This window comes from Leptodactylus fuscus, chromosome 2 (genome assembly GCF_031893055.1).
Source record: "Leptodactylus fuscus isolate aLepFus1 chromosome 2, aLepFus1.hap2, whole genome shotgun sequence".
NCBI lineage: Eukaryota > Metazoa > Chordata > Amphibia > Anura > Leptodactylidae > Leptodactylus > Leptodactylus fuscus.
The window spans coordinates 250,861,450-250,922,397 of record NC_134266.1 but is presented as its reverse complement, the minus strand read 5'-3'; the positions used below and the strand labels follow the sequence as shown (position 1 = coordinate 250,922,397).

At 44.0% G+C, this 60,948-nt stretch overlaps 2 protein-coding genes across 4 annotated transcripts; both read right to left on the bottom strand.

The window, feature by feature from the left end:
- Window positions 1-590: 590 nt before the first annotated feature.
- Window positions 591-30,260, bottom strand: KPNA3 (karyopherin subunit alpha 3). 3 transcript variants are annotated; one of them, XR_012715116.1, is made up of 18 exons: window positions 30,091-30,260; window positions 16,258-16,302; window positions 15,810-15,899; window positions 15,577-15,606; window positions 14,876-14,928; window positions 14,670-14,765; window positions 13,929-14,014; window positions 12,229-12,315; window positions 11,800-11,969; window positions 11,226-11,270; window positions 10,809-10,940; window positions 9,651-9,779; window positions 9,152-9,256; window positions 8,468-8,539; window positions 7,689-7,851; window positions 6,875-6,969; window positions 4,656-5,624; window positions 591-4,544 (listed from the first exon to the last, which is right to left on the bottom strand). XR_012715116.1 is itself a non-coding variant. In XM_075266024.1 (17 exons), exons 1-17 carry the CDS (start codon window positions 30,157-30,159, stop codon window positions 5,526-5,528), a joined length of 1,566 nt encoding a protein of 521 aa, XP_075122125.1. In that variant the 5' UTR covers window positions 30,160-30,260; the 3' UTR covers window positions 591-5,525. The 3 variants fall into 3 exon arrangements, 2 of the variants coding, with proteins under 2 accessions (XP_075122125.1, XP_075122126.1); XM_075266024.1 differs by having other exon boundaries at window positions 591-5,624; XM_075266025.1 differs by lacking the exon at window positions 30,091-30,260 and adding an exon at window positions 21,301-21,717 and having other exon boundaries at window positions 591-5,624.
- Window positions 30,261-39,847: 9,587 nt separating this feature from the next.
- Window positions 39,848-54,661, bottom strand: SPRYD7 (SPRY domain containing 7). Its single transcript, XM_075266023.1, has 5 exons — window positions 54,515-54,661; window positions 52,378-52,494; window positions 50,859-51,025; window positions 43,724-43,826; window positions 39,848-41,751 (listed from the first exon to the last, which is right to left on the bottom strand). The coding sequence occupies exons 1-5, from the start codon at window positions 54,615-54,617 to the stop codon at window positions 41,654-41,656; spliced, it is 588 nt and encodes a 195-aa protein (XP_075122124.1). The 5' UTR covers window positions 54,618-54,661; the 3' UTR covers window positions 39,848-41,653.
- Between the last annotated feature and the right edge of the window lie 6,287 nt (window positions 54,662-60,948).

Genomic DNA, 60,948 nt, shown 5'->3' with positions numbered 1-60,948 from the left:
TGGCCAGCAAATTCCCCAGACTTGAGCCCAATCAAGAACCTGTGGGACCATCTGGATCGGGTTGTTCGCACCATTGACGCTCAACCGCGTAACCTAGCGCAGCTGGCCACGGCACTGGAGTCGGCCTGGCTCAACATCCCAGTGACATCATCACAACATCCCCTCTCTTCCTGCACGTCTCGCAGTGGTCCGCTCTGCCAAAGGTGGTTATTCTGGATTTTAACTGGTGGTCACATTAATGTGACTGGACTGTGTATATGTGATGCATCCTCAGCCTGCCTGTGACAAGTTTTTTTTTACTTTCAGCTCTTGAAAAGTATAAAGCTGCAGCTCAAAGAAGTACACTGAAGATTCTGCACACAGCACTCACTGATGAGAAGGTCTGACAGGAGAGTTTTATAAATCAGGAGGTAATCTCTGTATAGATGCACATCTGGTCCCTTAGAGAAGACAGATGAGATCTTCATCAGCACTACGTATGAAGGAACACAGATGGCGGGGGAGGGGAGTCGTATGAGAACCAGAAATAAAAAACGCACACAAGGGAGTACGATATAGTATTTGATAGCAGCTTTTTATTGGTTACAAAACCTAAGCCCATATACAAAATTAGGAACACATTTTGATGCCTCTTTTGAAAGAACATTTTAGTCTAAACAGTTAATAAAAAAAAGAAAAAGAAAACAAAAAAAAAAGAAAATATGCATTTTTCCAAACACTGTTCTGAAAACAAAAAGTGCAGCAATAATCTTTGTTTCTGTAACTATCACATTATGCAATCCCTATCAAAACTTAATAAGGTCACAAATAAAGCTACCCAGTTTGCTAGGGCTTTAAAAAGAGAACCTGCCATCTTGGTTCTCGGGGATCCGATGACCTATGTGGGGGAGGGGGGGTCCCTAGAGAACGGACCTCAGATGACAAGTCCCCTTTCAAGCATTTATATACACACCGAAGTCTTTATATTCCTCTCCAGGGGAGGCCTAAGAAAGTGTTTCCGCCAATGAAAATACAAAGAAATGACTTCTGGAAACCCTAGGAAGAAACGACGCGGCCAAATGCAGCTTATATATATATCTATGTACACGTATATTTATGTCATGTAACATTTGTACAAACAAAAAAAAAAAAAAGGAACATGTTCAACCGTGGAATAAAAAATGGTAAACCAAAAAAATCTCCATTTTTTTTTTTTTTAATATTGTGACCATATCAAGTTCTGCTATAAATCGGTAAAACACCACACGTTAGACTACGACTGTGTGAATGGGACGCAGCTATGATATGAAGCCAGCTCTAAAACTCTCGGGATGGCGCGGTTGGGGGAGGGGGGAGAGAGAAGACGAAAAAAAGGCACAATGAACTTCAACTCATTTTTTTTTTCTTTTTATGTGCACAAGAGTTGAAAAAGTTTTGAGCCACCTTAAAGAGAAATTGAATCTAAAATTTATAAAACCTATAAATAATCAGAGGCCAGACTGCTCGAAGTAAAACAGAATCTGTAGCAAGTAAAAATCTTGCAGTTTAAACATACGCTTGTACCCACCTGGCGATACAAGACAAACCCCACCCCCCCTCTTTAAAGTGGCTCCACCTTGGCAGATATATATATATATTTATTGTAATGAATGCACACCTGCTGTGTCGTCATAGATCGAACTATTTAGAGGAAAGCGGATCCACAAATTTTTGGATGGCATCTCATTGCATCACAGTAAACACAACCCAAGTCTGCTACCTAAGAAAAAAAAAAAAAAAAAAAAAAAAAATTATTTATCCTATCCCTTCACATCAGATCGCCAGGAAAAGGCCGACGCAATAAGAAACTGCGCCCCAAGTCTTCCTGTTGCAGATAGCTCCCACCGAAAAAAATTAAATTTTTTTTTTAACATATCACCGATCAAACAGAACATCTCATCATATTGGCCAGATTCGGAACGCTACCGTTGGCGTGAACCTGGTTTGCCAAATCCGTAATTCTAACTTGCCCAAGTTGGTTATGTTATTAAAAGACTATACAGAAGGAAGGGGCGATGCGGCAGCGGGGGGGGGATGCCAGTACCCCATAGAAACCTAGGACCGGACTGACTAATGTTGTCTCTTTCTCCATGCGTATCGTTTAAGGCTAAGGACCCACGGAAAAAACGTTGCCTTTGACAGAACCAGCAAAGCGAATCAGATTTTGTTTAATCTCGTTCACCCATTGCAGAAAAATAAAAGCTGGATTTGGTTTTGAAAAACACAGCCAGTTCATTTTAGTTGCGGATTCTGAACGTTTCCCCTAGATCTTTAATGGGGGAAGCAAAAAAAAACAAACAAAAAAAACCGCCGCAAAACCTCAATGAAAAATATAGGGCACTCTCATTGTGGTTTTTCTGCACGATTTTGCCAGGTGGGGCCTTGTCTTAAAGGGGTTTTCCAGGTATTTGGATACTGATGACCCATAGGAGAGGTCATCAATATCGGAGTCCAATACCCAGCACCCCCACCAATCAGCTGGGATGGGGCCACCAGAACTATAAGGGTAAGTTCACACTGAGTTTTTTTTGGTCAGGATTTTGAGGCTATATTCGCCTCAAAATCCTGACCAAAAAAACGGCTCCTATTGAAATCAATGGGAGCTAGTTCGTTCCGGCTCCCGGAAAAAGAAGCGAGGTGCTCATTCTTTGGGCCGTTTCACCTCACGATTTGGCCTGAAGACACTCCCTCCTCCCGACTAGGCCCATTCATTGGGCTTAAAACAGAGCGGAGTGCAGTGCACCAGCACTCAGTTGCGGCTACCCATATTTTGGACCGGAACATGAGGCGGCCTCCGCCTCAGATTCCGGTCCAAAAAACCCTGTGAGAACTTAGCCTAATGTGGACAGATCCATGAACAAATGTGTCAGGTTACTGCAGCTCAGCTTCCAACTGCCTGTAGTAGACAGTGAGAACAGCCGCCTGCTTCTGGCTCTGTCCACTCTATAGTTTTGGCAGCTCCCTGGATAAACAGTGGGGTGGTCAGGAAACCCCTGTAATTTTTACCAACATATAGTATTATGATGAACACGTACAGAACCCGTCCTATGGGGTAAGACATGTCCATGCACAGAATGTAGAAGAGGATGATCTGGCTCGGGAGATACACTTCAACACAAGCCGTCCCATTTGGCATGAGACTGGATGGTAAAATATGCCCGGACTGGTTGATATGACGGCACAACCACCATAGCACACTGTATACTGCCTACGTATAGCGCTGTGTTACTGAACACCTTCATCATACGGCATTCCAGTAACACGGCACCATAGTTTCCGAACCACGGATCAGACAGACATTTGTGGAGCCATATTGTATGTTGGTTCATACAGAGATGGGTGCCATAGTACAGCTCCATACAATTCAGAGCTTGCATAGGGATGTAATAAAACCATCTGCACAAGGACTTGAAGGATTTTTTTTTTTTTCCCCCAACAATTGACATTTTTCACTTCCCCCCCTTTTTTCTTCTTTGTAATGTCTGATCACTGGGGTCCCCTCACTACACGCAAACAAGGCAGAGGAACCGAGTGCTATACCCCCACCCCATAGACACCGAAAGGAGCAAGTCAACAGCCCCTCCTCAGTGAGGATGAAATGGGGTACTTGGGACACCCATTGTAGTATTCACCATGGACCCCAGTCATCGGACATATATGACCTATCTTGTGAATAAGTGATGAATGTAAATTTTTTTGGGAAAAAAACCCCTATAAAAATTCAGTCACCTATATTCACGACCATACTAATCTCTTTCTTTACCTGCGAGTGACCATCTAATCCGATGTAGAAAAGGAAGGGTCATCCATAGCAACCTCTTATAATGAATGAGGGTGGGGAACAGCCTGACACTTCCTTGTCTACATATTAACCCTTGGTTCACATCTGCGTCGGTAATCCATTTGGGAAGCCTGCATGCGACCCCCCCTTCCTCCCCGAACGGACTACCAAACGCTGTGCAGTGAAAGCACACGGATCCCATAGACTATAATGGGGTCCATGTGCTTGCTGCCAGATCTCTGCATTAGTCATGTGGACAGCAAAGCAGACTGAGAACTACTTTCCTGTCCGCATGTTCCCTGTGGAGATCTCCCGGCAAGCCCACGCACCCCATTACAGTCTATGGGGTCCATGTGCTTTCACTGCACACTGATTGCAAATGCGTTCGGTAGTCCGTTCGGGTGAGGTCCCATGCTGACTCCCGACGCAGGCAAATGTGTGCGCCAGCCATGTTTTTAGAAGCTAGCACACTGACCCATTATATCCAACGACCCTGTATTATAACGGGTCAGCACACGTATCTCATCCATGTCGTTTTCTCACACAATGTCCGCGTGCATGTCGCCTACCCCATAAAGCAAACTTAAAAACATTTCTTCGGATCTCTTCAAAACTAAAACGTGACCGACTACAACTCCCAGCCATAAGGTGAACGCTCGCCTAGCTCCGGTCCAGATAGTCGCCATTTTCCAACCACTTCCTGATGGATACAACTTCAGACAATTTACAGTAAACGTGAAAAGCTCTGAATAAAAAAAAAAAAAAAAAAAAAAAAAAAAAACAACTTAACATACCATGTCTACTGAAGTTGAAAGCAAGGTTTATTTTCCCCACCCACAATTTAGGCCTTGATTACCATGTTTTTTTTTTTTTTTTTTTGGGACGCTTGCTTTCAGCTTGACATGTTCTATAGCTTGGGAGGGATCTCCATGCAGAGCTTCTGGTTATTCGAGAACATCAGGGAAAAACAGGTCGAAGTGGTCGGACGGGGCTGGATGTTGGGTACAATACAAAGCGGCCAGTTCCATGGATCCAATCCTGACTTGGGAGGCAGTTTGGGGAAATACTAAGTAAGAGACGGAATTACAGTTTTCTCTTAAACAGAATTTTTTTTCTCTCAATAATTCACCCAAGTTATCTTTTTTTTTATTCAGTTTCATGAATAAAATCTTTTGGCTTGCATGTTTTGTATCCATTAAATTTATAGTTCCTCAAAATATGAAAATGTCTATGGAGGAAGATGGAGGCTCAGAGTAGACCGTACTCTCGCAGAGTCTTCCACAATGTATGCCTTATAGCACAAGTCTTGATGTACAGTGCACCAGATTCAAGAAAAGCTACTTTTTTTTTTTTCCACAGGAAGCTGATAGGCCATCACTATGAAATTATCTTAACATCAAACAAACAAAAAAAAAAAAAAAACTAAAATAAAAAAAGGCTGAATGTTGTGGCAGTCAGCACACAGTGCCAAATGGAGAAGGTAAAAAAAATACAGCTGGGTCTGGTCGAATTCTCAAAGAAAACCGAGCTCATGCAATTACAGTCCGTGTGAGTGACGTTTGGCAACTGCAAGTGAAAGATACATGGTTCGCTTTCGAAGCATCAAAATGAAGAGGCGTTTGTGTCTTGAAGCTTTTTTTTTTGTTTTTTAGGGTTCGTCTTCAATCGGTGGACGTCTGGTGGTGCTAGAAGTCGAGGGACAGAGAAAAGCTGCACTGCAACACACTTAGAAGTTAAATTCTTTTGCCTGAAGGTTGGATGACGGCTCGAAGTTGTAGGTACCTCCCTGGGTGGCTTCAGGGATGAGGCTTTGATCTTCATCAATCTGTCCAGAACAGAGAAGAATTTCAATTAACATCTGTCATTATCTTATTTTGGGACATATGCTCTGTACAAGTACCGATTCACACCTATGCTTGGAAACAGTGGTCAACAATGGCCCTAAAGACAATAGACACGAACAGAACCCGGGCGACCCAATAGACTAGAATAGGGTTTGGTGGTTGTCTACTGAAATCGCTGGCCGAAAGAGTCCTTTTTTGTCCAGCGATTTACTATGAATATGCAACGGATGGACATTGGTGCAGATATCAACAAAGTATTTCATCACCATCATCAGTAACATTTCCTGTGAATCTTCGTTCTCCCTAGGAAGACACCAGCTAACATAGGCTCTTGAAGAGTCTGCTCCTAAATCTTGGCCAGTTCATTAGTCACATAACCATACTGCGGCTCAGTCCCATTCAACTAGAAGGAACGGAGACGCAACTTGAAAACACAGCGGAGGTACAATGTACAGCGCTGTATACGGTAGGCAGTAAAGAGGCTGCAGCATTTGTATGAACACTGTGAGGGTGCGGCATGTCAGGGCTCGTTCACATCTGCGCCCGGGTCTCCGTTCTGCAGGTTTCAGTTTCCTGCACAAAACAGAGGCAGGAGACTGAAACCTGCAGGACTCTTTCATACCTATTCATTTGAATGGGTTTGAAAGATGTCCGGCTGTGAGCGTTTTATGCTCTCCAACGTAAAACAGTTTTTTTGTTTTTTTTAAATTGGACACAGAGTTGGACATGCAGTACTCTGTGTCCGATTTTAAAAAACCGGTTTCGCGGCGGAGAGCATAAAACGCTCACCGCCACTCATGGCCGGACCCGGTCTGACAGCTTTCCGTCTTCTGCATGCAGAAGACGGAAAGCTGAGAACGGAGAATACTGAGAAAGGTCATCAATACCCCATATGCATGAAGTCACTTCAAATGGCCAAATCCGGCCATTATCAATAAAAAATTAGCACAAATGGGGGTCCACAATGGACAGCAACAGTCCTGCCAGGTTGGAAGATTTTGGCCCCGATCACATGAAAATATATGAGCTCGCGCCTATCATTGGCCACTGCACACACGTTCCATTTAAAAAAAAAAAAAAAAAAATCACGATCGCTTACGGTGGTCTTTTGTGTTGCTGGTGGCATGATCTTATAGTATGGACAGTATGAATAGGCAAGAGTGATTTCTTTATACAGGTGGGGACAGAATTTTAGGAACACATTAAAATAAAAATAAATGACGGATCTTACATCATCTCCAGAGAAATACTGATCTATGATTTCAAACGCTAATTTGTAAATTTCCTCGTTCTCGTGCTGCTGCAGCGCTTCGATTTTCTCTAGGCCTGAAAGGGAACAAAGCCAGGTCAGTACATAGGTGACATAAAGGGGATGAAATATGGGGAAAACTATGTAGCATGTGTTGTGAGATCTGGACAGGACATACTACAGACTGATAACTAGATATCCATATCTCATAGAGAATGTAGTATATAGGGGAGGGGGGAATTTACTGACCTTACTACACCAGAAAACTGACATAGATAAGCATCGTTGTGGCACGCGGCCCATTTTTACAAATTTAGTGAAAAGTGCCGAGAGTTATACCAGAGATCCCTGACTGGTGCAAATCCAAAGAGTGGATTTATAAGGGAACAGAGCGCAGGCCCCTCAAAACAAATGTGCACCATTATTAGTATTGTTCTCTAATAGGGCACCTAGGCCATTAAAGTGGTATTTCGTAACATGTGTGTTACATAATCTAAAAGATAGGGGGTAACTGGCAGATAGGAAGGGGTCTAACAGTTGGACACTGCTCTATTCATTTCATTATTGACCGCTAAGAGAAAGCGAAGTGCCATCGCTCAGCCATCCCTGGAGATCTCACTGGAATGAATGGAGCAGTGACCATTGTTATCCATTCACATTTGGTTGCAAAATACTCCAATTCCAGTGGTGACAATTTCCTGCAGCACTAGAGCCTTGGTGTGACTGTACCCTCTACACGCACTATAGTTATGCTCCACTTCCGCTTTACCACCATTTTCACAAAAGAATCTCTCACCTCCACACTCCTCTATGATCTCCGCAATCCTGCTAGCTTCGTCTCCTGCCATTATAAGAATGTTTTTCAAGCCGTCCAACACCACCTGGACAACTTGTGAGTCTTTCACAGCCAATAAGTTGCAAAATGGTGGGATGACATTCTGCTGCACCAAGTATTCCACCTGTACAAAACAAGCAGAAAGTGACAATTACACAGGTAGCGGGTCACACAACACATCGGCATATTTATTATGCTTACTTATATAGCGCCATCATATTCCGCAGCGCTTTACAGATATTGTCAGTCACTGTCCCATATAGGGCTCACAATCTACATTCCCTATCAGTATGTCTTTGGTGTGTGGGAGGAAAACGGAGTATCCAGAGGAAACCCACACAAACACAGGGAGAACATACAAACTCCTTGCAGATGTTGGCAGGATTTGAACCTAGGACTCCAGTGCTGCAAGGCTGCAGTGCTAACCACTGAGCCACCATGCTGCCCTATATGTCTATAGCTGCTAGGTAGGCCAGTGTGATTCCATAGCTACAGATTACAGCAAACCTAGTGTAGTCTGTTCTCTCATTCTAAGGCTCACATGGCAAGAATACGTCTGTATGTTACAGCCACAAATCCCACTGTGACCGCTGGTCTAATGACCTAAACTTGCAGCACAAATTCCTACAATGCTGCTATTTTGGGTCATCAGACTGACACCTAGGATGGGATGAGAGGCTGCAATACAGACCATATAATGGGAACATATAACAGTTGCGTGAATGCAATCCTTGGCTTACCTGGTCTTTCCGGCCACTTATTGTTAGGTTGCTGATTGCCCATGCAGCTTCTTTTTGAGTTCCAAAGTCTCCCTGAAAGAGAAAACCAGTCTCATGAATCAAGTCAAGATGGCCAATATTTCTATAAGAGGATAACAGAGCTCCCGTAAAAGAAAAACACACAGTAATCTCTATGGCTGATGTAAAATACAAAGGGAGCAGTCACCTAGAGCACATATATTATGCAAGTACTATAGTAGTGAGAAAGATTTCCAAAGTGGAGCTATGCCAGGCTAAAATGAAGGCATTAAGATAAGAGCAATACCAACTAAGAGAACAGTGCTTCATCAAGTATGGAACGATGCATTGTCCAAGGCTACGCTCACATCTGGAGTCTCTGTTTGGAAACTTCGTCGCAGTGTATGGCCAAAAATCCAGCAAGTTTAATTTTTTCGTCTGGTGAATTTGGTTTAAAAGAACGGACACCACAGGGATCCCATTATAGTTAATAGGGTCAATCGAGCTCCGTAGGTGACTGCTGCTGTAGTGGTCCTCCTATCCATTCCATTCCTCCAATGGACCATGACAACAGACAGACTATGCTAGAGTGAACCTAGCCACAGATGTATCCATTTCCTCAATAGCGGCAACACCATCCCTATAAAAGAAAAGGAAAAAAAGACACCTTGGAAGATATGGACTCACCTTGGCTAGCTGGTGTATTATCATGGGGATGAGCCCGGCATCAATAACTGCTTGAACCTGTTGCTGATTTCCAGCTGTGATATTGGAGAGGAACCAAACAGCTTCCTAAAGGAAAGAAACCAGATAGTGTTAAAACAACAAATGTAACGTCCATGTACAGACCCCTGGCCTCAGCTTATGACTAAGGACACAAGTTCCATAAAAACTGCGTTTTTGTGTTCAGATTTTGCTGTAAAGGAAGCGCCTAATCTGCAGTGTGAGGTCTCGGTTTAAGGGGGTTATTCGATAAGATTTTCTTCCACGGCTGTGGTGTCGGAACAAATTTTGTGTGGAGTCCGAAAAAAGTTACCGACCCCTACTTCTAAACTGAAACCCAGGGGTCAGATGAATTGCAAGTGGTCTGTATGCTAAAAAATAGCCAAATCTGCTACAATGGTAGTTGTCATGAAATCCCCAGCAACTAACCTGCTGCGATCCACAGCATTATTAACCACAATACCTTATTAATTTTCTCTTTAGGATGTGTCAGTAGATTTTGAAAGTGAGCGAGAACGTCGCAGTTTAACACCACTTGAGTTTGTTCATCTGTGCCAGTTACGATATTACCCACAGCTCTTAATGCTGCCGTCTAGAGCGGGAGGGAAAAAAACAGACACAAATAAGGATTTATACTGGCGTTCATTCAATACATCACCAATAGACAAGTACCTGCTTACATCTGATTTTATAGTGACGCTAAGGCTGGGCAATTCATCAAATAACTGAAAATGAAACCTGGCAGGATTTTGTTCAAGCCGGTTATTTCAATGTTGGTCTCTTCAGACCCCAGAGTATAATGATCAGAGGACCAGGAGAGGTGATCAAATGTAAAAAAAAAAAAAAAAAAAAAAAAAAAAACCTGTTACTCACCTCTCCTGGGCTCTAGTGCAACACAATGGGGCCTTCGGCACTTCTAACTGATCAAGGAACAATGAGGCCTGTGAGTGAGTATCAGTGGTCCCGCAGCGTAGTGCTGCTTGCGTCTATGTCTCAAAGCCACATGACCAGCTTCAGGCCCAACCACAGGCCTTAGTGTTCCATGAAACCAGCCAGAAGCACCACAGAATTGGACTGAAGCCCAGGATAGGTGAGTAGCACTATTTATTTTTAGGTTTAATCACCACCCCCTACTCGAGAGGTTCATCCAACACATACATAAAAGGGGTGTGAGCTAAGTCACCATTAATTGTCATTAACCGTGACTTTGATTTAGGACAAAATTGTCCAGCCCTACCTGACGCTCAAAGTCTGTTCTCCACAAATACTAAGACGGCACTTTAAGGATTTGGCCTATTTTGGCCTTCAGTGCAGCAGATTTATTTTCTTGTCCACATCTCCTGGGAGTCATAACTTCAATTTTTCATCACTCATACATTGTAGTAGATTTTCATATATATATATATATATATATATATATATATATATATATATATACATATACATACACACACACATATATATATATATATATATCTATACATATATCTATCATCAGTCTGGAGCACCAAAGGCCCAAGACTCAGTCTTAATATTGATTTGTGAACTGACAGACTCCCTTCAAGTCATAACTACAGGCCGACTGAAATATTATAGAATAGCGAAAAACAATAATTCTCACCTGAACTTTTACTTCCTGATGACTCAAAAGTGGTACCAAGTATGGCACAACCCCCGAGTCTATCACCATCTGTATTTGCTCATTGCCTCCATCGGTTAGATAAGACAAAGCCCATACCGTGTCCACTAGAATCTAAAGTGGAAAGAAGCGCAAATATATGAACAAATGGCGCAACGAACGTATTACCTAATAATGTCCTAACTGGTAACAAGCAATAAAAACAGACTATTAAATGGTAAGTTCACACATTTTTTTGCAGGTGGATTTCGGAGATGGGATCTGCCTCAAAAAAAAAAAAAGCCTCAACTCATTTTAATGGGAGTCAGACAGATTATTTTTCCTTCATCTGCAAAAAAAAACTCCATGTGAACGTCCCCCAACTCCTATTAGTGCTGATGTGAGCACTTGTATACTTACATTAATGTCTGTATGGTATATTAGGACACACAGGGCAGGCAAAATCTGCAAGAAAAAAAATAGAAGAAGCCTACGTAAGCAACAGATCAGAGTGGAATAAATGCAATTTTTTTAAAATTCAAGTCATATTAAGGTCTAGAGTTGGATCACCACCAGTGTAATAATGACAGCCTACCCTAAGGATATGCCCATTAATACTGTGATCTCAGAAAAGATCCCTTTAATTATAGAGTATACATACCTATGAATATAGTTCTTATTGTTACATGGAGTAGCGAGGAGCACTGTCATGTGGGATAGCTACACTACTCTGCCTATAAGTTCAAGGATTGGAGCAATTGGCTGATCAGTGAGGGTGCCAGGAGTCACCCCCTCCACCCCCAATAAAACCTAATGAAAGGGTAACGGCACAGACAAGTCCCCACTGTGCAGCAATGTATGTACAAGGTTCTGAGCAATCTACTGTGCCATTTTACCCTTCTGCATTCTACACCACACAATATTACCTGCGAGAACACATCTGGATACATAACCTGGGTTGTACAAGAACATAATCATTGCTTTACTTTATTACCTCCTGCACAGTCTCCATTGGCGGCGGAGGGTCCTTATTCCTGCACAGATTGACAATGACCCATGTGACGTTCCGGAGGAAGGTGATGGGGATGGAAGGGTTGATGAAGGACAAGAGCGGTTTGACAACTCCAAGTGAGATGACATAATCTCTACACTGAGGACCATCACCTACGGAGATGAAAAGGGGTTCAAAACAATCCGGCATTAAAAATGTTACTGGAGGGAAACAAAAAAGGGTGATCCTGAAATGTAGGCATGGTAGCATTCCCTAACTGACCTTTAAGGGATCTCACACACAAGAATCTGCTGGCGTGCCACTGTGTGGTAACAACCAGGATTTACTTACAGATTACAGTAACTAAGTGCTATTATCTGCGCGCCAGTATTCAGTAACATATGCCATGCAAACACAATGAAGGATTCCTACCAATGATATTTCCAAGTGCCCAGACTGCTTGTTCACAGACGTTTTGATGCACGGAATGAAGAAGCCTCAGAAATAGGGGGACAGCATCTGTTCAGAGGAGAGAGATCAATGGAAATGAACGACATCAAAGGGAAAAGCGTCACTACCGATGGAGTATCAGGACAGCCGAGTGCCGAGATATTCCCGCGGTGACTTATGAAGGTGCGGTGTAGTACCTGTCACTTCTGAAACGGAACCAAAAGATTGTACATACAAGTTTACACTAAACCAGGGCACACTCTTTATTAGTGGGGGGGTCTTAGCTGCCATTTTAATCACACCCTCTTTACAGCTAAGGCTAGGCTCACGTGTCTGCTACAAGAAGTGGTTACCCATAGACTATAATGGGGTCCACTGGATGTCTGGGCCGGACTTCTCTCCACCAAATTTTTGGCGGAATCTGCTATGGAGTCTCGGATGGAGATGTGAACGAAATCTAAGGTTATGTTCACATTTGTTTCAGCGAATATTGTGGATGAATAACTTCTGAAAACCCAACAATGTCAGGGAGAGAGAAACAGATACCCAACAATGGGGTCCCTTTGGATCATCATTAGGCTCCATTAAGATGATGTTGGGGGTTCTTCTTTAAAATAAATCTGTTTAATGGATGCAGATAAACTGTTATTAACTGGAATTATTTTGCCATCCAAATAATAGATGGCATCAATATGGAAAAAACAGGGCCAAAAATAGCGAGATGCTTATTTAATAAAGCAGGGTTATTACTGAGCTCTACCTATAGAAGCTGAATAAATCTGTAATCAATAAGCTCCCCCTTGTGGCTGCTGAAGGCAGGTACAATTATTGCATTTCATGTTATAGCCCTATAAAAGGAAATTAAAGGGATCCTATCATTCAGGCGACATTTTTTTCTAAGTACATCGGAATAGCCTTAAGAAAGGTTATTTGTCTCCTACCTTTTGTCATCTTCTCTGCGCCGCCGTTCGCCTACAATACTGGTTTCTCTCTGTATGCAAATTGGCTCTCTCGCAGCACTGGGGGCGGGTCCAATGCTGCGAGAGAACATCTTCGTCAGAAACGGCCTCTTCATTCTCTTCATCCGGCGGTGTCTTTTTACTTCTAGGCCTCGGGTACAGCAGTCTGCGCATGCCCACAGGCCCTGAGAAAATGGCCACTTACAATACTATGCAAGCGGCCATATTCTCATGGCCTATGGACATGCGCAGTCTGCTCTGTCCAAGGCCGGAGGCCTTAGAAGTTACAAGCCACCGCCGGAAGAAGAAGCTGAAGATGACGCTGCTGAAGAAGAGGAGGTGGCGCTGGAGAGAGTTTTTTCGCAGCATTGGGGATGCCCCCAGTGCTGTCTGAGCGCTGGGGCCCACCCCCAGTGCTGCGAGAGAGCTAATTTACATACCAATAAGAATCGAGATTGTAGGCGAACGGCGGCAGGGAGAAAACAAAAAGTAGGAGAAGAATATAGCCTTTCTTAAGGCTATTCTGACGTGGTACTTAGAAAAAAATGTGGTCTGAATGATAGGATCCGTTTAAGAATGTGGAGCTCTACTTCATAAATAAAACCCACCTTTATATTACATATACACGCTGCATTATGATCAACACAGACTTATAACCCTAAATACACAAATACCAAGTATTGTGATAAAATAGTAACACGTAGATTGCCGCGCAGAACTTACTGGACTGGACGACTGCTTGAGTTTGCGCAGATGTTCCTGATGCAATATTGGTTAATGCCCAGGCAGCCTCAAACTGTAAAGAAGGACTGGAAAAAAAAACAACCAAAAAACACATTTTAAATTACGGTAAATCAATGAAAACCATCTAAAAGAAAAAGTGTCTGTGTCACCCAAAGCAAACGATCATAGCTTTCATTTTTAATGAGCATTGCAAGAAAGGAAAGCTGCGCTGTTATGAGTTGCTCAGGGCCACAGAGACGGGTCTGATTTGATGATAAAGCTACATTTATTAGGAGCCGTATTTGTGTTGGTGCTGGGGAACCGCCATTCTGCTCCCGTTTACTTGAGTAGGGGCAGAGCTGCTTCCATCCATATACACAGTTTCTAGAAGCCAGATCAGCTGATCGTTGCAAGGTCCGGGTGTCAGAAGGATACCAATGACTTATTCTATGGATAGGTTGTCAGCCAAAGCACATGGGGTCTTAGTCAAAGCATTTTAGCTACAGGGATCTGCTGTTCATCATGGGTCCAGCTGTTTTTGCTTGGGCAAGGCCTTCTCTTATCAAATGTTTCCCCTGGAGCGGCCTAGTATTGTAGTATTCTGCGGCAGATCTTCAGGTTGAAGTCCACCAGGACAGGGAATCCTCCATTCTGGCTCATAGAGGGTCTGTCCTAAGCAAGGGACTCACCGCTACGATGTCCCTATGCTTATATCCCAAGAGAACGGCATAAAGCACTTACTTATCATCTGCCTCTAAACACTTCACCAATATTGGCAGAATTCCAGATTTTATGAGGTCGTCAATGGGTGGATTTCTGTCACTTGAAAGCAACTTTCTGAAAATAGAAAGAAGACATAGAAAGATGAGAAAACGCTTTACCAGTATATCAGGGAGTGGGATACTCAGCAGATATACTGCCCTCAGTACACATTTCTAGGACTTTACCTTGCAGCCTGTACAGCACTTAGTTGGGTCGTTGGATTATCACTGGTAGCATTCTGGAAACAAGGCAGAGAGACAGACGGTAAATGGCACAGACTGGTATATAACAATATGTGCAGAATGGATAGGTTAGGGCAATGTATTATTTTGCTGGGCACTGATAGAAATCTCCACTGATTTACAACCCTAGGTCTATATAGTTTACAGAGAATGACTATTTATAAAGTTGTACATACCACTGTGCATAGTCAGAGAAGAGTATGGAGCCTGCTCCAAATGCAACGGGTGCCCGCTGGGTTATATACCCGACATCCATGTGTAATAACTCTAATCCTGGCCACTTAGTCCTTAGATGCTACAAGGTCCGTCTTCATCAACATCCCCGATTCACAACTGTTGCAAGGGTATGTCATGGAAGCTGAGGGCCTGATGCAGGCCTACATGCTAATATACCCTTACATTAGGGTATTCTCATGCGTATGAATTTGGACTTTAAATTCCACCTCCCATTCATTTCAATAGGAGGCAAACAGTTTTTGTTTTTTGTTTTTTTTGCGGCTAGCAGAATTAAGTGTCATGTTTGATTTTTTTTAGGGAGGCAGAAATTCCACCATGTGAACATGCCCTTATAGTCGAAGTAAGTTAGCTAATGAAGTCAATGCAAACAAGGTCGGGTGCACATGGAATCACAGCTCGGTACTTACCTGTAGTATTGCTTCTAGTGTTACATTTTGCTGCAATGGAAATAAAGTTGCGTTAGCATTTTGTGCAGTCATACAAACCAAGACAGCACATAGAGACTAGACTAGGACTGTAGTATGGCGTCAATGTATTGCTGAGATACTTGTGATATATCTTAGCCATATAACATGAGTCGATACTACCATAGCAGTACTTTGGGTTCTCTCAAACCTACGGTCGGACACTGAGCACTTACCGATTTGAAGTCTCCATCTACATCAGAATCTTCTAAGCTTTCTTCTTGGGGAACATTTCTCTTTTTCAAGAGGTGCTCATCTCTTTTGTTCTAAAAGAAAAACAGTAACCAGAATATTCAGTAGTGATTCTATGGGAGCAGGGGGTGTGGATACAAGACACGGTACATCCAGAACAAGTAGGCACAAAAAGGAAACCAGTGAACCCTGGAGAACAGATTCCCACCAATGGCCAAACTGAAGATAAAGTAACATGGCCAAGTGTACCAGAAAATGCCAACCCTCCAACCTCTACCAAGGTTTACCAGTCATACCCCATGGGATACATGTATGACTGGCTACTCTCAGGACAGCTGGAAGACTGGTATATCCATATATAAGGTAAGGTAAATGGACACAAAAGCCACATACTTTACTTTTAAATGATAAGTATTATATATTTAATATTACCTTTCGGAGCTCTATGGTCACTTCATTTCTGTGTCTTCTCATAGTCTGAAAAAATAAGATTAAATTAATAAACCAAAAAGTAAAATAGAAAAAAAAAAAAAAGTCCTTTCCATAATATAAAACAGACGCGCACAAAAACACATAATAGTACCGTATATACTCAAGTATAAGCCGACAGCTTATACTTGAGTCAAGCAAGAAAAAAAAAAATATATATAATTTTTTTTTTTTTTTTTGTATTTCGTGTGTGTGATCTATGACCAGCTGCAATAGTAATGTATAGAATCTCCCATAAAATAGTGAGAAAAAAAAAGCTTTTTAAAAAAAAAAAAAAAAAAATAGAATAAAAGTTGCAAATCCCTCCTTTCCCTATAATACATATAAAAGTAGAAAATGACTGTGAAACACATAGACATTAGGTATCCCTGTGTCTGACAGTGCCCGGTCTACTGAATATAGGGGATCTGCAGTGCTCCTGATCCGTCGGGAAGGGGTTAATAGGAGCACTGCAGATCCCCTATATTCAGCCAGACTGAATTCCACGTGGGGGAAAAAAACTCAGTCCTCAAGCTCAGGGAAGGGGCAGACAGACAACCAAAACACCCCCTCCCCTTCCTCAGCAACTACTGCACCCAAAAACTCCGACCATTTTAATTTTTGACATTTTCCAGTAGCTGCTGCATTTCCCCCCCTCGGCTTATACTCGAGTCAATAAGTTTTCCCAGTTTTATGTGGTAAAATTAGGGGCCTCGGCTTATATTCAGGTCGGCTTATACTCGAGTATATACGGTAACTGAATCAACCCCGTGACATTAAAGGTATTTCCAGGCCTTATATACCAATGACTGGTCATCAATTGAAAAGCAGAGGGGGTCCGACACACAGGACCACCAGATCGGCGGGTCATGGGACAAATGAAACGGACAAGACACGGCCAATTCACAGCTGCTGTGCTTGGTAATCAGTGAAAAGAAGGCGGCAGAGCTCACTGAACGCTGCGGCCTCTTCAAGCAGCAGATCAGCTGGGGCCCCTGGGTGTGGGATCCTCACCAGTCATCAATTATTAAACTTGGAAAATCCCCTCAAGGCTAAGGTCCCAAACTGCACAAAAGTTGCTTTTTATATCGCAGTACCTCTAGAACAGTCTCTTTCACCTCAGTCATGGAAGTGTGAACTGAGCATAGCCCTTTAAGACTGTGCCTGCACGCATCTAATGATAGTAAATGTGGTCGTGTTGCGAGCCTCGAGTTGCTGCATCCAAGAGTTGACAGAAATCCAACCCTACTAGATATCTTGGATTTCAGGACTACTAGTCTTTCTGTGTTAACCATGACATGGACACGAGTTGTGGAAGACGCTGGACAGTAAATGGATTTGACAGCAGATCTTCACATGTACGAAACAGATTGACGAAGCACGCAGTATACAATGCAATATCTGCATAGCAAATGAGATCACCAAGTGTAAAGCTTGGGTAGGCGTGACGCCACTATAGTCAGAGGAACGGTGCCAGAGCCAAACCCCGGGAGCGCGCAGCTCAGATTTTGACTCATCAGCTATCCAAGGTGACTCATGGTTTATAAAATAGTGAAGATTTTACATAAGCCCAGGACCCACAATACGCCATTACACGTCACCCCACAGCAGCACGTCTATAAGGTTCCATATGGATTTCCTCTAAGATACGCCTGACATTTAAAGGGACAAGAATAGCTGCGGTTCCCGCTCATATGCCGGGTCGTATACATGTTCCTGAAGTAAGATTACATGGCCACATGACAGAGGAGTTTATGGAAATGGTCTCCTTGTTAACCTTTGTTGTGCTACAGACAACTTTTTGGCAACTTAGTGAATCCCAATGACCCTTCTCAGATGTAGCAGCGGGAGATAGTACAGATACCTAGAGGAAAGGCGGCCAAATACATTACTTAGATGTCGCCTGGACCATCCAATTTCAGCTGACAATCTAAAGTGTATGGCAGTCGCCCAGCTGTCCCCGGGCAGCAAGGAGAAGGACTTCAATATGTCAGGTGTTTTTTCTGGGAGCCGGCTTGTTCCAGCTCCCGGAAAAAGCAGCGAGATGCTCATTCTTCAGGTTGTTTCGCCTCACGATTCGGTCTGAAGACACTCCCTCCTCCCGGCTAGGCCCCCATTCTTTGGGCCTAAACCGGAGCGAAGTACGCGACTGGATGGCGATGCAGTGCACCGGCATTCAGACGCGGCTACCCGTTTTTCGAACCTGAGACGGCCTCCGGTCCAAAAAAAAAAAACTCCTTGTGAACTTACCCTTAATGGACAATCACTAAATCAGGGATCAGGAATAGTCTGCCATGAAACTAAGGCCCGCTTCACATCTGCATTCAGGCCATTTCGTTCCCCTCTCTGCATGCAAAACACAGAGAGAAAAGCGCTGCATTTTTCATGCAGAAACCGAGCAAAAAAAAAAAAATCACAGGGACCCTATTATAGTCTATGGGGTCCGCGGGTTTCCTAAGTTAACCGCTTTATTTTATGTGGCTAGGTTTCAGTTTGGAGGGTCCCCAAGCAGACTCCCCGAATAGAAACCTATGCACAGATGTGAACCGGGCCTACAACTCCCAGCATGAATACTAGCTCTGCTGTTCTAGCATAGAAGTGACTAGAGTATGCTGGGAGTTGTAGTTTCACAACAGCTGGAGCGCCGGAGCTTACTGACCTCTGGCCCAAAAAGTAACAGTGACTTTTCTGCTTTGGGAAAAAAAAAACCTCTAATCCCAACAGAAAAACAAACCTGAAGAATCTTGTCTAATATCCCTGTATTTTGCTTTCCTTTGTACTCTTCCTAGAAATATATGAATAAATGGACATTGCAGCATTACCATTGCTCTAGTCAAATGGGTGTGGCTTCCTAAAATAGACATGTCAGATGAGGTGAAATTTAACAAGCCTTTAATCTTGACTTCAGAAAAGTTAACGAATTTTTATCTCAGCCCGGATGACTCCGATTTCTAGGCCAATCTGGCCCGAGAATGAATGGGCCTAATCAGGTGGGGGTCTTGTGCCGTGGCGGAGTCACCCGCAGAATCCACAGCAACACGGGGCAGCTCGCTTCTTTTCTCCGCTACTAGCTAGTGGAAAAAAAGAAGTGAGCAGCATCCATTAACGTCAATGGGAGCCATTTTGTCAGGCGGATTTTGCTGCCAAAAAATTCAGTGTGAACTAGCGCTTACATAAAACGGTCGCAGTAGTCTGCCATCAGTCTGTTTACTGACCGACACTGAGGACATGACAGCATCATTGATAAACAAATTGCGGGGATCACTAGAGCATCTGTGCAGGACTGAAGACGTCACCATCACCTGACAAATTCATAGAAAAACTTGGCACAAGGATGATGTCAGGGTAGTCTTATTTTTACAGCCCATAGACTTACAGAAAAGTGGAGGAAGCACACAAAAAAAAAAAAAATGCAAAATTTCTCTCAGGTCATCTTGGTCCGTGGGAAAAAAAAAAAAGTATACATGGCAGCATTCACTATATTAGGCTCACCTACTTTCTAGCCTCTCCCCTCCCCCCTAGACATTACTCTGACAAAAAACATAGTTCATGTGAACAATCCCTTAAAGGGGTTGTCCAGGACTTGAATACACTGTCTACCAATAAGTATTTGGACCCCTGTGGTAGAATAGAAAAACAACATTTCTTCCTATCCAATAGTTGGTAGACCCCAGCAGATGCTTCCTTTTGATTGAGCGACACAATACTCCCGGATGCCTGGTGACCCTCCTGGTGTATGTGAGCCATCAGTTGGGTGCGGTTTCTCTGGCCAGTACTAGTCGCTCTCTATCTCCCAGTTACGGGGTCTGCCGACTTGCGGCACATTCCCACAATCACCATTCACCTTCTACTTCTATTTTGGGTGATTCAGTTCACTTGCTATGTCCCTTAAAGAAGGACCATTTCTGTGCTACCCCACAATTACCCCTTTCTGGAAATCGGACAACTCTGCACTTCGTGGCATCGTGCATGCGGCTAATACCAATGCGGAAGGCATGACGTACATCACTACCGCAGATATCTTCATTTCCTGGGTGTCCAAATACTTATTGGTAGACAGTATATATCTAAAAGTGATCAGTATCAGATCCGTCAGGGTCCAACACCTGAGATGGCTGCTGGAGGCCATGCACTAAGTATACCAGACGCACTGGGAAATGCGTGGGAATGGAGCTGAAGTTCCCCGGTGCCCCCGCTCCAGTACACAGAGCTCCATACCCCGACCCATCTGATATCTGATCGCAACGAGCCGGCCACCTGCTATCTATAACCTTAGGGAAGGCAGCACTTCCTGGCCCATCACTGCCCCGAGCCCTGAAATAGGATGGATTAGAGGTGACAACAGCTACTGCACACTAAATACGAGTGTCCCTTAAAGAGGACCTGTCACCATTCCTGACATGTGCCATTTTCTTAACACTTATATTGGCCGGGAATCAACAAATCTGAGGCATCGTTTCTTATAAGTCTGTGTTGTTCTGGGGACAGAGTTATAGGAAAAGACCCTCCGTCCTGTAGGATAACAGACCCCCTTTACATCTATATCCATAGACTGCAGTCCTTTAGAGTTCTGCGGAAAGGTCAAAGTGCGAGGATGGATTTCCTTCCCACTCCATATTTAGGTCATCGCTCCATACGTAACCATTGCATTACAAACCTACAGGAGAGCTTCGGTCCCTGCGTGAAGCCAGAACTATGTAAGGAATGTATGGAGCATTTGTTCATTTTGGAGGCTGAAAGTCTGACATTCATGTCCCGCACCATCAAAGAATAATCCAAGATAGAGACGGTTGTTCAAGGAACATTCCAGTCTGGATGGATCCTGGCATAGGAAGCGAAAAATGTCGAAATTTATGGAAACGCCTTGTCTGATATTTTCAAGGTCCCACGGAAGGACTCCAAAGCGCTGCGGAATATGTTGGTACTATATAAGTAACAAGTAAATTGGGGGTAAATATCAAGACTGGCGCTTGGTACTCCATAGTGGACACCACCTGCTGTTATTACCATAAAGCCGATCCCCAGAATAGCCGGAGGATACCGTCGTCTTCCATACACCGTCCACGAGAAGCTTCTCACCCGGAGACTCCTGCTCACAAATATGGAGGAGAACAAGTATAGCCGAAGAGAGGAAGCATTTGGTCATGTTCACACCTAGCAATAATAGTATGCATTCCAAAGTTAGGGAGGCGCAGATTACCGTCTAGTCTTTAAATAGATATCCAGATCACTTTCCCTCTGTGATCTAACATCATAAATGTGAGACGCTACTAATGACTTCCACAGACATTGGCCAGGGAGCGCAGGGCTAAATAATAATTTCCTGTAGGGCACCGTGCACACGGCTCTGATTTACCGTCTCACAATACGGGGTCGTTCATGTCTGTTGCAGTCATCGGATGCCAGAAACGGACATTCACTGCGGCTAGTAACGGGACACGGAGAGCCCCAGCCCCACCACCTCCTGAGTGCCTATGGGAGTCGATCCTACTATCACATCTCCCATATACCCCTATTCTAGTGATCAGGGCCAGCAGTCAGACCCCCACAGATGATACAATCATCGCATGCCCCGTCGACAACCCTTTTAAGGTGGTCATATCCACTGACTATGGTCATCTCAACCTGCCTACATATTAGAGTTTTGGACGACGTTCAATGCAGATGTCGGGGGGTTTGAGGCTTGCTCAATTTCAGGCGCCTTCACACGGATCTCTGAATGGTCTAATGACTTGTAATACTAAAAATAAGGGCATCGCTCTATGAACTGGGCAGTAACATCCTAACCAGTGACTCATATGCGATGCCAGAGCGCAGTCATGGTGACTCCGGCCTGACCTTTGTGTATCATTTTTTATAAGCGGGTGTCAGATTAATCTTCACGAAACATACTGACTCGGCTCACATCAGTAAATGGAAACTCTTAGTGCACCGGGCTAATTACATTACCCTCGTCAAGGAAAGCATTGTAATCCAGGACATTAGTTAATTGCCTATGTAAATGGGAAATTTGCCTGTGTCAGCAGAATCGAGGGGTGGAAGCAGATTCCTATACAATGCCGTACTTGGGGCTAGGACTTGTGTATTCAAGATGCCACCCTGTATCGAATAGAGGGGCGGAGGGAGATCAAAGTCTGAAATGTCTATTCGTTTAAAGGAGTTATCCCAGGATTGAGAATCTGTGTGTTCTCCGGATTTACCAGCCTGCGCCTTATACCAGGAGTGGGACTCCTAGAGGTATAGTTATCTATGGATCTAGTAGTCCATACCTCCCAGCGACATACTGTCCTTACTAATTATAGTATAGAAGGACCTTACCAGTATAGTTATTATACCATGCCTACCAGCGACATACTGATTATAGTATAGAGCAGTGATAGCAAACCTTTTAGAGAACGAGTGTCCAAACTGCAACCCAAAACCTACTAATTTATCAGAGTGCCAACACAGAAATGTATCCTTAATATGTGCAGATCCACAATTGCCCACAATTACAGACCTGCAAAATATGGTCATACAAATAGAGCTTTATAGAGCTTTCTGCTCCACCGTGACCCCCACACAATCCAATCTGCTCCACAGTGGCCCCCACACAGTATAATCTGCTCCACAGTGGCCCCCACACAGTATAATCTGCTCCACAGTGGTCCCCACACAGTACAGTCTGCTCCACAGTGGCCCCCCACACAGTCCAATCTGCTCCACAGTGGCCCCCACACAGTACAGTCTGCTCCACAGTGGCCCCCACACAGTACAGTCTGCTCCACAGTGGTCCCCACACAGTATAATCTGCTCCACAGTGGCCCCCCCACACCGTCCAATCTGCTCCACAGTGGCCCCCCACACCGTCCAATCTGCTCCACAGTGGCGCCCACACCGTCCAATCTGCTCCACAGTGCCCCCCCCCCCCCCCCACAGTATAATCTATTCCACAGATGGGTGCCCAAATAGGTTTGCCGTCAGGGTTATAGAGGGGCTCTTACCAGTATAGTTCTCTATACCATGCCTCCCAGCAACATACTGTCCCATACTGAATGGGTTTTTAAAGGTAACCGCTGGTGTCCACCTGAAGCCTCTCCGCGGGAAAACCTTTTTTTTTTTTTTTTTGGCTGGACACAAAGTCCTGCATGTTCAGCCAAAAAAACAAAAACAAAACGATGTTCCTGCGAAGGGCCTGCAAGCAGACATTGGCAGTTACCTTTAAAAACCCATTCAAATAAATGGGTTTTAAAGCTGACCACCAGGAAGCCTGTCCAGTTTTGCCAGGGGGTCAGGGCTGAGGACAGAAACCCCTAGGAATAACAGGGTAAATTGGGACACATTGGGAAAGGTCAATTTTAGATAGGCTATTCCACACCTACCTTCGTATGTAAATTGCCTCAGTAGTCTTTGAATAAGTTTGTCTTTATTCATATGCTAATGAGCTTAGACCGTGCACCGGAAGTGTCTGTGCACTGTCTGCTCTATGTGTATATATAGAAGAGGCTGCTGTGTTGATGACTCCTCTCTGCTGTACATACACACAGAGCAGACTGTGATCGCAGACACTTCCGGTGCACACAGAAAGCTAATTCGCTTCTGAATAAAAACTGACTTATTCAAAGACTACTGAGGCAATTTACATACAAAAGGTAGGTGTGGAATAGCCTTTCTAAAGGCTATGCAAGGATGTGCTTATCTAAGGGCTCGTTCACATCTGCGCCCGGTCTCCGTACTTGAGGTTTCCGTTTCCTGCCTAAAACAGAGGCAGGAGACGGAAGCCTGCAGGAGTCTCTCTCATACCTATTCATTTGAATGGGTGAGAAAGCTGTCCGGCCGTGAGCGGCGGTGAGCGTTTTGCACTCTCCGCCGCGAAACCGGGTTTTATAATCCAGACACAGAGTCAGACATGCAGTACTCTGTGTCCGGATAAAAAAAACCCGGTTTCGCGGCAGAGAGCCTAAAACGCTCACCGCCGCGCACGGCCGGACCCGGTCTATGGTTTACGTCTTCTGGCATGCAGAAGACGGAAACCATAGAACGGAGACCCTGAATGCAGGTGTGAACCTAGCGTCAAAATGACTTTTCCCAATGATAGAGCCCCTTTAATCTGATCAACACACAGACCGAGTTTCACGACTAAAACTCTGTCATGTGAATGGGCTTAGCGGTGGCAGCCCTAGACAGCGAGCGTGTGGTCCAGCTGGGGGAAATGTTTTACTCTTTAGCTAGATCGCCCTCACCTCACGTGACCTCCAGTGAGTTTTTGTGACAAATTTGGGTAAGCATGTAACACATGAATGAGTCAGTTCTGGAACCCCTTCCATGTCCTCGCTCCTAAATTAGGACATATAATGTATAAAGACAACCAATGCCATTAAAAAAAAAACCCTGAATACTAATGTAAAAATAAAGCAATGGCATGAGATCTCCTCGAAGGACCAGAGCAGGAGAAGACAACATGGGTAACCTCATGAGGAGCTACACTAAACTATCTCAACCTGAGATCTGGATGTTATTGTGTATATAGAGCCAAAGTATGTGCAGGACTTGCTTAATAGATTCTAGTATGAAATAGTCTATGACAAAGACAGTATAGGCGAGTATCCACATGATGGAAGACAAACGGAGAAATCCAGTCAAAAGTGATCTCCAGTATGTCGGTGCCCGTCCTGCCGCTCTCTATGAGGGCTTCACCTCATACACAACTACTTGGTTTGGAGGTATGCCATGCAGGTAACAGTGTTCAGCACAATGGTCACAGACCACGATCCAGATATTCTAGGAAAAACACAACTTATTGTCTGATCAACCATTTCTGGCTGCCATGCTCCTCGGGCCTTCCTTCATGGAGATAAATAATCACATGTGCGAAGCGTCTTCCACCATCCAAACATCAGAAAGGAAGCACTTCCTGTTAGTATAACCACACTCCGAGAACACAACTCATCTGTATGAATATATATATATATATATATATATATACACACATACATATACATACACACACACACACGCAGTATACAGGACAGCAGACGGCACTTCTATGGTACCATCTTCTAAAGCTGTCACTTATAGTAAGGACTCCCCCGACTGCTCATCGGAAAAAGTGTTGGCGTCTTCTGAGAAGATATTTGAGGCAAGACAGAAAAAAATATCTGATTGAGTATATCTCTATAAGGAATATACTCTGGACCGAGCCAACCTTATAGCAGGTCTTAGATATTAGGAAAACCGGCTAATGTGTACAAGGGCCACTAAAAGCACGGAGGAGCCTGCATCGTCTTATTCCCCTGTCCACACTGACTAAATACACAAGCATGTATGTATTGGGTGAAAACTATCAGGGCAAACTGCCAAAAATCCCACGATTACGGAAAGTGACAGGCTACATGAAGGAGACAGTGAACAAAATTTACACATGTCCCCACTGCTGTAAAAACAGATGTAAAGAAAACACATCATGTCCGTTTTTCATGTTTCTGTGCATGTTCACAATATCATCTGTCTGTCCATTGCTCTAAACAGCCATAGGATCAGAACACTGGACAGAAAAGTCAATAGAATTACAGATGCAAGTTTTCAGTCCATCGTCTGCCACAGGACAGAAATGACAGTGTGGATGTGACCTTAGTCTTTTAACATATACAAATACCAAATTTAACCCTGACATTAATTTAGGCCACGGATAAACCAGCATTATCAATTCTGTCCTTCACCCATAACAATAAATAGGGGCGGGGCCATGAATGTGATGAAGCATTCTCAGTTACAGTTGCCTATGACTTCCTGGTGAACTTGCTGTAAGCTTTTGTTTCTAAGCAGCAACCAACCTGAACAAGCAGCGCTGCAGTGTAAAGCAGGAGGTGGATTTCACTTTTGGCTGAAGTTGGAGAAAAAAAAAAAAAGCTGTTACATATTTAAAGGGGTTGTCCAGGATACAAGAGAATCCAATATTGTAGGTTTTTTTGTTTATTTTTGTCACTCCAGCGCTTGGTTTCCGTTCAAGGTTTCCACGCCTGAATCCGCAAGCAGGGATTTCTCTCTGGCGTTCCCCTTTATAGTCTATGAGGTTTGTGGATAAACTCTTTTTAGGCAGATTGGGTTTCTATTTTTCTGGTCCCCAAGCAGACCTGAAGAACGGAAACCCAAGCACAGGGGTGAACCTACAGTAACTCATTAGAATTTACAGGGAAAATTTGAGGATTTTTACAGCTTTTGGCTGCCCATGAGGGTCAGCTATTTATAAAGGAGTCAGTATGGGGGAATAATACAGGAGTCTGAGTTGGTGATTTGGTCTTCCGACCCCAAAAGCCCTATAGGTGGAGTCACTGATCCTAGCTGTGACCCCAGGCAGTAGGTACTGACCTATTAAAGGGGAGGTCACATAATATTACAGACACAGATGACAACTAGTAAGCAGAGTGACTTATTAACATCTGCATTATTAATTCCAAAAACTTCCAAACTGCAGACCCCTCGGAGGCCTTACTATCACACTAAGGGGTATACCCACGTGCCACAGAAGAAGGGCTCATAGTGCCCACAACAACTGGTGCTTACACATTTACTGTTCTAACCTGTGCAGGAAAAAAATAAAAATAAGACATGACCTGATTTTTTTTTTTTTAAATAACCCCAATAATATTGCAGTTTTTGGAAGACACTCTCTGCTCATCTCCCAGAGGAACAAAATTATTGAATATGTTAAAAATTCAATATTCCTGATCTACCTCCTCCCCCAACAGAAGAGAACATGGGGTCTTTACACAGACACCAAATACTCTTATGTATACATATGCCCAGCTTAAAAGGGTTGTCCATTTTTCTCTTAAATCGATGACCTATCCACTCAGGACATACTATCATTAGATCAGTGGGGGGTCTGAGACCCAGGACTGCTGCTGACAAGCTGTTTGAAGGATCCACAGCACCCATACAAGTGCTGGGACCACCCCCCGCACTGTTTACATTGTATAAACTGTGTAGCTTTATCCTATAGAAGTGAATTGGCCGAGGCTTTATTGACATCCCTGACCACTAGGAAACAAGCAGCGTTCAATATAAAGAGTGAAGAGGTCACGGCACTGCCTGATCAGCAGGATCAATAAAATAAAAAGTGGACAATCCCGTCCGAGGGTAATTCTTTAAACGTTTGTGGGGGCACCGCACGAAGTCTGTCAGGAGATCTGTCACTTCTGCAGCGCTATTTTTGTATGACGGATCCATCACGGTGTCATGACATCACTTATACACAGAAAACATGATGCCAGTGGAAACAGAGCCTTTACTTTAAAGACTATATTCACACATGTTCTCAGTCAGGACATGATAACATACTGATTGGGGGGGATTTATTCTGAGCGCCATCAGTGATGTAAATGAAGATCACCATAGGCAGCCTTTCCCAGGACAAATGGCTGACAACACAGAACAATAGATCGAGGTCAACTGTGCAACTTTTATTTTAGAGGGGTATTCTGGTATCAAGGAAATGACTAGCACAGCCATTCCTAGTTACTGGAGTACCCGTAGGCTTGAATAGATGGTTTGGCACAAAGGAGAGACTTTATGAATCCCTCTATGCCAATCCTCTGGCATAAGCATCTTTAGCATTTGGCCTCCTTTTGCACCAAAAGTGTGCCATATTATTTGTTCTACTCCTTGCTCACCACCTTTTTCCAAAAACGGGTGGAAAGCAAGGGCACGCCGGGTCATATCTCAGCCCGAAAAATTTATTAGAACTCACACCAGAAAACTGGCATTATACAGGAATCTTACGCCAATCCCTGACTGCTATAGACAGGGGTGTAACTGAACTTGAGGGAGGACGGAGCCTCTACATTCAGACATGTTTAGTGTCAGTGGTTATAAATCCCCCCCCAATGTCTACCACTGGAGAGAAGGTATAAGGACCGGTGATCCTCTACACACAAACCACACAAGTCAAAGGCAGGCCTTGAATACAGGACAGATCAGGACACTGAGGAATGGAGCGATGTGGTCACATGACCACCAAAATGGCGCGTCGGACGAGTATACATTTACATCAACTTAGAAATGTGTGAATAAATCGGCAACCGGACGTCACCGCGGCGTGCAGGGCCCTGCTAGCTCTCAGTTTCTTTATAAGTTTCAAGGAGGAACAACAAGAGGAACAGAATAATATGGAGACATGTAACGCTGCTGCAGAGATGTTATATTACAGGGCTAGAAGGATTTAGAATTACATCAGAAGAGGCAACAGGTTCTCTTGAACACCAAAAAAAGAAAGAAAAAAAAAAATTCTCCAAGTAATATACACAGTTACTTTTTCAGGTGTTCACCATTTTCAAGATCTTTGCTTGTGCTCAATGAATGAGAAGACTTGTTGACATCCACTGACTGAACACCAGGACTGCTGAAGCCCCAATCACATCAGTGTTTGGGGATGGGGAACCTATATGCATTACAAAGCGGTTATCTGGGAATTCCACGGACCCTATAGAGTATAATGGAGTCTGTGAGGTTTCTACACAAAACATACAGAGAAAACAATCCTGCAAGTAGCACTTTTCTCTCCACATGTTTTGAGTGGAAACCATAAGAACCCCATTATAGTCTATGGGGGTCCACGGGTTTCCTTAGGCTTTTTAATGCAAATAGGGTTCCATTCCGGGGTCCCTAAAAGGAAACCCGAACACAGATGTGAATAGGGCCTTAGACTGCTCACATCACACACCAATAAACTGTAGTAACCCCTCAGTAGCGGAGCCATATCTGTACTGTTGGTAAATAACACATTGTACGGTTTTCCTATTGGCGTATTTGAAGCATTACACTACATGGCAACAAAAGATCGCCTAGTCGCCCTGAAATTCGAGTGAATAGCGTCGCCCTATGACCAGGGGGTGCTGCGGCTTCTAGTCGGAAAAAAACCCACCGACTCAAAATCAGTCACTCACAGAGGTGCAATGAGACTAAATTCACATACACAGGTGAAGACACCGCAGGACAAGGCACAGCAGCTAGTGCCGCCATATAACCCGCGCCTAAACCTAACATAGATTGATATTTTGTAACTTGTGAGTCGCAGCAGTGAAGGCAATGCAATACTGTGATGTGTGTTATGGTCAAACTCAATGCCCAGCTGTAGTGTTAGGTTGTGGTTCAGGGCAGCAGACAGATGTGTGCAGCAGCAGAGCAGGACATGACCCGGCCACAGTGCCCGGGCTCCCACCCATCAGGCCGGGTCACCTTTCCAGCAGAGCCCCCGTGTGACAGCGGATCAGGTGGAGGGGCCGCATTCCCCACACTGCTGCCATCTAAGGGAAGATGGATTCATGGGCACTTCCGGAAATCCACCTTCATCCCCTGTGCGGGCCTGCAATGCAGAGCAGGGAGCGCGGCGTGGAGGACAAGGCTCCGGGCACAGCCATCACCACAGCCGGGGCATCCGCCGCTACACCGAGCTGTCATCCTGCAATCACACAAGCCGACCAGGCCCGGTAACCGCCTGCGGCCTGCACCTCAGTAATCCGCCGGTCACCTCCTGCGCCCTATAATCCCCAGTGCAGGGCTAATCCCTCCGTGCAGCCGCCTGATCCCGGCCTCGGTCCGGTACTGGTGGACTAGCCGGTCCTGTACACCGATCACGGCTCCGCTCCCTGCCTCACAGCCGGCTCTGCCCGGTACTAGCACCATACCCAGCCCCTAGACCTGGCCACACCGGCAGGTCACTGGGATCCCCCCCGGTAGGAGCAGTCGGCTCCCGGAGGCCACCATGTTGGAGCCTGGCAGCGCTAAACCCAGCTGCAGGCGGCGGCTCGGCACACTGACCTCTACATCTCTGCCCTTGTTCTTGAAGCTTTTGATCCGGTGGTTCTCCAGGCCGGCGCTCTCCGCCATGGCGGCTCTTTCTATTTCTTCCCGTTACCGGCTGCGACACCACAACGACCGCGCCAGCCGCACTCCCCCGCCCTGCGCGCACTCGCTTCGAGGAGGAGGGAATGGGGAGGTGGGGCGCCGACGTCACTACGGGGGGTGGGTGAAGGGCGGGGCTATGTCAATGAGAGGCGGAGCTGTGACTTAGAGGCGGGGCGTCAATCCCAAGCTGAGGATCAGGGGCTGTGAGGAGCTGATGGTGGCTATTCGTCTGACGCATTGTGTTACTGTGCACGTAACTGCTCTCCTCTTTTTAAATAAAGCTTCACTGAATGATATTATTTCCGTACGCTGTTGCCGTGGGTGATATGCTGAGTAATGTTTACTGTAAGCGTTTAATAAAGTTTTCCTTGAAACAAAAAAAAGTCCAGTCTGTGTTCTTGTGGCGTTCCTTTTGTGACGATCCTGATCACGTGGTACTGAAGAGCGCGCCAGAGGCTGGCTAGTGGGCGTGGCTACGGAACACGCCCCTTCTTAATATGTGTTTGTGGCCCTCCCTCTGGGGTAACCCCGGTGTTTCTGTTTGGAGCGGTGGCCGGCAGGTGACCGGGAAGAAACGGCTTTATCTGGCGCATACAGCCGGGCCGGTCATGTCATGGCGAAGGTCACCTATAATGGCCTGTGCACAACGACGCCATGGCGACTTCCGACAATAGCGCTGCACAGACCCCGTTATAAGTCAGGGGGCGCCATCTGTGTCGCATGACGGATCAGCTGAGGCATTCTGGAGCTGTTTTAGGGTGCACGGGGGGGATTCACCATTCTAGCTGCGCCACTTTTTAGGTGTAAAATAATTTGCAACTCTGCGCTATTTACTATTATATTCATAAGTGGTGAGTGCAACCTGGTCACTGTACTGGAGAAGTCTTGTTATCATCATCTATGCAGCGAAATTGGTGCAAATAGAAACATTTTGCCTGTGTGCAAGAATGCTGGGACGATGAAGGGGATTGCAGGGCAAAACATGTTTTTTTTTTGTTTTTTTTTATTATTAAAGGTTTAATAAAGAGAGAGATAATCCTGTAATAGTCCCACAGTGCGGATACTCAGTATGTTACAGCCTCATAGTAATACAGATACAGGATGATACACAGTAATATATTACAGACGTAGACACACATATGCTGAGAAGAGAAGATATACTAGGAGTCCATAGCAGCTAAGGAACAGAAGAAGGAAGACTTCAGGCTCATTAGTTCTCTGTGCGGAGTGTCTTCGCTTGGACTGATGTAGATTATACAGCCTGGTCGCGGTTGGAAGGAAGGACCTGTGATAGCTCCTTCTCACACTTGGGGTGAAGCAGACGGTCACTTACAGTTCTGCCAAGTCCCATCAAGGTCTCATACATGGGGTGGGATTTGTTCTCCCGTATGGAGGTCACCACAGACAGTATCCTTCTGTCACCCATCACCCGTACTGGGTCCAGGGGGCTCCCCAGGACAGAGCTGGCCCTTCTGATCAGCCTGTCAAGTCTATTTCTGTCCCTGGTTGATATACTACTCCCCCAGCAGGCCACACCGAAAAAGATGGCTGATGCAACCACAGAGTTGAAGAAGGCCCTAAGAAGTGGCCCCTGGACTCCGAAGGCCCTCAGCCTCCTGAGCAGGTAGAGTCTGCTGTGGCTCTTTCTGTGCAGCGCCTCCAGGTGATCAGCCCAGTCCAGTTTATTATTGAGGAGCACACCCAGATACTTATAGGTCCTGACTATCTCAATGCATGTCCCCTGGATCTCCACCGGGGTCGGAGCACCTCTCCGTTTCCCAAAGTCCACCACCATCTCCTTGGTCTTCCCAGCATTAATCCTGAGCTGGTTCTGCTGGCACCATTCAACAAAGTTCCAGTTTAAGTCTCTGTATTCCCTATCGTCGCCATCAGTGATGAGGCCCATATACCTTTAGCCGTGTATTGGGTGATGTCTGGGTGTCTCTGTGAGCTCCTGGTATCCTCTGCATTTTTTTACGTTTTTCAGCCTCCTGCTATGTATCGTAACTTCCACACTAACCCCTCTCACCTTACTCCTTCCTCACCCCCTCCCTGTCTCTTTAGCTATCTCTACCTTCTCAGCCCAACCCATATTATATACTTACAATCCAGAAAATACAATTTGGTCAAATTTAGGTGCAAGAAAATACCATGTGCCAAAGATGCACAACATTTATACCTGTCTATGCCTGAAAATTGGGTTAATCCGTGCCGTGCTGGGGTTTCCTCCTATTTTTTCACAACGTGTATTTGAGAGTGAAGCCAGTTCCTTAGAAGTCTTCTTGGAGACTGAATAATAGTTTGGAAGCAGAGGCTTTACGGAATCACTTAACCCGGGATCGAGATGTTGTGACCTAGTGTGAGCTCCTAGTTGGGAAGCACCCACCAGTGGTCGAGGACCAAGAGCTCCAATGTGACTTGTTGGCTGAGACTGAAGGACTCAGAGGAAAGAGCCACCGAAGTGGTGGATTTAATATGACAAATGTGTGATAAAATGTTCAACAGTCAAGTGGCGTGTTGAGAAAACTGCAGACTGTGTGTGGCTGGTATTGTGTACAAGAGGCAAGAGCTAGAGCACGAGTTTCGAAGAAGCAGACAAAATGGAGGACAAGTGACCGTTTCTCAAGAGGCCATTGTTAAATTGAACTGTTTGTTCCATTTATCTGGTGTCAGAGTCATGGGTGTCCAAGGCTCGCTGATGCATGTGGGGAAGAAGGGCTGAACCAGTCTCGTCCAATTCCAGAGAAGATATGCTCCAGTGCAAACTGATGAAAAACTTAACGCTGATTAGGATAGGTGTCAGGACACACAACAACACACCAATACTCTGGGCGCTGCTCACAACTACTCCAGCGCTGGCACAGTACCATCCTATGTATAGCGGTGGCTCCAGGGAAACTCCAGTACCACTCCTATTTAAATGCTAGAATTGCTGATCTGTGTGGGCCCAGGTATCAGACACTGATAGATCACATACCCTATGGAAAGGTTATCAGTATGAATATTCAATTTGTATAAAATTTGACTGTATATAGACTGTACATCCAGTCCCTGTATACTGGGTCCTATCATGTACACAGGGTATTTGGAATGTGTAGTACATGGATTCTGAATCGCATCACTACATTTCAATAGGGCCAAGTACAGTATATAGGACCTAGTTCCCACACTGAAGAACCAAATTCCAGTTTCTAGAAGAAAAACTAATCATAATAAACAGTAGCTCATGAGAAACTAAGTTGTTCATAGTATTGCCATGAGTAATGTAACATCTGCACCCCTAAATGGTATGAAATGAAACATCATGCCAAGTAGGTGTGCTGCCCACCGCCAGGCCAATGGATTTTGGGGCAGATTCTGAAATCAGGGGTAAGCACAATACACTTCATAGACTATTAGTTTGTATGGTAAAGTGGGGTACCAGACTGTCATTTATAGGTTTATCATAGTTTTGGATTGGAATAGATTTCACAAGTGAATACGGTTGTCATGTATCCTAGATAGATAGATATCTGACAAACCATAGGGTAGTTTCCACAGTAAGTAAGCGGCCATTTTCTTGTGGCCTGTGGGCATGCGCAGTCAGCTCTGCCCGAAGCCTACAAGTTTCACCGCCTCCACCGGAAGAAGACACAGGAAGACGACGTTCTTGAAGAAGATGGAGGCGGTGCTGGAGATTTCTCCTGCAGCATTGGGGAAGCCCCCAGTGATGTTTGAGCGCTGGGGCCCGCCCCCAGTGCTGCGAGAGAACTCATTTGTATACCAGCAAAAACCGGTATTTCTACAGAACGGCAGTGCAGAGAAGACATCTAAAGGTAGGAGACGAATAGGGCTATTCCAACGTGTTAGGGTGCATTCACACTGAGTAAACGCTAGCTTATTTTGTAGAGTAAAATTACACTTGTAAATTTTGCTATCCCATTGACTTCAATGATATTTTTTTACAAGTGTAAAAATACGCCTGTAAAAAATACGCCTGTATAAATACGCCTGTAAAATGTCATTGAAGTCAATGGGATAGCAAAATTTACAAGTGTAATTTTACTCTACAAAATAAGCTAGCGTTTACTCAGTGTGAATGCACCCTTAGGCACAAAAAATGCAATCTGAAAGGATCACTTTAAAGGTACTGCTCATAGCACTATGATGTATGGTACTAAGGCCATCTGCACTGCCCTTTTGTGGATCACAGCTAGTTGCTCTACTTCCAACATGGCGGCTGACATAGGGAACTGCTATCAGCTTTCTCTACTGAATAACTGTATAGAAGACGCACATGTGCTGGTTACCTATTCTGTGCAGTGTTACTCAATGGAGGCCATAGATGGGCAGGTTTGGTCATGAGCTCCTTTGTCAGTGGGGATCCGAGCACCTTGTAAACAGGAAGGCTGGCTGGACTACAATATATTGCAGCTTACAGCATACGTGTACTTGGGATACAGAGACTAACCCTTTAGAACTATGACAAAGAATGGAAGTCATGACGGGTTCTGCAGATATCACTAAGAGCTATCCATTGCTACGGACAATTATTAAAGGCACGAGAAGACATTAATCTGCTGAAAGTTTATTTATACAATCTTACAAATACAGATTCAGACAGTAAAACACATTGAATCAATGAAAAACAGACTTGTGACAAAAAATGAACACGAGGAAACAAAAAAAATCTAGATCATCCTGTTTGCTAAGGCTATGTATGTGTGTGTCATGGAGGCAGTGATCCTATTAAACCTGCAAGAAAGGACCATAAAGATTGTTGGGTTACAGAAACTGTATAGTGTAACTAAGGGATGTCCACGCTCTTGTTTAATGCACCCATTCCTTTCAATGGGACAGAGCTACAATCAGCCCACGTGACATCACATGGCCTGTGAAGCAGAAGGATAGGTAGTCAATTAAAGAGTCTTGGAAAGCCATTTAATTATGACATAGACATGTTCCTATAGTTTTCTTTCAGATACATTAGTGTGCTGAGACAATTGTTGCAATGGTGGATATCTCCTTAAAGGGCAGGTCATCTTCTTTAGACCCCTGTGATTTTTTACCTCAAAATCTGGAATGGTTTCCAGCAGAAAGTTGAAACTTTTTTTTTTTTTTTTTCCTGCTGCCATGCTAATGTTTGAGAAAAACAAATTGAAAGGACCTGCAGAACAAACCCTTTAAGGAAGCTGGTAAAACTTATTGACTCGAGTATAAGCCGGGGGGGGGGGGGGGGGGGGGGAGAAATGCAGCAGCTACTGGAAAATATCAAAAATTAAAATGGTCGGTGTTTTTGGGTGCAGTAGTTGCTGGGGAGGGGGTGTTTTGGTTGTCTGTCTGCCCCTTCCCTGAGCTTGAGGACTGGGATTTTCTTCCCCCACTTGGAATTCAACCTGGCCAAATACAGGGTATCTGCAGTGCTCCTATTAACCCCTTCCTGATGGAACAGGAGCACTGCAGATCCCCTATATACAGTAGACCGGGCACTGTCAGACACAGGGATACCTAATGTGTTTGTGTTTCACAGTCATTTTCTTTTTTTTTAAGTTTTTGTTTCTCCACAATTTTATGGGAGATTCAATACATTACTATTGTGGCTGGTCATAGACCCCCCCCTAAAAGATATATATATATATATATATATATATATATATATCTTTTTTTAATTTTTTTTTTTGATGACTCGAGTATAAGCCGAGGGGGGCTTTTTCAGCACAAAAAATATGCTGAAAAATTTGGCTTATACTCGAGTATATACGGGTAGTTTTTCTACATTATACCGCATTCCCCAAAATATAGAAGGGATTCACTGTCAACCAGTTACCATCCTGGACAAAAATTTAGGTTCAATTTACAGCCAAAATCCTTCTGACTGGTTCCCTTTAAGGGAAAAATATAGACCGTCTGTCACAAGAAAACGAATGATGGTTTTCATCTCCTTCATTCTTCTACAGTAGGCTTCTTTTCTGAGCATTAGGAGACACAGAAAGTGGACGTGTCACCCAGAGAAACCTATCAGTGTACAGTTCTCATTTTCTAGCCAACTCTCCAAAACTACTGCAGCTCTATTGCCATTAGTGGAGGAGCGCCATATGGGCCCAGATTTACTAAGGCAGGGCAAACATACGCTAGGATCATACTAGCATCAGTCTGTTGTTCTGGTCTGTCGGAGGATAAGGGGGAGCGCTAAAATAGTAGTTACAGACCCCATTGACTATAGTCATTTTAAGACATACCAGTGGATAGCTTTTTCGGCCACCATTGCAATAGATGTGAACTTAGCCTTAGGTAGTCTAACAATGCACCAGATTTATCACAGTGGCTGATGCTGGGTGATAATGCCACCTTTTAATTGGCTTAGTTTAGGCCCAATTTTTGACAATTTAACCACACACACAAGCACACAGATGTGCCATGTTTCCACCAGTGTCTACTCTTAACCACAATTGTAACTCTGGACCATAGGGACATATCTAAAGGACTTTCCATAAACCAAAATGGTGGGCCTCTGCTACAAAGACTTGAGAAGGGGCCAATACTGACTAAAACTAGTCTCTTCTGCCCTAATTTTCATAAACGAGACCATTTACCTCCTCAAGCAGGATCACTTAAAGACAATAAAGTCTATTTTTATGTAACTTTATAGAAAACTTGACAGAGGAATGACAAAATCTTGTTGAGCTCCAAATTGATCGAATCTTTGGTAGTTTTTATAGTAAACTATGAAGTACATAGCCGCAAATATACAGTATCTAGAATATAGTCACAGTGCATTTAGTCACAACATCAAAAGGTGCAAGCAAACCTCAAAGAAAACATAAAAAAATAAATAGATTTCATTGCACTTTCTTAGAAATACATTTCAGCTCTTATATTAAACCTTTCTGCACAATTCTATTGATCATGGACACAAGGCCGGGGGTCTTACTTGTCCAAAATTACCTATATACACATATTACACCTCAAATAATTCACGTGAACGCTCAGACCTCACCTACTGCAAGGCTACGATGTGCTTAATATGTTTAATAAAATAGATTAGTCAGTCTTAATTAACAATATACTAGATTAGTGTACACAGCTCCTAAGGAGACCCATGAACCTCCAGGTTTACATACTTTTCTAGTCCAATTCTGCCCCCTCTTCACTGATGGAAGGGACAGAGGATCTGACAACACATGGTATGTCTGTAGTCTGTAACTCATGGATACAAATAGGTCTGCATAGGTTATAGGTGATATTTTCCATCAATGCTATCTGGAAGTTGCTTACTCTAGGCTCACACTTGTGCTGGTGCTTCCGTTCTACAGGTCCACTTGGGGACTCAAAAAACGGAAACCCAATCCGATTAAAAAGTGGTTACCGGCGGACCCCATAGACTTATCAATAATGAGGGGCATTCTCTATGGGGGATTGCACCTGGAGGAAACGAGTGATATGAGCTGGGATACATGTTCAGGACAATGGGGAAGAGCCATTTCATGCCTTGTATGCCAGAAAACTGCTTACGGCCATGTGTGGTTCTGCACTACAATAACACAATCGCACTGGGATCCCCTTGGCTGCCTTTTGACAATGTCTTGCAGGAATGAAGGGAAACATTAAAACTTTATTAATTTCTAGGCCCATTTATCCTATATATGGATATTGCAGGGCATAAGACGGGCTAAAAGTGAAGCATCTGCATATTAAGGGCTCACTGACATTGCATTATCTGTGGCATGTTCCAATAAAGACTGAAAACCTGTTTTGCGGAAACGCAGCTTCTTTTTGTTGCAGATTTTGTTGCGATTGAGCCAAAGCCAGGAGTGGATTGAGCAGAAGGTAGAAGTCTAAGAACTTCCTATATATCTCCCATTCCACTTATAGCCATTCTTGGCTTTGGCTCAAAAAGCCTCAACAAAATCTGCAACGTGGGGCCTCAGCCTCTCCAATGTGCTGGGGATTCATCTTTCATAAAGAGGCCACAAAAATAGCCCAGTTAAAAACTCTACAGTATACATAAGGCCTCGTTCACACAGGGCTAGTGACCGCATATTTTGGTCCTGATTTTGACGCGGGAAGGCACGTCTGAATAAGACCAAAATGCGCCTGCCACGGTTTCCTGCTCCGGAGTAGGCCCAAGTGAATGGGCCTAGTCTGGAGGGTGCTGCCATGAGGTGGATGCCGGGGCTGAATCAGCTGTGGAATTCGCCTGAAGAGGCCGGAACATACCGCTCACGGAAAAAAAGACATACATAAACCTCTATTGTGAGGGAGCAGATTTTGAGGTGGATTCTGCATCAAAATCCACCCCCTCTTGCCCCGTGTGAACGATCCCTAACATCACTAAGAAAAATCTAGTAAAGGGGTTAAGGGTAAATTGACACAGATTTAGTGTAGACATTATATACGACTCTTCTACTAAACTGAACATGGCTGGCAGAAAACTTTGCGTTTGCTGCAGTGCATCCATCATCCCCCGCACAGATCAGCTTTTCGAGCCCACTTCCCACACTGCACAGTTGGCTCGTGCCCCATGCAGCCCACCTACCGTATATACTCGAATATAAACCGACTTATATTCGGGTCGGCTTATACTCGAGTATATATGGTACTTCAGAATCTATATGATAGAGGATAAGCATCTGATTGTTGGAGGTCTGGCCCAACATCTGAGACCCCCAGTGATCAGGAAGCGAATGTGAATGAAGCGATGGCACGCCTGCTTGGCTACCACTTCATTTACTGCTGTAGGATTTCCAGCCATCTCTAGCAGTCCCACAGAAGTGAATGAAGTCTTGGCTTAGCATGTGCCACATCTTAATTCATATAGGGCACTCGAGGGGACCCTGTTCTCACTGGCAGTCCTACAAGTCTGCTTTCTGGGAGTTTTTCATGCAGCTTTTTGAGCCAAAGCCAGAAGTGTGAAAAGACAGGAAATATAAAGGAAGACCGTAGACTTCTCTGCCTTTCCTGGGTCCACTCCTTGGTAATGGAGCAAAAAACTGCAATGGGGTTATTATGGAAGATGCTGAATGTGAAGCCACCCTAAATGAGGCAAAGAATATAGCGAATACAGTATGTTTTATATTACAGTGTGCTGTATAATAGATCAGGTCATTACACTTTATCAAAGCGTTAGCAACACATCAGGGTCAACTTTTTGGTCTAAATTCAGTAGAATTAATGGATATGCTCATAGCTCATCTATAAATATACTCAGGGTCCTGCCATCTCATGGGACTATCACAGGGGGCTGATAATATTTGGGTTCCTTGGCCAACAAACGCTCATCATATTGCACCTTCCATTCTAAAATAACTTTTCACAAATAGTACAAGTGAATATAAGAAACTTTGTAATATATCAAATGGGTTGTCGGGCTTAAGCTTTTTACGGCTTAGGCCATAAATATCTGATCGGTGAAAGACCAACTGAGCCAGGTGTACCGAAATGCGTTAGCGCCAGCCCTATACACAAAACGCCATTCTGGAGCAATGAGTGCCATTACTAAGTTGTCTACTGTCAGACAAGAGCAGACAGACCGGCTAAACCACTGACTGACACATCTGGCTGACAGCCATGGCCAGTCATTAGCATTAGAGCTTCTCTAATTCATTAAAAATAAGTGATTGAATTTCTATGAATTTCTTTGTCACTCCCCCCCCCTCCGATTCCAACCCCACCCAGAATTGGTCCCCAAAAATCCCAAGTTTCCCAGAATCAGTGGAATGCAGAGTTTGAGTTGATAGATTTGGTGAAAGGTTCCCCTTAAACTGCCCAGTCATCATCTTACCTCTATAAAATGGGCTGTACCATAGAAGTCTATGGATAGGGTCAAAAGACCGCATCTGTAGCCTAATGGAATTTTCCCATCTTAGGATTTCACATGCCCTCCCGTCTCCTTTCCCTTCCACATCCAGGTTTTCGGCTTTCATGTAAACTGCGGTTATCTCTGGATTTACAGAGATAGAGATAAAAATCCTACCTCATAGACTGTAAGCTCTTGTGAGCAGGGCCCTCAGTCCCATTGTGTGAATTGACTATTTCTTTGTAATGTATCTTTCTTGTCTGCATTTGAACCCTACAACGTGTGCAGTGCTGCGGAATATATGTTGGCGCTATGTAAATAAAATGTATTATTATTATAACTTATCACAGCTCAGCAACTGAAAGCAACATGCAGAGAGAAAGAGAAGAGAACATAGAAGGCCGGGAGCAGGGACTGAACCGTCCTGTAGAGATGAGCCTGCTAAATGCAGAAAATCATTTTATTCATCAATATCTATTACAGTATTTTATATGCACTTGCACTTTCCCTTGATGAAAAGCTGTATAATTAGAGGTCCGCTAGCTAAGTATGAGCTTGTTGATGGGCAAGGCTCACAAATAAGACAGGAGAAGGCGGCTTACAAGTTGGTAGGGGTCGTCCCTTACCTACTGGGCCCCTAAACAACTGCACACATTGCATCTGCCTTGCTCTAGTAAGAACAGCTGCTGGTAACCATTTATCTCAATACTCTGCACAGGCAAGCTTTTACATTAGTGTTAACATTAAGGAGCGGTTCAGATCTGCGTTCAGGTTTCCGTTTGAGGGGTCCCCGATCTGGTTACCTTAGGAAACCGGTGGACCCTATAGACTATAATGGGGTCTGTGTGGTTCCCGCATGAAAAATGCAGAGAGAAAAGTGCTGTTTGCAGGACTTTTCTCTATACATATTTCATGCAGGTAGGGGAACGGAATGGCCTGAAAGCAGATGTGAACTGGTCCTAAAGTAAATGGAAAAAAAATAAAATGTATATATATATATTATATATATATATATATATATATATATATATATATATATATCTATCTATCTATCTATCTGAGACCTGTCAATCCCAGCGTGCCTCATGTACTAATGATCCTGCTCCTGACGCGGGACATGACATATAAATCACTAACTGGCCAACTGTGTGCATATCCATGCAGGCACGTGTGATATGACAGATAATAGACATGACACAGCTGGACATGGGTTACATACCTATTGCAATGGGTCACAAGCACAAAGTCATAAGGCACTCTGGGACTGAAGATTCAGAAAGCAGCAACGTCTGCCACGTTACAACCGTTTCGCCACGTTTTATTCCAGTTATTTTAGAGCTGCCACAATGAAAACTAAAAGCTGCTTTCTCATTCTGAGCAGAACTGTATATGAAAGAGAATGCCCACTGGTATCGGACGACGCGGGTGTGCGGATACAGTGTGACCTTACATAATACTGGACCAGTGTAATAGGTTATATTTACAGTGACAAACTTCTTTATACATCACAAAAATAATCAGGTCAGGATTTGTAGACCGTGGTCCTTGCAGGTGGGCGACACGTTAGAAAATACTTACACACACACACAAGATCCAAAAGGTCTGCACCCAGTGATATAAATACAAAGCACATTTTCGGTAGGCGTCGTGCAGCTTTAAATAGGAGACAAATGCTTTGGAGAAGCTGTGGCTATTCAGTCTTTAGAAAATTTGCTGCTCGAATAAGATCTTCTCAAATCCAGGAGGAGGAGTGTGGTAAAACTCGCTGAATTGACAATCCAGGATTGCACTGTCATCCACTAGAAGAGAAAGTACAGCAATGGTCATTCAGAGAAAAGCTTTATCTCTTTCCATAGGGCAAATCATCCATCATGCTGCTGTATCTGTGCCTTTCATATGATAGAGGAGAGAAGCTGAGCTCTGTGATATATAGGGTTATAGGATAGAGGAGAGAAGCTGAGCTCTGTGATATATAGGGTTATAGGATGGAGGAGAGAAGCTGAGCTCTGTAATATATAGGGTTATATGACAGAGGGCGAGAAGCTGAGCTCTGTGATATATAGGGTTATAGGATAGAGGAGAGAAGCTGAGCTCTGTGATATATAGAGTTATAGGATGGAGGAGAGAAGCTAAGCTCTGTGATATATAGGTTATATGATAGTGGGAGAGAAGCTGAGCTCTGTGATATATAGGGTTATAGGATAGAGGAGAGAAGCTGAGCTCTGTAATATATAGGGTTATATGACAGAGGGCGAGAAGCTGAGCTCTGTGATATATAGGGTTATATGATGGAGGAGAGAAGCTGAGCTCTGTGATATATAGGGTTACGATAGAGGAGAGAAGCTGAGCTCTGTGATATATAGGGTTATATAATAGAGGAGAGAAGCTGAGCTCTGTGATACTGTGATATATAGGGTTATATGATAGAGGAGAGAAGCTAAGCTCTGTGATATATAGGGTTATATGATGGAGGAGAGAAGCTGAGCTCTGTGATATATAGGTTATATGATAGAGGAGAGAAGCTGAGCTCTGTGATATATAGGGTTATATGATGGAGGAGAGAAGCTGAGCTCTGTGATATATAGGGTTATATGATGGAAGGAGAGAAGCTGAGCTCTGTGATATATAGGTTATATGATAGAGGAGAGAAGCTGAGCTCTGTGATATATAGGGTTATATGATAGAGGAGAGAAGCTGAGCTCTGTGATATATAGGGTTACGATAGAGGAGAGAAGCTGAGCTCTGTGATATATAGGGTTATATGATAGAGGAGAGAAGCTGAGCTCTGTGATATATAGGTTATATGATAGAGGAGAGAAGCTGAGCTCTGTGATATATAGGGTTATATGATAGACGAGAGAAGCTGAGCTGTGTGATATATAGGGTTAAATGATGAAAGGAGAGAAGCTGAGCTCTGTGATATATAGGGTTATATGATGAAAGGAGAGAAGCTGAGCTCTGTGATAGATAGGATAGAAGAGAGAAGCTGAGCTGTGTGATAGATAGGGTTATATGATATGGAGCAGGGTAAATCCTGCTAGGACTCCTAGGAGACACAGTGAGAGTCCTGCTTATCCCACCCATGTACTGTGATTGACAGCCTTCAGTGTACACTCAGATACAGGGAAGGTGGTCAATCACTGTATGGGTGGGGCAATCAGGAGTCTCACTGTCTGTGGGACCACCTGGATCGGGTTATTCGTGCCATGGATGCTCAACCACGTAACCTAGCGCAGCTGGTCACGGCACTGGAGTCGGCATGACTCAACATCCCAGTGATCATCATCACCACATCCCCTCTCTTCCTGCACGTCTCGCGGCGGTCCGCTCTGCCAAAGGGGGTTATTCTGGATTTCGACAGGTGGTCTCATTAATGTAACTGGACTGTGTAGCTCAGCAGCTTCAATATGGAGATTAAGATGCAACCATGTTACCGCCATATGAAACTGGCTTAACCAGTAAAGGGCTGAAGTTTAAGGGACATGATTTACATTGGAAATAACCTCTTGTCAATGCAATTTTCTACAAAGTTTTAAACAATTTTTTTTTCAGAAGTTTCAATGTAAGAAACCCAGTGGACACCTCTCCCTGTGCCCAAGTACGGGAACTTTCTCTAAAATGTCAAAATTTCAAGCTTCCCGATAGTATTTTATGCTGTGCGTAGATTGGCAGGTTACTTATTATTAGAAACCCAAAATACCCTGAAATACGTCCACACCGTATTTATAAGATGCCATGTCTAAAAGCTGCCGGCCAACGAATAAGACTTACCGTACACGACCGGATACACGGTCCCTCTGATACCAGACGCAGGACAATGCATATTCTTTCCATTCAGGTAAACATTTAACTCTACGTGATCATAGGTGATACCCTACAGAAACAGAAGAAGACCACAAAATCCAACATCAACTTGTTGAAATTTTAACAAAATATAAGTTATATGGGCAACCTCCCCTATGGGAAAGAACATAAAAGAATCGTCAGAATTCAACCACAGACCCCGGCCTAATTAAAAAAAACACTTTTTGTTTATTTATTTATTTTTTTTTATCCTGGACAACTTATGTGCAGGGAATTTGTAAAAATAACAAGGAAAGCCATACTTCCCTCTACTGCTCACTATGGGCTTCAGCTATTAGCTCTGGTCATAAGTGACAAGTTTCTATGACCACAGTAGAGTTGCAGTATACACATCACCGCACCAGGCAGTCACTGGCAGCAGCAGCTTTTTTTTTTTTTTTTAAAAATGTAGATTGTGAGCCCCATATAGGGAACACAATGTACATTTTTTTCCTATCAGTATGTCTTTGTAGAATGGGAGGAAATCCACGCAAACACGGGGAGAACATACAAACTCCTTGCAGATGTTGTTCCTGGCGGGATTTAAACCCAGGACTCCAGCGCTGCAAGGCTACAGTGCTAACGACTGAGCCACCGTGTTGCCCCGGCATCAGCAGCTTTTGCCATATAACACGGAGATCAATGATCAGCTGCAGCCGTGATGTGTATATGGACATAGAGGAGTCACCAAGGACTCGGCACCATTGTTTGTTACATGGACAGTGCTCAGTGTAATACATTATTTCTCCTACATCGGCTGCCAGGTTCCCTTTTGGTACACTCTGCAGGCATCTTGTTTAACAGAAAGGGATTTTATAAAGGGAGCCTGTTCACATTGCTTGCTGGTCGATATGTGAAAATAACATGGGGGCAGGGACGGGAATAAATGAACAAAACGATTACATGTGGGCGCTAATAGAGGTTATTGTTGGACAGCTGGAACAGCTTAGCCTAAAACAGGAGAATACGGCTTCTCTGATTTTAAAGGGGTCGGTCACTTTAAGACCAATATTGAGAGACATGTTATTGTTAGCAATTCCTCACAGTTCTCTAGATCTCAGCTCGCTTTCATCACATGATCATTGAATGATTTTTATACATTGGAAGTAAATAAAGAAGAACAGCAAGCAGAGATCTAGAAAACCGTGAGGAATTGATACAGAAAGTATATTGGAAAACTGTGTGTATGTATATATATATATTATATATATATATATATATATATATATATATATATATATATATATATATATATACACACTCACCGGCCACTTTATTAGGTACACCATGCTAGTAACGGGTTGGACCCCCTTTTGCCTTCAGAACTGCCTCAATTCTTCGTGGCATAGATACAACAAGGTGCTGGAAGCATTCCTCAGAGATTTTGGTCCATATTGACATGATGGCATCACACAGTTGCCGCAGATTTGTCGGCTGCACATCCATGATGCGAATCTCCCGTTCCACCACATCCCAAAGATGCTCTATTGGATTGAGATCTGGTGACTGTGGAGGCCATTGGAGTACAGTGAACTCATTGTCATGTTCAAGAAACCAGTCTGAGATGATTCCAGCTTTATGACATGGCGCATTATCCTGCTGAAAGTAGCCATCAGATGTTGGGTACATTGTGGTCATAAAGGGATGGACATGGTCAGCAACAATACTCAGGTAGGCTTTGGCGTTGCAACGATGCTCAATTGGTACCAAGGGGCCCAAAGAGTGTCAAGAAAATATTCCCCACACCATGACACCACCACCACCAGCCTGAACCGTTGATACAAGGCAGGATGGATCCATGCTTTCATGTTGTTGACACCAAATTCTGACCCTACCATCCGAATGTCGCAGCAGAAATCGAGACTCATCAGACCAGGCAACGTTTTTCCAATCTTCAATTGTCCAATTTCGATGAGCTTGTGCAAATTGTAGCCTCAGTTTCCTGTTCTTAGCTGAAAGGAGTGGCACCCGGTGTGGTCTTCTGCTGCTGTAGCCCATCTGCCTCAAAGTTCGACGTACTGTGCGTTCAGAGATGCTCTTCTGGCTACCTTGGTTGTAACGGGTGGCTATTTGAGTCACTGTTGCCTTTCTATCAGCTCAAACCAGTCTGGCCATTCTCCTCTGACCTCTGGCATCAACAACGCATTTCCACCCACAGAACTGCCGCTCACTGGATGTTTTTTCTTTTTCGGACCATTCTCTGTAAACCCTAGAGATGGTTGTGCGTGAAAATCCCAGTAGATCAGCAGTTTCTGAAATACTCAGACCAGCCCTCCTGGCACCAACAACCATGCCACGTTCAAAGGCACTCAAATCACCTTTCTTCCCCATACTGATGCTCGGTTTGAACTGCAGGAGATTGTCTTGACCACGTCTACATGCCTAAATGCACTGAGTTGCCGCCATGTGATTGGCTGATTAGAAATTAAGTGTTAACGAGCAGTTGGACAGGTGTACCTAATAAAGTGGCCGGTGAGTGTGTATATATATATATAAATATATATATATATATATATGTATATATTATACAAATAATTACATGTCTCTCTTAATATTGGTCTGAAAGTTGATAACTCCCTTCCCCCTGTTAATTTTTACAACTGGGCCAGAAAACCCCTTTCATAGAGGCCGTGCGTTTGACAACTGATATGCATTTAGAATTTTTTTGACAAATCAGGTAAATACATACTACATATATAGATTACACACACATCATATATATATTCATACGTAGACACACATAGCTATAAAGCACTTGCTCTGTATGTCTACTAGTAGCTTCTTGCAGATTGGAAACTGCCCAATAAAAGCCAAACAAGGTAAGGCTCGGGTCACATCCTCGTTTGGGAATTCTGTTTCCCCCAAGCAGCACATTTATCCCCCCACATTTTCCATGCGGAAACCACATGAACCCCATTATAGTCTATGGAGTCTGCAGGTTTCCTAAGAAAACCACTTTTTTATGCGGATTAGGTTTCCATTTGGGGGGGGGGGGGGGTGTCCACAAGTGGACTTCCCTAACGGAAACCGATGCGCAGAAGTCAAGTAAAAGGCCTGCATCTTATATAAATGGCTTCTCCTCCTTAATACTGGCTGATGATAACATTTTATGGGGATAATGTCATTCCTTGAGGAGAGACCACCTTCTCAGGTGTGTGGAGTCTTACAGGAAAAAACAAAAACAAAAGCCCTTTTAGCTCCACTGGGGGATTATGGGAAAATATACAAATCTGTTTCCCAAGATGTAAATAGGGAAACAGTGCCTCTGTTTGCTGCCCTCTAGGGGAAGCTCACTTGAACATCATGCCTGACATTCCAACAATGAATAACATATGTCAGCTCACCCACAGATCTTCTGATTTAAAAAGAAAAAAATGTCCATTACCTTATGGAGAAAGGAAGGTGCTCGGAAAATTCGGCCTCTCAGCCCAAGGTGTAAGTACAAGCGTCCATGAATTGAAAAAAATCCAGCATCTATTCCTTTATATAAAACATTTGTTTTGGTACCGTGTTAGCCAGTGGTTATAAAATATAAAAAACAAAAAAAACTTTGCAAGTCTTCAGTAGGTGATACCTTTTTTAATGGCTAACTCATAATGATGACAGAATATGACGTTTCGAAGCTTTCCTCTGAGCTTCTTCTTCAGATATAACTAAAAGACACTTTCTAGAGGCTGCATATTTATGTACAACAGGACACAGGGCTAGGATTACAGGAGGGAGGGGGGAAGAGGCTTATTACTATATACTTATAACAAAATTGAGACATCACTGTATCGGAAACCAATTGACCGCCCTACGTACCTAAGATGGGATAGTTTTCATCCTAAACACATAAAGAACTCCATTGTATACAGCCAGGCCATCAGATACCATCGCATATGTTCAAACCCTGCAGATAGGGACGAACACCTTGGGGGCCTCAAAAACACATTCTTGAGGCAGGGTTACCATCCAAGAACAGTTGATAACCAAATCACCAGAGCCACCAGGATACCAAGATCGGAGTTATTAAAATACAATACCAAACAGGAGAACACTCGGGTACCCCTGGTTGTCACATACAACCCCCACCTGGAGACGCTGAGAGGAATCACACGCAAATTACATCCACTACTGCAAAAAGACAATCGTCTAAAATCCATATTTTCTGACCCCCCTCTCCTATGCTACAGACAGCCACCAAACCTCAGGAATATGATTATTAGCAGCTCACTGTCACCTCCAACTAACAAAAACAGACCAATGGATGTGGAAAGAACTGCGCTTGCTCCAAATTCCATAAATTCAACACGATCTTTATTATAATTCCTAATACACGACGCAGCGGGCTGCGTTTCGGGGCTTCCCCTTTGTCAAGTGTATTACCACTGTACACACTTATCCATTTTGGATAGTCACCGGAGCGTAGGGAGGATGACACCCTGTCATCCTCCCTACGCTCCGGTGACTATCCAAAATGGATAAGTGTGTACAGTGGTAATACACTTGACAAAGGGGAAGCCCCGAAACGCAGCCCGCTGCGTCGTGTATTAGGAATTATAATAAAGATCGTGTTGAATTTATGGAATTTGGAGCAAGCGCAGTTCTTTCCACATCCATTGGTCTGTTTCTGTTCGTGTTCATTTCACCTCCTGGAGGTATTGGTTGTTACTACTGCTGCTGACAAGCTCCTATGTGCAAAGACACTCCTCTAATGAGAATCTAATCCTGGGGGTCTGCTCGGTGAATCTTCTCAACTCCAACTAACAAAGGAACATTTCCATGTGGACAGAAGAGGTGCAAAACCTGCCCGCACATACTGACCACTGACAAGATAGAGATACCAAACTCTAACAGGGAATATCAAATCCCAGGTACGCTCACCTGTAACACACCTAATGTAGTGTATTTGATCATTTGCACCAAATGTTCCACTGAAAATCTGTATGTTGGAGAGACTGGTCAGAAACTCAGAATGAGAATTAATTCACATCGCCATACAATCAAACAACAGAGAACTGATCTTCCCGTGCCAAGTCATTTTTGCCAGGAAGATCATAATATCACCAATGACATGAAAATCTTGATCTTAAAAGGGAACTTTAAATCAAGGAAACAGCGACTGATTTATGAGTACAAGGCCATGACCCTATTCCAGACGTTGGACAATGGGATGAACATCTCACGTGGGTTTATGTCTTTTTATACACATCATTAAGACAGCCATTAAGATAAGAACTGAGGGATCTGGCAATTGATTGTTTGTTGTTATAAGTATATAGTAATAAGCCTCTTCCCCCCTCCCTCCTGTAATCCTAGCCCTGTGTCCTGTTGTACATAAATATGCAGCCTCTAGAAAGTGTCTTTTAGTTATATCTGAAGAAGAAGCTCAGAGGAAAGCTTCGAAACGTCATATTCTGTCATCATTATGAGTTAGCCATTAAAAAAGGTATCACCTACTGAAGACTTGCAAAGTTTTTTTTGTTTTTTATATTTTATATAAAACGTAACTTTTATTATGAAAAAGTTTTCCGGAGCATAAGCCGCTCCATAAAATCAAATACAAGTATACATGATGGCAGAGATGAAATGACGTCTGACTGACGCATTTCAGGGCGTTATTGTAGCCCCTTAATCATAGCCTGCTATGATTAAGGGGCTACAATAACGCCCCGAAACGCGTCAGTCAGACGTCATTTCATCTCTGCCATCATGCATACTTGTATTTGATTTTATGGAGCGGCTTATGCTCCGGAAAACTTTTTCATAATAAAAGTTACGTTTTATATAAAGGAATAGAGGCTGGATTTTTTCAATTCATGGACGCTTTGACTTTCCAACAAGCCTTTGCTGCGATGATGCGGGATTTTTCCAAGTCAGTATCCCAGATGTTGACAGCACTGTTTCGATCTGGTTGGATCTCTTCAGCACAGCCTAGGGAAAACTGACTTGACAGAGGTGAGAGACTTCTAGATTAGGTTATGGGGATAACATTTTAGAGATATTTCTCTACAAAGCTCCTAGTGCATTAAAGGGCTTGTCCAGGGACTATTTTTTACATACTGCCTGCTCAGGTTCTTTATGTGTTGAACATTAGGCTTCCCTGATATTTCCGAGACGGGGTCATGTGGTCAGAACCAGCACCCAGCTCCCTCCTCTGTTAGGAGTATTTAGGTTCATTACTTTCTGTTTTTCTTACCTGGGGAGTTTTTGGCTGCGCAGTGTCTGGGGTGGCATCCTGGCGCTGCGGGGTTGTCCTGTCGTGGGTATTGGTGCACACCTTCTGACTTGCACGCGCGCACTGCTGGTAGGCAGCTTTATCTCCGGGTGGATTAGTCTGTCCTCCCATTTGCACCTGGGAGGAGTGGTCTCTACTCTGTATTTAAACCCATGCCTCCCATGGTTCTGTGCTGAGTGTCGCTTTTACAGAGCTAGGCCTTAGCAGGAGGAGTAGGTGGTTATCTTGGATAGAGGAAGTTCCGTGGTTGGTTTTTGGGAGGTTTGGGTGAACGAGTTGGTGTTTGTGTTTTCCCTTCTGTGTTCACCAATCCTCCCTCTGTGTATAATTGACTGTGTGAGTGAATTGCCTTATCCTTGGATTTCTACTCAGTTTCCCTGTGTTTGTTTCCTAGTGTAAGGTTCCTTCCCATATTGGTTTGGGGGAATCCTTTCCCACATGTTTCCTGTGTGCTGCTTGTGTTGTTAGTCAGCGCACACCCTTGTCAGTCCCTGTCAGTAGCAGCTTCACTTGTTCGTTAGGGGTGACCCATTTAGTCTCCAGTCCCTAGAGATCTTATAGGGCATTCCTTCTCCCACTTCCCTCTAGGCCTACGGTATCAGTGAGAGAGGAGCTGTCGGGGTCAGGCTTAGCCTGAGAACAGCCGACCCACACCCGTGAGGCAGGGACCGGGATAGCTAGTGGGAGTAGTGCAGGGCGAGATTCCCTACTGCTATTCCTTAGCCCCGTTGCAGCTACCTGGACTGACATAACACTCTACATGTTCAACAGTAACGTGTGTATATAGGGGCTGGCTTTACTATTACAATGATGGATAATATGTGGTAACATCATTTTCCTTACCACTACATCACCCTCCTGTGGAAGGCTATTTGCTGGCAGCCTGTTCTTTTCCTCGTTGTTGTAATAAATGGCGCCATCGTTCCTTATGACAAGGCTGTGCACATCTCGACCTAATGGAATCTGATTCAGATTTGCTTTCTGAGTAGCAACCCCGATACCCCACACACCTGGAAGAGCAATAAAATAAAACATGTTGTAATGCAGTCTTTCACAGTTACCCGAGTAAGCTAAATATATGGATGTACGGCAGCAAACACATAAGATATGGACACTATGAGTAATGCAAATAGACTTCCGAAAACACAATTAAAAATTAAGGGATTTTTGTCCCCTAAAATAGTAATAAAAACTATAGATTACCCTGCAAAAAATGTCCCATGTAGTTAATTTTTTAAGCCTTTCTGGTGGCCAAGCATATTACTGTGCAGGGAACTACTACTAGGAGATAGGAGGGGCTGCAGCAGGCAAATCACCCCCAATCAGTAAATGATGGCATGTCCCAGTGATGGGTATACTACTTCACCCCATATAAAAGTTTGTAGATTTGCTTCCTCACCCTAATATTTAATATGCGTTCATCCCAGGGGCTATAGCCCCGACAGGCATGCCACTCTTGATCAATATCTGCTAGGCACAGCAGACTGTCGGTAGGAAGCAAGTAGAGCAGGGGTAGGGAACCTACGGCACTCCAGCTGTTGCAAAACTACAACTCCCAGCATGCATACTTGCTCTGCTGTTCTTGGAACTCCCATGGCAGTGACTGGATCACGTTGGGAGTTGTAGTTTCACAGCATCTGGAGAGCCGAAGGTTCCCTACCCCTGAAGTAGAGTAATACTAGCTAGGGTTAACTCCGCTGTGAACGCCCCGACAGACAAGGAGCAAACCTATTAATAAATCATTGTTCCCTGGCCCATCTGTCTGTTTACAGTAGCGTTAACCCTTGTGTTGCTTGTGCTTGCTTCCTCAGAGCCCAGTCTGAATATAGCTTCAGTAGGCTGTGGCACGGGGTATGGGTAGTCTGGCAACAGGCAGAGGGACATCCTGGGTCAAGGAAAAAAGGGGATCTTGACTCCTGGCAGCAGCCTGCTGCAGTCATGAGTCTAATCCCTTTATTCCTTTACACAGGACTGCAGCATCCTGCACCTCTTCATTCCTCACTCAAAATTTCTGCATCCCCTTCTTTACAAATACATGTAAGGGATAACGAGGGAACTGTAGGCCTATTTAAAGTACGGAAGCATACGCTGGAGCACAGTGTCATTTTCACTTTTAACCAATACCAGATGCTTCCAGTGAACATATGCTCACAGATTAGGCCAGCTTCATGTGCTCTGTATCACAGCTATAAGTCTCCTTATATACCTTTCATTTCATTTGTGGCAAGGCACACCGAGTACCCTATGTTTGATTTTTATTTATTTTATTTTTTTTAAACTGGCCTTCAGTGCACATTAGGTTGTCTATCCCTGATGTAGGGAAAGGAAAACAGTGACATTCCAGAATACTGCCCAATCCTACCTGTAGATTGCACTTTAAACTCAAAGTAGCTCTTATTCTGATGCAGCGGTGCGTTGGCGAGACATGCCCCAGTGCCACAGATTCTTCTGCCATTCTTCACAATTACTACATCAGTTCCTGCAATTAGAAGAATCAATAAACAAAATGTTACATAAAGCTGAAATGGATCCAGTCACAGCCAGGTCTCTTATAACGCTCTGCAAAACACACGAAAAAAAAATGGAGAGGGCACAAACTGAAATGACTTGTTTGGGTGGGGGGATGATCAGAAGCAATGTCAGGAAATATTTCAGTAAAAGAATTCCAGCGGATGTGATCAGGGAATCTACAGTAAGTGAATTTACGCTAGGTTCACACTAACATCCGGGTTTCCGTTCCTGTGGTCCATTTGGGGATCAGATAAACGGAAATCCTATCCACTTAAAAAGCGGTTATAGTCTATGGGGTCCTTCGGGTTTCTGACCAAAATCAGCAGAGAAAAAAGCTCTACTAGAAGAAGGACTTTTGTCTCGGCATATTTTAAGCGGAATGGGAGAACGGTCACATAACGCTAATGTGACCGTAGCCTTCTATATACTGGGGATACAAAATACACGTCTATCATAAGATAAAATAGTAATATTATGAGGGCGTCCTAGATGGAGCAGGGTTTTGTTTTCTTCTATGTTATATACAAAATTTAATATAGACAATCAGTGGAAAATAGAAGAAACAAAGAAGAGAAAACAGTATACAGCTGTGTCATGACTCCAGACCACCTCCAAGTCTATGGAGACATAATACAGCACCCATAGAGTTGTATGGGACTCTAATGTTCTTCCATATACATCGAAGAACCATAGCATTCACCTTTGGATGCCATATCACAAAACCTAACTTTATTTTTCCTGGATTGATTTACTCCCATCCACCAGACATGACATCTGAGATGTAAGGCGATCCTGCGTTTATACAGGACAGTGAGCTGCCAAAGCCGGATGATTTTATACTGCAAATGAGCATGTGAAATGGTTGGAAAAGAGAATCTGTCAGAACGTTGGTTTATCCAGTCACCATAAGGATACAGAGACACAATAAGGCCTGCGCTTCATCCACCCCCCCCCCTCCCTTTCCCCAGAGAGTGATGGTCCTATGACCAGCCGCAATAGAAGTTCTGAATCCCTCCTTTCCCTAGAATACATATAAAAGTATAAAATGACTGTGAAACACAAACACATTAGGTATCCCTGTGTCTGACAGTGCCTGGTCTACTGAATATAGGGGATCTGCAGTGCTCCTGTTCTGTCGGGAAGGGGTTAATAGGAGCACTGCAGATACCCTATATTCAGCCAGGCCGAATTCCAAGTGGGGGAGGAAAAAACAAAAAACTCAGTCCTCAAGCTCAGGGAAGGGGCAGACAGACGACCAAAACACCCCCTCCCCTTCCCCAAAAACTCAGACCAGTTTAATTTTTGAAATTTTCCAGTAGCTGCTGCATTTCCCCCCCTCGGCTTATACTCGAGTCAATGTTTTCCCAGTTTTTTGTGGTAAAATTAGGGGCCTCGGCTTATATTTGGGTCGGCTTATACTCGAGTATATACGGTACTTTATAAACCTACTGTGCTGTCTTTTATCAGGAATGTAAAGTTCTCCCAAGCAATTCTCTAACTATAGTCACACATTCCATTCATATACCAATATTATCACGGATCATAGAAATATAGGTCATGCTGTATTTATGTCTGTATTTACAGATCCCTCCATATACTCCAATGTATGAGGAATGCGTGACAGCAAGCACAAAACAAGATGCAAAGAGGAAGGTTAGATAAGGCCATTACACAAAGTAACATGTAATGGCCCCTCACCGACCCCATATCACCCACATAATGGCCCCCCACAGACCAGATATCACCCAAGCAGTGGCTCCTCACAGACCTGTTATCGCCCACAGACCAGATATCACCCAGGTAATGGCCCCCCACAGACCATGTAATGGGCACCTGCCCTATAGAGGCTGTTCCATCCCACAGCAGGGCCATGGTAGTGTCCACTCCAGATCCAGGAAGTGCTGGATAAGGAGGCGCCGCCACTGTATACACATATATACACACATACTAGAGCTGGCCGGGTATACAGACCCGGCCCCAGCACTCACCCATGTGCTGCGTGTCCAGCTGCACGGCCGGCATCTCCTTCAGCGGGATGTGTCCGGAGCCGCCATCCCCGCAGCACCTGAAGCAGCAGAACAGGAACGACATAGCGACTAGAGAGACGAGCGAGCGGCGCACTGCCGGCCACAAGATACACGGCTGCTATGTGTGTACGGAGAGGCTGTGGGAGAGGCTGCACAGGCCACAGCGACACCTGCTGGACTGGAGCTGAATGGCAGCCCTGACTGGAGTACATAGGACTCAAGGCTCCAGTATACAGTATATACACTATACAGTATACAGTATACACTCCCTGCAGGATAAAAGGCGAATAAACCTAAAAATCAGAATGAACAGCCAGATGTATTCTTGTTTTGGGGGAACAGGGGATATGGAACTGTAATAAGACAATGGCGACTACTCAATATGGCTGGCGACTACTCGATATGGCTGCCTGTGTACTCCTCCGCGGCCTGGCCTGTCCCCTCCCGAGCTGCCGTCCAGACACCGACTCCTGCAGGTCAGGGCTGTGGCGCCGAAGTTGTGGAGTCAGAGTCTGGGCCAGTTTGGGGGAAAAAAACGACTCCAAATTATTAATTGTTTTTAACTATATTATACAATTATCAATATTGAGTAATTAGATGTTTAGTTTGTTGAATATTCACTTTTGCATTTTCGGGAATTAGGCCTGGTTCACATCTGCGTTCCGGTTTCCATTCAGGGAGTCGGCTTGGGGACCCGTCGCACGGAAACCTACGCGTATTAAAAAGCAGTTACCTAAGGAAACCACACGGACTCCATAGACTATAATAGGGTCCATGTGGTTTCCGTTCAGTTTCCATATGAATCATGCAGAGAGAAAAGTTCTGCTTGCATGTACATCCTGGTGCACATAGGGATCAAGAAATGTTGAACTTGAGTTATAATAATAATGATAATACATTTTATTTATATAGTACCAACATATTCCGCAGTGCTGTACAATTTGTAGGGTTCAAGTACAGACAGAAAGATACATTACACACAATGGGACTGAGGGCCCTGCTCGCAGGAGCTTACAATCTATGAGGTAGAGGGGGGTGACACAAGAGGTAGCATTGCTTATACAATGGTCAGACAATGTTGACAGTAACCTCCTGATAATACTCGTCTATGGACGAGCACTGTGAGCAGAGGAAGGGGGCGTTCCTCCCCGCTCACACTGTACAGCATCGATAGGCGCCGCTGTGAAGAAGGACGTTCCTGACTGACTGTCAGGAACGCCCTTCTGACTGTAAAGAGCTACGGTACTGGGACTGAAAGCTCTTTACACCGGGCACAGATCGGGAAAGCTGACGGTGCGCTGAATTCAGTGCACTGTCGGCTTTCCAGCAGTATATAGAACTGCTTGTGCCCAATCTGATGAAAGGTCCTCTTTAAAATGCAACCTAACAAAGTGAATACTGAAGAGCGTCCCTCCTACCCTTCCTTCTTATATGATCCTTTCTTAGATTAGGGTAAAATCAACAAGCTAAGAATTGAAGAGGACAATGTAAGTGTTCTCAGCAGGTTGTCACATGGTCTCACATCTCTAAATCTAAATGCTATTATTTAGGCTTTTTTCACATTATCGTTCAGATCTTCTGTCAGGGTCAGGTCACTACTGATGTCCAAAATAGTCTCACATGAATGCCTATTCTTGTGTTCAAAATTGCAGAAATCTTAACACAAGCGCTATAAGTCATTGTATCTGGTGTACTAATAAACAGAATCCAAAATCCAAACTCTAAAGTTCACCTTAAAACATTCCAAAAATTGCTGTTTTTGTTTGGGGTATGCATAAAACCAAGGCCATCCTTAGCACTTAGCAAAGTGAGGGGGTACACTCAGCTGCCGAGTGTGCACAGTTTCCATTTTAGTTAAATTTCCTCTCTGCTTTGCTGCACTGATTGGTGGAATATCTGTCAGGTCCTGCTGCTCCACCAATCAGAGCTAAGGAAGCACAGCACAGGTTACACCCACGAGGATCTGCTGAAGAAGCTGGAGGATCCACTGAGATACAGTGTAGTGTGAGTAGGAAGCTGTGGTAGTGTGGCTGATAGAGTGAATGTTGTTATCCTCACCCCTTGAGGCTATAAGGAAGAGGGGCTTCAGTGGCTGGGGGGGGGGGGGGGGAGGGGGTAGTTTTGTCTGATGGGGAAGAGTTTTATTAGGATGTGGGAGGGTCACTGTGCTGCATGAAAGGACACAAAGTAAAGTGTATTGCTGCAGGAAGAGAGCTTGGTAAAATCTGGAGATTGTTGGTATGGGGAAGGGCCATGTACAGTTGGAGAGACTGGGAGACCAGGAGAGGGGTGAGATGTGTTGCAGAAGTGATTCTGTGAATGAGAGGGATAAGATGTGCTGCAGGGAAGGAGAGATACTGTGGATGAAAAGGATGAGATGTGCTGCAGGAGAGATCTTGTGGATGAGAGAGGTGATGTGTCCTGCAGGGGAGTAGAGATACTGTGGAATAGAAGGTTGAGGTGTGCTGCAGGGGAGGAGATATACTGTGGTCAAAGGAGTGAGATGTGCTGCAGGAGAGATATTGTGAATGAGAGGAATAAAATGTGCTGCAGGGAAGGAGAGATACTTTGGATGAAAAGGATGAAATATGCTGCAGGAGAGATCTTGTGGATGCTAGGGGTGAGATGTGCTGCAGGGGAGGAGAGATATTGTGGACTAGAAGGTTGAGGTGTGCTGCAGGGGAGGAGAAATACTGTGGCGAAAGACGTGAAATGTATTGCACAAGAGAAACTGTGAATGAGAGGGATAAAATGTTCTGCAGGGAAGGAGAGATACTTTGGATGAAAAGGATGAAATATGCTGCAGGAGAGATCTTGTGGATGAAAGGGGTTAGGTGTGCTGCAGGGGAAGAGACATACTGTAGACTAGAAGGTTGAGGTGTGCTGCAGGGGAAGAGATATACTCATGTAAGAGTGGTGAGATGTGCTGCAGAGGAGATATATTCTGAATGAGAGGGCTGAGATGTGCTGCAGGGGAAGAGAGCTATTGTGAATGAGAGGGGTGAGATGTGCTGCAGGGGAGGAGAGATATTGTGGATGAAAAGGATGAGATGTGCTGCAGGAGAGAGCTTGTGGATGAGAGAGATGACACATGCTGTGTGAGAGATACCGTAGATGAGAGGGAGAAGATGTACTATAGGAAAAATACTGTGGCTGAGAGGGGTGAGATGTGCTGCAGGGGTTATTGGGACTGTAATGCTGTGAGGAGGTTAGAATAAAAATATATTATGATATGAGAGGGGAGATTTGTTGTTAGGAGGAGGGGACACAACCGCTTCTATATGGACAGGGGGACATCTAGTGCTGCATTAGGGAAAGGGAAATTTGGTTCTGCAGGGGAGGTGCGGAGATAGTAGATACTGGTGAGAAAAATGAAGAGAGATCTGTGGATGAAATACTGGAGCCTGCAAATGCGGCACCCAGAAATTATATTAAGCCTTTATGTATTTGTATGAATAAACGTAAACCTGACTTTGGATGTATCTGTGAAAGCAGAGGTCGCACTACATTTCTTCCGGAAGTAGAAAAAAATTTCCTCTTCTCAATTTTACGGAGTATTTTTCACCACAGAGGAGTAGGTGTATCTCAGTCATGAAAGTAAATGATATGTTGACATCATAATGCTAAGAGGACGCTCTTGAGAGCTGTGTTCATAGGATTTGCAATTACTCTACTTTTTACTTGCCTTCTTGCAATAAATTGCATTATGTAATAGCGCACATTTTCCAGCAGATGGAGCTGTACATCAAAATCAGACAGCTACGTCTACTGATGCTGTGCTTGTACTAAAGTATTATGTTACGGTCACCAGTGGTCCCTCTGCATCGCAAGTTCTACAAGCTGGAATTTTTCGTCCTGCAAATTTATTAAAAAAAAATCTCGGGTCTCTCGGGATCCATTTGTGTCCATCATTTCACTCACCTGTGAAAAGCAAAAGTTTTGCATGGTCGTAAATATTCAGATCCTTCCCCATAACACTTGAAGTTTTAAATAGTCAAAATAGCAATTTAATAACTGTAGGTAGTATATATACCAAACAAATATAGAAATGACACGTACAAGTAAAAAAATAAAATTTAATCTAAAAAACATTATTGGGGATCTTCAATTATACTGTTCATGGAGAAGCCCATACCATGATATATCCAAGACCATACCAATATATATATATATATATATATATATATATATATATATATATATATATATATATTTACATATATATATATGGACAAAATTGTTGTTCCGCCTCGTTTAATGAAAGAAAACCCCACAATGGTCACACAAATAACTGGAATCTGACAAAAGTAATAACCAACCTACATGTTGACAAGCCACAAAGCATCTGGGAGAATGTCCTATGGACAGATGAGACAAAAACCTAACTTTTTGGCAAGGCACATCAGCTCTATGTTCACAGACGGAAAAATGAAGCATATCTTGAAAAGAACACTGTCCCTACTGTGAAACATGGAGGAGGCTCTGTGATGTTCTGGGGCTGCTTTGCTGCATCTGGCACAGGGTGTCTTGAATCTGTGCAGGGTACAATGAAATCTCAAGACTATCAAGGGATTCTAGAGAGAAATGTGCTGCCCAGTGTCAGAGAGCTTGGTCTCAGTCGCAGGTCATGGGTCTTGCAACAGGATAATGACCCAAAACACACAGCTAAAAACACCCAAGAATGGCTAAGAGGAAAACATTGGACTATTCTGAAGTGGCCTTCTATGAGGCCTGACCTAAATCCTATTGAGCATCTTTGGAAGGAGCTGACACATGCCACCTGGAAAAGGCCTCCTTCACACCCGAGACAACTGGAGCAGTTTGCTCATGAGGAGGCCAAAGTACCTTCTGAGAGGTGCAGAAGTCTCATTGACAGTTACAGGAGTCGTCTGATCGCAGCGATTGCCTCAAAAGGTTGTGCAACAAAATATTAAGTTACAGGAACCGTCATTTCTGTCCCGGCCTGTGTCATGAGTTTTATTTTTTTTTTAAATTCTGTTGTGGCGAAAAGCAATGTCTGACCTTCATTTGTTCATTTTCATATAATTTTATTTATTATTACTTTTGTCAGATTCAAGTTATTTCTGTGACCATTGTGGGGTTTTCTCGCATTAAACCAGGGGACCAACAATTTTGTCCATGTCTGTATATTTTTATTACCCCAACCCACTCATCCATTTTTAATGGCTTTCAAGCCATAGAATTGTATTGGTCTGTCTGATTAAACAGTGCATTAAAACAGACATGTGTATGTCCCCATTGACTCCAATTATTCTCAAAATGGATGTTAAGAAAACTGCCTAAAAATCAATATCAAACTAATGACAGTAACTTGTAGAGCGGCTTCTACACTTCCCAAAAATGTATTTTTTATTGTGCATTGCAGATCCATGTCCATGAAAATCAGTGTTTTGTTTGCTGAACAGGACTTTAGGGGCATGTCCTCTCGTGCAGGTGGTTCACTCTCTGCTCAAGATAATGGCGCCTAACTGCAGCCAACGTGTGACAAAGTAGAAGCTGTCACTCAAGCAGTGGGGGTGGAGGTGGACAGTAGTTAGGGGGCGATTACCTAGAGTGAGAGTGAAGCCGCAGCATGAGAAGAAACACTCCTAAGGCTGAAACACCACATTTTACGCAGAGTTTTACAGTCCCTGCAAAGTGGATGAGATTCTGGGTAATCCAATCCACACATTGTGGGAAAAAATCCACAGCGGAGAATCTGCGTTTTCAAAAACAAAAATGGTGGTTTCAGAGGTTTCCATATGGGTATAACAAGGGCAGAAAGTCTGCAGAGGAAAACTCTGTGAAATCGCAATTAAAAATGCTGTGGAAAAATGTTATGCGTTTCCGCTGCATTTTTTTTTCCACAGAATTTTTCTCCTGCGTTTTGCTACTTAAGACCTTAGCCTAAGGTCAGGGGCCCCATGTTTCATAAATACTGCGGAAAAAAACATGCTTGAGGCCGGGGCCCCACGGGCCGGAAATGCTGTGGTTTTGCAGGGCTCTGGCAGTGCTCCTCCTGTTCCTCCTTGCATAAAGGCAGAGGTAGCGGTTCTGCTGCTGGGTTGTTATCTTCCTACAGCCCCCTCCATGTCTCCTGGTGTACTGGCCTGTCTCCTGGTGGCGCCTCCAGTGTGTCATGCTGCACCACAGACTGTCCAGGAGTTGGCAGATGCTTTAGTCCAGGTCTGGAAGGAGATCCCTCAAGAGACCTGATCAGAAGCATGCCCAGGCGCTGCAGGGAGGTCATATAGGCATGTGGAGGCCACACACACTACTGAGCCACATTTTGACATGTTTTAAGGACATTACATCAAAGTTGGATCAGCCTGTAGTGTGTTTTTCCACTTTAATTTTAGGGGTGACTCCAAATCCAGGCCTCCATTGGTTAATAA

What these genes read in the sequence shown, in the direction of transcription:
- KPNA3 (XM_075266024.1), bottom strand. Translation starts at nt 30,159, where the DNA reads ATGGCGGAGAGCGCCGGCCTGGAGAACCACCGGATCAAAAGCTTCAAG. An exon ending in ATCAGGAAGTAAAAGTTCAG is followed by an intron (nt 9,780 to 10,808) that starts GTGAGAATTATT and finishes CTCCCGCTCTAG; the next exon opens with ACGGCAGCATTAAGAGCTGT. An exon ending in TAAGTGGCCGGAAAGACCAG is followed by an intron (nt 7,852 to 8,467) that starts GTAAGCCAAGGA and finishes TGTTTTGTACAG; the next exon opens with GTGGAATACTTGGTGCAGCA.
- SPRYD7 (XM_075266023.1), bottom strand. Translation starts at nt 54,617, where the DNA reads ATGTCGTTCCTGTTCTGCTGCTTCAGGTGCTGCGGGGATGGCGGCTCC. An exon ending in CACAGGAGGGTGATGTAGTG is followed by an intron (nt 43,827 to 50,858) that starts GTAAGGAAAATG and finishes CTGTTTCTGTAG; the next exon opens with GGTATCACCTATGATCACGT. An exon ending in CGTGTATCCGGTCGTGTACG is followed by an intron (nt 41,752 to 43,723) that starts GTAAGTCTTATT and finishes TTTCTCTTCTAG; the next exon opens with TGGATGACAGTGCAATCCTG.